Source organism: Leucoraja erinacea, chromosome 8, assembly GCF_028641065.1.
Source record: "Leucoraja erinacea ecotype New England chromosome 8, Leri_hhj_1, whole genome shotgun sequence".
In the NCBI taxonomy this organism is placed as follows: Eukaryota; Metazoa; Chordata; class Chondrichthyes; order Rajiformes; family Rajidae; genus Leucoraja; species Leucoraja erinaceus.
Window position 1 is genome coordinate 50743218 of NC_073384.1, and position 72089 is coordinate 50815306.

Sequence of the window (72089 nt, forward strand, 5' to 3'; positions counted from 1 at the left end):
TTATGTTTGGCCAATTAATGAATAATTTTGAAAAATTCTATGCCTTGAAACAATTGCACTCCAAGCTGTCATTCGGAATAGATTCTGAATTAGGTCAGTGAAATGAGCTAATAATAATGTTAATAATAATAATACAGGGCTCCTTGGCTAACATAGGTAACAGCAATTGAGAGCTTCTGCTTTTGAATTCCATCCAGTAACACACAGTGGAATGTGCATGTGTGGACATTGGAAACCAGGGTTTACACATCACGAAAAACCAAAGCAGTAAAATAATTGACTTTGTTTCACACCGAAAGGACATTGAATCTGATGGAGCTACGAACGACAGTCTAATTTTAAAAGTGACTATAGGTACTCCATTTCATGGAACAAGATTCACATTATTGCCGCTATTCAGATGGGGTTGTGAGTTTATTTAATGGTTCACAATAGATCTGTGAAAAAAAAACAAAGTGCCGGAGTAACTCAGCGGGAAAGACAGTATTTCCGGAGGATAAGGATAGGCGATATTTTGGGTTGGAACCTCCCTTCAGACTGTACCAGAGGAAACAAAAAAACGTGCTATAATAGTGTCCATTCAGTGTGCATTAGAAATAAGAAATAAAAGCTCTGAGGAAACATTCAACAGGCGTTCCGATCGGCAGCGGTAGGGTCCCCATACGCAAAGCCAGGCATGGGCCTGTGGAGAAGTACATTTTTGCAGCAAAGTTCCTGTACCTCTTCCCAGATGACACAGGAGAAAATGTATGCGATGGGTGAGGGGTCTTTGATGATTTCTGATACATCTCTTCCACTTTCAGCAAACAAAGCTTTTCACTGTACCTTGGTACTTGTGACAATTATAATTCCAAACCTAAACCTAAAAACTAAAAGCAGCTGGACAAAGGCAAGTCGTGGTAATCTATTGCCAGAAAAAGTTTCATCACTTCACTTGGCATGCCAAGGCAAAAGGAACCTTGAATTAAAAGTTACTCTTGTCTAACTAGACTTGAGCAGAAATACCATCCATTCTGAAGGTCTTGTGACTTTGCAGTTATCAAATGAATCATTTAACCAATTGTCACAGGGGTGGTGGCAATGGTGCAGTGGATAGTTGGTGGTGGAATGGAGTCAAGCACGGTTATGATCAAGAATAGAGTCATGGTTGAGGGCTCATTGAAATGCTCCCTAATAGCAGATACCTTACTCCTCTTTGTTTCTAAGTTTCTCTCAGCGGGCTGCGCCTGTACTTGTTTGAGTCATAAACAGCACAGTAGTGCAGCTGGTTGAGCTGCTGCCTCACTGTTCCAGCGACGTGGGTTTAACCCTGAACTGTTATGCTGCATGTGTGGAATTTGCACGTAATTCCTGTCAGAGTGGATTTCCTTTGGGTGGTCTGGTTTCCTCAAACGTTCAAAAAATACATGAGTTGGTAGGTTAATAAGTGACTGGAAATCACCTTGATGTATAAGTGATGGGTAGAGATCTGGGATAAATTGGTTTCGGGTATGGTTAGTGTATAAATGGGTAGTTATTGTTTGGGCCAATGGGCTTGTTTAATAGACAGTAGACAATAGAAAATAGGTGCAGGAGTAGGCCATTCGGCCCTTCGAGCCTGCACCGCCATTCAATATGATCATGGCTGATCATCCCCATATGGGGATCATTCTCCCCATATCCCCTGACTCCCCTATCTTTAAGAGCCCTATCTTGCTCTCTCTAGAAAGTATCCAGAGAACCTGCCTCCACCGCCCTCTGAGGCAGAGAGTTCCACAGACGCATCACTCTCTGTGAGAAAAAGTGTTTCCTCGTCTCCGTTCTAAATGGCTTAGTCCTTATTCATAAACTGTGCCCCTGATTCTGGACTCCCCCAACATCGGGAACATGTTTCCTGCCTCTAGCATGTTCAAACCCTTAACTATCTTATATGTTTCAATGAGATCTCCTCTCATCCTTCTAAACTCCAGAGTGTACAAGCCCAGCTGCTCCATTCTCTCAGCATATGAGTCCCACCATCCCTGGAATTAACCTTGTAAACCTACGCTGCACTCCCTCAATAGCAAGAATGTCCTTCCTTAAATTAGGAGACCAAAACTGGACACAATACTCCAGGTGTGGTCTCACTAGGGCTCTGTACAAATTCAGAAGGACCTCTTTGCTCCTATATTCGATCCCTCTTATTATAAAGGCCAACATGCCATTTGCTTTCTTCACTGCCTGCTGTACCTGCATGCTTACTTTCATAGACTGATGTACAAGGACCCCCAGATCCCGTTGTACTTCCCCTTTTCCAACTTGACGCCACTTAGATAGTAATCTACCTTCCTGTTTTAGCTACCAAAGTGGATAACCTCACATTTATCCGCATTAAACTTCATCTGCCATGCATCTGCCCACTCCCCCAACCTGTCCAAGTCACCCTGCATTCTCATAGCATCCTCCTCACAGTTCACATTGCCACCCAGCTTTGTGTCATCTGCAAATTTGCTAATGTTACTTTGAATCCCTTCATCCAAATCATTGATGTATATGCATGCAGTGACACTCTCTGAATCTACAATATGTGCAGGATGGATGTGAAATTAGCGTACATTTAAAAATGGGTAGGCCCTCTGGATATCTGAAATATGTCCAGATATTTCAGTAAATATATATCGATTTGCTATAACTATACTATTACTACTACTATATAACTACCAGGCAGCACAGTGGTAGAGTTGCAGCCTATAGTGCCAGAGACCCCAGTTCAATCCTGCCTATCGGTGCTGTCTTTGCTGAGCATGTCCGTTTTCCCTGTGGCAGAGTGGATTTTCCCCGGTTCTCCGGTTTCCTCCCACTCTCTAAAGACATACAGCTTTGTTGGTTAATTAGCTTTGGTAGGTTGTAAAATTGCCCTCAGCTTGTAGGATAGTGAGGGTGTACAGGGTGATCACTGGTCAGCACAGGTGTTTCTGCCCGTTTCCATGCTGTTTCTCTAAAGTCCAAAGCCTAAAAGTCTTCCTGTTCCAAACTATGCCTTTATCCTATGGTCAGTTTTCATCAATGGCTGTTGGTCTTTTACTGAATAAATATTATTCAGCTGCTTTACTTTCTGATTTGTTTATCTTGTGCTCTGGGTCAGCCATTCACAGTGTGCTGGATCCTCTTTCAGAGCAGGGTTTGAACCTCTCAGGTCTGAAGTGAGGAGATGTATTTAAAAAGGCAAAAGGGCAGGTCAGCCTGTTTGAACTTCACAGTAAGGATAGAGTAACAAGCAATCCATCACACCTGCTCCATTCAACACAGATGCTTCCTTAATCTGAAGCAATGTCCATCTGTTAACTGGTTTAACCACATTATTTGTCTTACAAATTTATCTTTTGCGATGAGTAAATTTGAAGGATAGAACAATGCATCTCTTCCCACATTATAAGCAGGTTTGATGGACTGTGTAATGTCTGCTCTATTAAAGTATGTAATCACAAACGTGTCCCTGCTGCAAACAGACCTTGCCAGACACAGTACAACTAAGAGCTGGTTCTTGTCATTTCCACATTCAACCAGCCCATCGTACTTTAATTTTATCGAATGCTGTTGAAACTATTCCCTCTCCATACCCACACTCGATACCATAAAATACTGCACACCTACACTCCCCCATGAAGTCAGAAATAAGAGACATACAATAAAAGATGTTAATTGCCCCAACATCCCTCAAGCCCACTTTGCACACAGAGGAGCCATCAGCACACCATGGAACCTCCCCAAGCCCAACCACAGAGATCCCTCACAGAACACAGTCGAACCACAGCACATCTCAGTTACACCCACCTCATCCGCATGGCAGGTGACAATGTGTAATATAATAAATAGAGCATGTAATTAGATTGTAGATGTCCTTACATTGTCCCCGTACTGTGCTTCATTAATCCTCAATGGCTTTTGCTTTGGTGTCAAAACCGAAACAAGCAACTTTCTGACTGAAGGAGTCAGTCTGAGGAAGGGTCCCGACCCGAAACGTTGCCCATCAACATTTTCCTGAGATGCTGTACATCCTCACAAGACCTTCCATCCCTGTCTCTGTATTCAAGTCCTCTCAAAATAAATGCTAACATTGAATTTGTCTTCCATACTACTGTTTCAACTTGCAAATTATTTTTTTGGTGGATCCTGCACCAGTACACCCAATAAGGTGTGCTGAGTGACTCCAGCACTCTGTCTCCTTTTGTAAACCAGCATCTGCAGTTCCTTGCTTTTACAAGCAATTTTCCCCATTGTGTGATCGTTCCCAGCCACTTCGCCCAAGATTTGATTCTTGATGCACCACAACCATCCATTTATGCCGATTAGTTTAAAAAAATACACCTGGTTGTGTGGCACTTGTGTATAATTTTGCTGGCTCTGAAACCTCGGCAGCCTTTCCTTCCAACAATGGAGAATACAGTGGAGAATGTCATTGGGTGTAATATGGTGACCCCATCAATACTGTCACTAAAAAAAATACACAATGCCTGCTTGTTCACTTCAACAAGTTTAATGCTTTTTCAATAGAAAAATAATAAATAACTTTACTAAAAGTATTTATATCACATTTTTAAAATATTAAGATGACCTTCTGACATTGCCCTCAGTGGAAAGCCTCATGCACCAAAAGCACATCATGGAAAGATGGCCTGATTTTCATGATGACATTGCTGGGCTAGAAAATCGTGCACAAACCGCATCCCTTATGAGCTGCAATTCTTAAAGCTTCCGCACTGAAGTCCAAAGCTGGATAATACCTCTGGATGGCCGAAAGAATCATAATTGATGTCACTGCATCAAAAATACTTTCACAGAAAGCGAATAAGCAAGACAAACTTTGTCAATCACAACACGTTATTTTTTTTTAAATACACCTGATTCTATTGGCACGTGCTCATGCTGTTGGGTATCGTTCTGTTTGATTTCCTAAAGTTCTCCTTCCAGTACTGAAGAGCAATGAAATGATGACTCATATTATTTGTTTGCACCAATGTCTAAATAGAAGATTATTAAGTGAATGCTTGGAATTAGGCACGGGGTGCATTTAAAAAAAAAAAAAATAGATAATGCTTCAGTCAAAATGACACGAGGGGAATTCCATCTGAATATGTTAGTTAGGTTTCAATCGTGAGATACCCTTAGATTCCAGGAGAAGGAGGAAATACTGCACAGTGGCACAGTAATAGAGTTGCTGCCTTACTGCGCCAGAAACTCAGGTTCGATCCTGACTACGTGTGCTCTCTGTATGAAGTTTGTATGTTCTCCCTGTGACCGTGTGGGTTTTCTCCATGTGCTCCAGTTTCCTCCCACATTCTAAAACATGCATGGTTTGTAGGTTCATTGGCTTCTGTAAATTGTCCGTAGTATCTAGGATGGAACTAGTGTATGGGTAATCACTGGTTGGCCTGGACTCAATGGGTCGAATGGCCTGTTTCCACTCTGCATCTCTAAACTAAACCAAACTAAACTAAACTTATCATGGATGTTCTGTTTCTCTTTGCCATGTATAATCCCTGCCAGTAATGAGGAAAAGCATTACCAGGGAAATAAGAAATTTTTACAGAAAGTAACTGACTGCGTGTAGGGTAGGGAAGAGAGCACAACATCATGAAATGAGGCCAATTAAGACCCCAAGGTTATGATATAATATTGAAGATGCCAGGAGCACAGTAACACTTCATTTCTGTGTCCTGACACTGTACAAACTTCAACCTATGGTTTAGCTTACACATCTCAGCACCCTGGATTGGTTTTAACAAGTGGAGGAGATTGTCAGGTCGACAAAAATTAAAAACAAGGGTGACCTTACATTGACAAGCCATGTACAGATCAGCATTATTTGGCTGTTCACAGTTCCACCCTGCAGTATTGCACGTTTTGCCATGAGAATTCCAGGTGTTGGTGATCATCTACCTATTACCCCATCACCCTGCACCTCGGAACACGCAGATGGTGGCAGGAGCATCCTGGCCCATGGCGGCCCTTGCCTTTTAATCCCTGCCAGGACAGTTTGAACTCAATGTCAAAATCTCATGCGGTGTTCAGTCTGCCACTTTCACAAATGTTATCTTCTCCACATCCGGCATGATGTGATTCGAAGTGGTTTTGAAGGAGACAAGATGTCGGCCTGTGAGCAAAAATAAACAAACAATAATGCGGTCATAATTTCATTAAAGTGAAACATCTTGAAGTACTAGTGTCCCTCCGCAGCTCATTGCAACAAGGACAGCTAAGGTAATCATGAGTTTACTACGCATGGCCAAGTGTATGAGTTTACTTGGACTACATACTGTAATTAAATGGCACACATTTTTTAAAGCTTCCTGTTAAAGTACAGAAAGAATATTATGCTGACAGACATACACCTATGACCGTTGCTGCTACATTGCACATCCTTCAGCAGCTTGTAGAACTAATTAAAGCCATCTTTCAGTGAAGTGTCATTTGCAGATTTCATCAGTGCCTGGTATTTTCACGCTCTGACCTTGTACAAGCCGAACTGATCTCCCACTCACATTCCCCAACAGCTGGGCTGGATCCTAGTTAGCAGCACCAGTGATCACTGGATTGTACACCACAACATGACAGGGAAAATTGATCACTGGTTCATCTAGTTCACCACTGGTATGCACCTTGTAACGTTCTGTGACTATTTTTTAAAACCAAACTTTTAAAAAACAGTCCCTTAATATTAAACTTTCCTTATACCATGTACATCATATTTTAATTCCCTCAGCCGTTTTGAATTTGGGCGCTCTACAGACTGAATGTTTGGGCTAACTCCAGGGTTTGAACTTTCCAAACTGCAGGGTACACATATTAAAGAGGTCATGGTAAAGTTCATGTTCATAATTCATAAATGATATGAGCAGAATTAGGCCATTCAGTCCATCATGTCTACTCCACCATTCAATCATGGCTGATCTATTTCCCCCTCTCAACCCCATTCTGCTGCCTTCTCCCCATAATCCCCGACACCTGTACCAATCAAGAATCTATCTATCTCTGCCTTAAAAATATCTATTGACTTGACCTCCACAGACTTCTTTGGCATTGAATTCCACAGATTCACCACCCTCTGACTAATGAAATTCCTCCTCATTTCCTTCCTAAAGGAATGTCCGTTAATTTTGAGGCTGTGACCTCTGGTCCTAGACTCTCCCACTAGTGGAAACATTTTTTTGGTTCAGATTTCCAGTGCATTGTTTTGATGTAATTGGTACATTGATGGAATCTTTCTTGCGATTAAAATTCTCCTGATGTCATATGTTAACATTTTAAAGGCAAATTGGTCTGACAAATGGACATATTGAGCTCTCTAAAAGACTCGATCAATATGTACTTATCTTACATATTGAGTACGTCTAAATATGGCATGTCCAAAAATGGTGGCCCTCCTTGTAACTTTTTTGTTCTTTACAGACAAACAACTGAATAGAAATTACAGGTAATAGAAATCGGCACAACTGAATGTTGTTAGTCAATGTACTCATGAAATTTGCCTGTTACATCTTTTTACTCAACCATGGTGGTGGCACAGTGGCGCAGCAGTAGAATTGCTGCCTTACAGCACCAGAGCCTTACAGGGTTTGATCCTATCTACCAGTGCAATGTGAACAGAATTTGTACATTCTCCCTGTGACCGCGTGGGTTTTCTCCGGGTGCTTCAGTTTCCTTCCACATTCCAAAGATGTGCAGGTTAATTGGCTTCAGAAAATTACCCTTAGTGTGTAGGATGTGAAACTGGGATGGCATAGAACTAGTGTACGGGTGATCGTTGGTCGGCACTGACTCGGTGGGCCGAAGGGCCTGTTTCCATGCTGTATCTCTAAACTAATCTAAACATTGTCAGTATATTGGACTGGACAGCAATAAGACTCACCTGTCCACGTTGTCTGATTGGTTAAAACAAAGGCATGGCACTGGGAATGATTATCACAGATCTCCATTGCTTCATTGACATCATAAACTGATAACAGACAGCCCTCGTGGTGGTAAGATGGCCAACATTTATAATTCTCTTCAGGTATAGCAACATTAGTCAGTTGCTTGTATTCTGCAAACCAAATGCAATATATCATATTAATGTAAATGGTACATGAAGCAGATAGATAAACAATGTATAACAATTCCTAATTTTAAACTCTATGTAGCTTGTGTTGGATATCCACACATCTCAAACACACATTGGATTTATTAACTTTGTGAAGATCAATTAATTTATTCTCCCAGCCTTTTCACTCTAATTTCTTGATCTCTCGCTGTTGCTTTTGCCTTTACAATGGCTTTGCCTTTACAATGACCTCTTGGCTTCTCCAGCAAGATAAATGTCAGGTGGCACCGTACAATGGCAGTCTCGCCAACAGTCTGTCTCGTTCATTTCTTCTTTTGTTTTTAGTCTGTTGTTAAAGGTATGTTTAGTGTATCTTTAGTTTGTATTATGTGGGGGGTGGGGGAAACGTTTTTTTAATTCCTTTCCTCGACGGAGATGCGACTTTTTCCCATATCGTATCCCCGTCCGCACTGCGGCCTAACATCGTGGAACTGGCGGTCCCTTTGCTGGGGATCAACTTCGGGAGCTACAAACGCAGGAGCCTGCGGACTTAACATCGTGGAGCTCGCGGTCCCTTGGTTAGTGATCGACTTTGGGAGCTCCAACTGCAGGAGCTTCGATCGCTCCAACTGCGATAGTTCGACTGCCCTGACCACGGGAAAAAAGGAGGGATGACGACAATATGTTATTGCCTTTCATCACAGTGCACTGTGGTAGATGTTTATGTTAATTTTTACATTGTGTGTTTTGTTGCTTTTTTGGTATGACTGTGTGGCAAATCAAATTCCTTATATATTTTTACGTGGCTAATAAATTAATTACAATACAATACAAATTAGCAACACTGTACACACAACAGGTACCTGTCAATCTCCAAGTTATTATCATCTCCTACTTGATGTTTCAGAAGTAAACTGGGGAAGTGGCTGCAGAGGCATGATTGCATACTACAGAAAAGTGGTACTTGCTGCAGCAACCAGATAAAAGATACAATACCAACACAACATGTCTGAGAAACTCAGCAGGTCAGGCAGCATCAATGGAGGGAATGGGTAGACAACGTTTCAGGTCAGGACCCTTCCTCAGAGCTGAAACCTCGCCTACCCACTCCCCCCTCAGCTGCTGAGCTACTCCAGCACTTTGTGCTTTGCTCAAGATTCCAGCATCCACAGTTCCTAGTGTCCTCTTTAAGGATACAATGATCTCATAATTAATCCTATTTCAACAGATAACTTGTAAAAATGCATTGAAAACATATTTTATATTGTAGGATTCAGGCAATGTCCCAATCAGCAATCGAGTCACGATGCGGTATTGGCACCAGTGTATGGATTTCTCCTTGCTGGAAGCTTTCATTTTTATAAATATATCAGGTAGTTGATATTGAGAATTGAGCAGATAACTTGCCATTGGAATTCCTGGTGTATTTTCCAGAGTACAATGCATGTGTATTGGAAATATGCAGGCAACTTCATTTAAGATTGGAACAGCCAGATAATCAGGAATGCATCTTTAGCCCATGAGAGTACAAGTACATTCTTCCCTAAAAGTGGTGTCACAGGTAGACCGGTGCTGAAGGCATTTGGGCACTGAGTGCAGGAGTTTGGAGGTTATGTTGCAGTTGTACAAGATGTTGGTGAGGCCGCATCAGGTTGTGGATCTTCCATTTGAAGAACCAACTTGGTTTTTCAGGTGGGCAACTTCCTGAGTGCAGAAATACCAGCAGGTTATGTTGCAGTTGTACAAGATGTTGGTGAGGCCGCATCAGGTTGTGGATCTTCCATTTGAAGAACCAACTTGGTTTTTCAGGTGGGCAACTTCCTGCTTGAACAGAAATACCAGCAGTCATGAGATTAGCGTGAAATGCCAATAGGCGATTCTCTGGGTGAAAGTTAACCATATCACTGCCCAGAAATGGTTTAACATTCAATTCTAATTTTCCTTGTGTATTAGGGATTACATTGATGCTGTGATTATCGCAGCTAATTGGAAGAATAACGGGAAAAATTCACGTCAAATAAGTCTCTGGATGTATGGTACTCAGAATCTATGTGTATTTTGCTAAATAAAGATTATAAAAGGAAATAGGATTTCCTATCTGCCTGTCCCGCTGAGTTAATCCAGCATTTTGTGTCTAACACTATTTTAATGCCAGCATCCCCATGAATTCCAAGTGGGAACAATGTACTCATGGCTTTTGGCATGTGTCATATTGGCATTGTGTCTCGGGGTTACAATCTATTTGTGTTAGACTGCCAAAAATCATATGTATTTCAATGCTCCAAGTGCTATTTTGTCTGCTGAGCGGGGAGCAATGGCAGCTTTCCCATCTGCCTTCATTTAAAATGAATCCCAGATTAAGTATATGAGCATTTAGCCCTTTCAGCACTGAAACAGTGGCCTGCCAAAGTCATGTGGTCATGATGTGATGCAGCCAGGGCTGGCAGAGCTTCTAGGCTCGAGTGCTCAAGTGTGATGGAGCATTCATAACCTTACATACAAAAGGGACTCTGCTAAAACATACGTCTTTGGTATGCAGCTTTCATCTTCAAATTACAATTTTATCTGATACGATGTCAGAAGGCTAAGATAAACAGTGCAAATAATTACAATATGGATGCTTTTTTTTAAACCTCGCCTTACTTATTTGCAATTATAACAGCCAGACGTATATTCCTTTCTCCATGTGATTCTGATCTACTATCAAACATTGCCAACAACTTCACCGACCAGGACCTGGAAAGATTAAACATCTATAATTACTTACTGCAACCTATGAGTCTGGAAACTCGGATGCCTTGTCCAGGCAAGTAGATTAATTTTGATTTTTTTTTAAAGGTAAATTATCATGACTTTATACCTACCAAATATTATCGAGGTGCCTCTATTTCTTGCTTGGTAAAGAAGTGAGGTGCATCTTTGAACTGAGGGAGTTTAAAACTGGAATAAGCTACTTGGCCTTTAAATATGATCTATGTCTTAACTCCATTTATCCAACTTAACTTCATAAATCGTGATTCAAGTTACCTGACAAGGAAAAAGACACGAAAAATGCTAAAAAGGAAAACGGTTTTCAGTCTGATTACATGAAAGCTCTCTTGAGTAGTGCAACCTTCTTGTTTGATTATATTTAAAAAAATGAATGTTAAATGCAATAGAGTAGCTAGTACACTTACTTACACTTAGTAGTTCCTTAAATCAGACTTGGTCTTCTCTGTGAATGATACTCACTCTCAAGAAGTTGCAAGTCACATATGGTCTTGTCAAACAACATATTCCAACATCACTGGCACAAAACTATTCTGTGCACATAGGCATTGCAAATGTTGTGGACCTTGCACATGAAACAGCTTAGGCTTGCTTAAGCATTAGTTAAACTGTAACTGCTCTGCTCCTGGGAGTCTGGGCAACTATCATCTGCCAGTTAGTTCCTCCTATAAGTTGCATACTTTGTGTTCCACAAGCTCCATCCCCATCCTCCAATCACCTCAACAGGTTGCTGATGACTTTTTGCCTGATTCCTATTCATCTCTGGTCAATCCACAATCCCAAGACTCGTTTGCTTATCTGTCCAACCATGATGGCCCCGATCATCTCTCCATCACACCTAAACCCTTGGATTGACTCTCCCCCAACCACCAACACTTGGTTACCTACCTGCCCAACCCAGACATAATCCTCTCTCCACACATCCTGGCTCCATTCTTTCCCAGATGGACCCTGATCCTGACTCCAGGCAAACTGCACCCCTATCTTCTTTAATCCTACTGAACCCTATATATTTCCCACTCCACTTCCTTGCCCCTTCAAACCTCTACCTATCCCATCAATAATCCAGAACCCATCTTATTTCCTCTGCCATTTTACCAATGACACGAGTTAACAAACCAAAGACCTCCAACTATTCCAGTTAAAGCACGTATCTGAAATTCCTAATTCCTGGGGACACATGGAACAGTAGATGCCAGTTTACACAAAAAAGACACAAAGTGCTGGAGTAATTCAGCGGGTCAGTTATCCATGTTCTCCAGAGATGCTGCCTGAACCACTGACTGACTGCAACACTTATTTTCCTAATTCCTGGAATTATTCTGATCATTTGGAATTATCATGATGTAGCCATGATAGAGACCTGGCCAAAAACATACAGGGTTGGGTACTAAATATTCTCAGATACAAAGCAGGTAAAAGAACACTCTTGAATTTTAAAGAGAGAGCGTATCTTGGAGCAGTTAAGGAAAGACGTATTGGGTTGTGTTAAGATTAAGGTTGGCTCATATTTCTACTCAGCAGCATGTTCGACTGAGAGGAACTCACAGAGCTTCTTTAAGATCCTGCTTCTTAAACACTTCATATAAACAGGCTACAGGATCTTATCCCCTTTTCTAGCCATGTCGTTAGCATCAATATACAGCACAACATCTGCCTCACTCACTTCCTCCATAGAATACTCTGCACTCTGAGTTCTTCACCCTGCACTTGGGAGGCAACACACCATGCGAGTCTCACAGTGGCAGTTATAAAATGCCAACCTTACAACGAGCTCTGCATATCTACATATCAAGCTCCTTCTGTGTAGGCATTTGTTTAGAGGTGCCATTCTGTGGATGGTAGGAGTCATCACTACCACTAATCTAACGTTGAAAACTCGCTTGAGAATGGAATGCCTTCGTGTCATTGATGCATTGAAGGAGAATGTATGGATTTGACCTTAATCGTAACATACCTTCACAGAATTGTTCTGAGATTTCCTGAAGGTACTTTTATGAATGAGGTGTACTTTTGAAATTATAGAATGCCTTGAAGATTTGTGCTGTTTCATGTAGACATCCTTTTGCTTTCATGAACACCCTGTTATTTAATTTAGAGGCTCTTTGTACAGCCACAGTTCCCAGGACACATGAAACATTCTGAGCATCCAAATGCACAAAAACTACAAGCAACAAGGCTCAGCTGCTTTTAATGATCTAAGAAACCTCCCTTTCATATTTCCTCCAAATATAGACATTATTATTTTGTTACCCTGGTTTTAGGGGTAAAATGCTCCTATTTTTATTGCTTTCACTTAACACTTTTAAATACTTTGTTTTAAAAATAGCTCTGTATTAAAGCATCTCTCTCTCCCTCTCTGCTTCACTGAATTTTCTATCACCAATTTTCACTTTGTGCCCTCAGTAGAAATTCACATTCCATGGAAACTCCACTCTGCACTACATATTCTTGTGGAAACTAGAGTTAAATCCATACTAAACCTTATCAAAATCTAAGCTGATGCTTTAATTTAGATCACACATTTTCTTCCAAATTTTCTCTTCTTCTGAATAGACGTTAACATTGACCAAGATCACATGTTTGACTGAATTTCTGTTGGTCCTGGAAACTAGAGAAACTTACATCCAGGCCGCCATTTTACTCATTAACATTATTTTAATGCCTGCATTAATTGTATTTCCAAGCAAAACAAACCTACCAGATAGATAAATGATAAATTGGAGATTTTCAGATACATGTTGTACTTCTGAGGTTTTGAATTGCCCTAGAAGCATACACGTGGCTAAATGCAGCTAACCTCATCTATCACAAATGCTGGATGGAGACTGCCAGATGGCATTAGCTTTCCCTTTCATCCCATTCTCTTTACTTCCTAGTATTTCCGTTTTCTCTCGCTCTCTCCCTCTCTTTCTCTCTTTCTTTCTTCAGCCCACCTGGCAGTGGAATTTGCTAATGCTTTCTGTTCATTTTGCTCGCTGGAGAGCAAGGAAAGCCAAGGGATATATTGGCACAGGAGACAAGATCAAAATCCCGAAGCAGGTGAGCCAGAGGGGCCAATTTCACTCAGGAGACTCCACTAAATGAGAGCAAGTTAGTTCAGTCTGATTATAGATGGACTTTTCATCCAAATGAGTTGCAATGCACAGAGACATACAGCATAGTGGGCTAATTGTAAACAGATGAATTGATATTCTATGATGATTCTGAAGCATGTGTTTTAAAAACAAAATCTGGCTGCAGTCTGTCCAGCTCCTCGAATTCTTCCTTTCATTTTTTCGTGAAGCACAATCTTTGGCAAAGTAGTGCCGACTTGCCACGTGCAACTTAAATGTACAACTAACAGATTTACAGCCATGGGACTAGGTCAGTCACATTACTCAGTTGCAAGCAGATGTTATTTTACTGTCAGCATCATGCAGTTAAGTGGGACTGGAGTATTAAAAGATGGGCTTTTTCAGCTTGGTTTAAAAAAAAAAGGAAAAGAGTCAACCACTTAACCATCACACTTCATAAAGGTATTTCCTTTCGTAAATAAAACGTTGATAATCTTTATATTATTGAAAAAAAATCTCACTTCTTGCAAAGGGTTAGTATCTGGAAAAGTCAGTAACCCCCTGAAACACTTTGTGATGGCAATGTAAATTGATATACAAACCTAATTTGGCACAGTTCAGTTATTGTGGTATGGTTTCTCCATACACTTTCCCAATTTGCTGTTTGCTCCTCAAAAGGCAGTGAATCTTTCAGGGTTATCATCACAGTGTGCACCACTACCTTGTCATATGACCATTGTCTCGTATAATCCTGGACAATAAATATGAGTAGTCTAAACTTCTTCACACATTCCCATTATCCTGTTTGCACCCAGTATCCACAAATGTGCACTTACTGATAGTAGGAGAAGCATTGCAACCCGAGAAATAAATCAGATCGGTTTAGCCCCTCCTATAAAAAAAAATGGATAAGAGCAACTACAATATCTTCATACACCAGGTTATACATTTAGGATCTTCTTAATTTTTGTGGTGAAGGATCAAGCATTGGGGTACTTTTATTGTAAACTTTTAGGTGAGGGCATTAAATGATTGACATTATATATATATATATATATATATATATATATATATATATATATATATATATGTGTGTGTGTGTGTGTGTGTGTGTGTGTGTGTGTGTGTGTGTGTGTGTGTGTGTGTGTGTGTGTGTGTGTGTGTGTGTGTGTGTGTGTGTGTGTATGTGTGTGTGTGTGTGCGCGTATACATATACATATATTAGGAGACTGAGAAGGGATCTTATAGAAACTTACAAAATTCTTAAGGGGTTGGACAGGCTAGATGCAGGAAGATTGCTCCCGATGTTGGGGAAGTCCAGGACAAGGGGTCACAGCTTAAGGATAAGGGGGAAATCCTTTAAAACTGAGATGCGAAGAACTTTTTTTTCACACAGAGAGTGGTGAATCACTGAAACTCTCTGCCACAGAGGGTAGTCGAGGCCAGTTCATTGGCTATATTTAAGAGGGAGTTAGATGTGGCCCTTGTGGCTAAGGGGATCAGAGGGTATGGAGAGAAGGCAGGTACGGGATACTGAGTTGGATGATCAGCCATGATCATATTGAATGGTGGTGCAGGCTCGAAGGGCCGAATGGCCTACTCCTGCACCTAATTTCTATGTTTCTATGTTTCTATATGCACATACTGCGTATATATAGTAGGCATCATTGTAACTGGGGCATAAAAGCATCACAAAGCATTTAAGAACAATTTCTACCAAGGTACATTGCTTAATATTGCTCAATCGTGTTGAGACTTAGAGTAAGGTACTACTGATAGTTCTACTAAATTACTTAAGAATTCATGGTCCAACATAATAACATTCAATTAGAAGTTGAATAGTGAATTCCTTAGATGTACATCTCAAAGATATAGTTCTGGCATTGAGTAAAAATCTGTCCATTGATATGGTGTAGAGGGTCCAGGTGGAGCTGGGTAATAAAGCCTGCAACCTGCATTTCAGCCTTACTTCCCCACAATACAAGATCAATTCAATGAATCTGTGCTCTTGGCTGAGTGACAGGAATCGGTGCAATGCTGTTTAGAGACAAAATTAAGCACTTTGAAAATGGAAATCTGCTGAAATGAAAGCAGAAAAGCTGAAAATACTCCAAAAGACAAACAGGATTTTATGTTTGACCTGTGGTAACTATTCAGCATTTTTAAACATTATTTCTTTCCAATTGCTCTACAACCAGCTGGCCTTGGTCAAACAAGCAATAGGCCGATCACTTGTTTCCCAAGAGCACGCAATTAATTGTTTCTTTAACTAAAGGAGCATGCTTTGCACATTTCACCATTCAGGTGGTGACATTACTAAGCTTTAACCCTTTAGTTATTTGCGTACAAGAAGAGGTTTATTTAGGCCCTTAATAATCTCAAAATAACCCATAAAAACCATTAACTGCAACTTCCAAAATGTTGTATCTAATTAACAACACAATAGATGTATCTATTGAAGTTATAAAAAAAAGTCTACATTACTTCTGAAAAGGATGTCATAGACAAATTTGGTTCAGCAAATTCAATATCCATTACCTGATGGAGTGCATGTCTCTATTGAATTCAGCTCTCGTACAAAGAATGCAGCTTTTAATAAGTAGCATCCATTCAGCTGAACTATTTCTTCATCAAATCCTAAACACTGAGGTTGATTGTTGGTGTTCGAGCTGGACTTGCATCTTCTGCCCCTCCCCCAAAATCAGAAACACAAAACTATTTTGCTTTTTCTTCTCTCTGGACATGAATAGTGCAGAGGCTTTTAATTAACAAAACTTTTCTTGCTCTGTTTGACAAAGAAGGTTTCTGGATGGGGGTTCTAATAATGGAGTATGTGAAGCATGTCGGCTTGCGTCTTGCCCAGTTCATCTGGCCTGCCCTGCTTTGCATGCTTGGCTGCCATTCAGTCTCGTTTCCCTCCCAAACTCCCCCTGTTCATAGTGTTTCATGGAAAAAGAGTCAACTTCGCTTTCTCAACTGCCCAGCTCCCTCTGAACTTTTAAGCCAAGTCATGCAGCAGCAAATTAAAATAATCACTGATGAAGATATTCATATTTGTAGGCTGTAAATGGGCTATACCTTTAACCTTCCTAATTGGATTGACGCCTTCTGTTGAACTGAGTTCTTAGCAACATAATTTCCACATTACAGAATTGCTTCCACTTGAAGGAGTTTTGATAATAACTTTGTCTGCAATATATAATATGCCCCATTTTTGTCATGACTGATTAAACAATAAAGTTAGGGGAAAACCATCATCACAGCTTTTGTTACGTGCTGGGAATAATTCCTTAATGGCCACTGGAACTCCGTACCAGCCAGTGCTTCCAAAACCACTGAACAGTTAGAGTGGCACAGTGGCACAGCTGGTAGAGCAGTTGCCTCCCAGCACCAGAGACCTGGGTTCAATCCTGACTTTGGATGCTGTCTGTGCGGAGTTTGCACATTCTCCCAGTGGGTGCTCGGTGTTCTCCCACATCCCAAAGATGTGTGGATTTTCTAGGTTACTTGGCCTCTGTAAATTGCCCCTGTGTATGCAAGGAATGGATGAGAAAGTAGTAAGGCGTGTGAATGTGCAATCGATGGTCGCCGTGGACCCAATGGGCTGAAGGGCCTGTTTCCATTCTTTATCTCTAAACTAAACTACTAAAGAAGGGTCTCGACCTGAAATGTCACCTACTTCTTTTCCCCAGAGATGCTGTCTGACCTGCTGAGTTACTTCAGCTTTTTGTGTCTATCTGATGCTAAAGTTGAACCATCTATTGACCAAAACAAAATGGTGGTCGTATATTCAGGTACTCATTTTGACTGTGAGATTCCAATGTATCTTTGGAGAACAGGAAATGAATGGGCTGACACTTCTCAAGTATATTTACTTCCAGTTCCTATTTTCTGAGAGGGCTATGACTTGCTGAGAAAATGGTTCAGCAGCCCCCTGCTGCCTCTCCTAACTGATCCTAAGTGATCATCCCTCATTTGTCAGCATTGATACTAAGTATCGGCAGGTTAGTGAATCGTGAAGAGCATCATCCAGCAAAATATGAGTTTTGCCGTTGATAATTGCACAGTAATCATTGAAGGGGAAACTCGGCTGATCTTTCCCCCTTCATCTCACAAGCTAATCACATCATCAACTTCATTAGAACCTTCAACACAAAGCAGTGACTGAAACAGAGCCCTCCTGGTTCCTGCTTCTCACAGTCATGATGGTGCATTAATCTAATTGAAATTAAATTGAAAGCCGTTTGAAATTAATTTAACCAATGAGAAATGTGTATCCCTTTGTTTTGGACATAACGCAAGGTGTTGGCTGGTGCGGCAATCTAATCTATTGACCCACACAGTCACTTGGCAATTTTCTTGTTCCTTCGTGCCAAAATTCGTCTTTGGTCAAACCTTTTGGCATCAACAAAATCCACTAAGTAGATAAATAGTGCATTTGAATCTGGGTCATTAGATTCTCATGAGGTCAGGTTTTTTTTTGTTTTGGCTCAGAATCATGATTTGTTGGATGTCCATTTATAACCCCTGGTTTAGATTTTCTCTTCAGATTTATGTTTCTTACATCAAAGATTAAAAGGAAGAAGGTAGATGGCCCATTTTGTACTTGGCACCTTCTCCAGTGAGTCTCTGAAATCTTAAATAGTTAAATGTTAAATTCCCTGGATGATTTAATGTACTACGCAGGACAGAAAAACGACTGAGATATCCAGTAGAGGTTTCTCCAGCATTTTTATCCCGCAGAGTTTCTCCAGCATTTTTATCAGAAGGGTCTCGACCCGAAACGTCACCCTATTCTTTCGCTCCATAGATGCTGCTGAGTTTCTCCAGCATTTTTATCTACCTTCGATTTTTCAAGCATCTGCAGTTCCTTCTTAAACAAGATATCCAATAGAGCACATTGTAACAAAAATTGATAAAGTACCCCAAGAAAAAGTAGGCAACATAGTAAGAAAGAGCTCCTAAAGTATTTGATTAAAATATGTTTGGTATTCCAAATGGAATAAACAACTTTGATTGGAAGTAGACACAAAATGCTGAAGTAACTCAGCGGGAATTGCCAAATTGTCTAGACTGAAGAAGAGTCTTGATCCGAAACATCACCTGTTCCTTTTCTCTAGAGATGCTGTCTGTCCCACTGAGTTACTCCAGCGCTTTGTTTAGTTTAGTTTAGTTTAGTTTAGAGACACAGCACGGAAACAGGCCCTTCAGCCCACCAGGTCCGTGCCGGTGAGCGATCCCCACACATTAACACCATCCTACACACACTAGGGACAATTTTACACTTATACCAAGCCAATTAACCTACAAACCTGTACGTCTTTGGAGTTTTGGAGGAAACCGAAGATCTAGGAGAAAACCCACACTATCACGGGGAGAAAGTACAAATTCTGTGCAGACAGCACCCGTAGGCGGGATCGAACCCGGGTCACCAGCGCTGTAAACGTTGTAAGGGAGCAACTCCACTACTATGCCGCCATGCCGATCTTCAGTGTAAACCAGCATCTGCTATTCCTTCCTACACATTTTGATTGGAGGGATCATTGGAGTGAGGTGGAGGAATGTTGGATTTTCACAAATCCCTATTAAAACTACCCTTGAACGAGAATTTTACTGAAAGAGATATTAAAATATGGCATCAATCGTGAGTTAATTTCATAAACAGTTTTCTTCATCATGTCATAATCTGATCCCTGCAATATATTTCAGAACCCGACTCAAAGCTGTGATGCAAATATTTCAAGGAACACTAGGATGAAACGTGGCGGCACGGTGGCACAGCAGTAGAGTCGCTGCCTTACAGCACCAGAAACCCAGGTTCGATCCTGACTATGGGCGCTGTCTGTACGGTGGATGTATGTTCTTCTGTTTTCTCCGGATGCTCCCGTTTCCTCCCACACTCCAAAGACGTAGAGGTTTTGTAGGTGAATTTGTCCCTAATGTGTAGAATAGGATAGCGGGGATTGTTGGTCGGTGGGGACTCGGTGGGCCGAAGTTCCTGTTTCCGCACTGTATCTCTAAAACTAAAACAAAAAGCTAAAAGATGATTTCCCTCATGAGAAAGTGGACAAACTGTGGTATAATCATTCATTCAGGCCAGCATTGGAAAATCGAACAGCTAGACATTCTTCTGAATGTGAACAATGTGTGACATGGAAATTCTAATGAATTAAAGCTCTTTTTGAAAAGTTCATTTGCTTGTCCATTAAACTATGAATCCACAAAGACCATCATTGATGTTTGACAAAGAGGCACAAGAGACTGCAGACGCTGGAATCTTGAGCAAAATCAGGACTGCTGGAGGAACTCAGCAGGCCAGGCAGCATCTGTGGAGGGAAATGGCCAGCTGCCACTTTGGGTCAGGACTTTCCTTCAAGATGTTGTTTGGCCGTAGTGAGTGATAGCTGAAGATGCCAGTCACGACCTTTCCCATGTGTAAAAGCTCTCCTGCACCACATGGTAATGCAATATCCCAACACTTCTCATCGTCATTCGCTGCGCTTCCCAGCTCCCATCGGCATGGCTTTCCTCTGTACTGAATGTGTTTGCATGGAGCTACTTAAGGTTGCTATGAGACGAGCTTTCCAAACCATTGTAAAGTGGTAACATGTGTTACACAGTGCTGGAGTACTCATGACTGGTGAAGTAAGTAGTAAAGGAAAGGGCAAAGATCCAATATTTTCATGTGTTAAATATAACAAATATTTTGGATGCTACTTCACTATTCCCTGGATGTAAAACACAGTATGTACATTATGATTTTACAATCTGTAGGATCCTAACCCCTAACATCACCTGTTCATTTCCCTCCACACATGCTGCCGGACCCTCCAGCAAGTCCGGTTTTTGCTCTATGTTATAGTGTTGCGATATATATACTTACATAGTCATTAATTTCTTTGGAGCAGATCTTCTGCTATTCCAAGTTCACAAATTATATGTCCCAGCCCACATTGTTTGTTCCAGCATGGCACAGGGTGCAGTCTTCCATAGACAGGACAATTTTCAACTCGTCAACTAAGGTGCAAGGCAGCATGGGAATTCTCCCTTTGGAAGAGGTATACCACAGTGATAGAGGTATTGCACAAAAGGGTGCAATGTGGTGGAGCAGCTCAGCTGTTTCAGGCAGCACGACCAGAGCACATGGAGACAACGTTTCGGGTCGAGACCCTTCTTCAGACTGATTCTGGGGAGGAGAACATAGTTGGAAAAGGGGAGAGGCAGGACAGGCAGGACAGGGCATAGCAGTCAATAGGTAAATACAGGAGAGGGGGGTGGGGGGGGGGGGGGGGGGGGGGAGTTGAGAGGCAGATGGCTGGGAGAAAGCCCAGAGATAAGAACAGAAGGTGTGAGACAGTTTTGAAGAGTTGCGGATGGTGAAACCAGAGAGAGGAAGGGAGGAGGTGGTGGGGGTCCAGATGGGGCACAGGGGAGGGAAAAGTGTGTGTGTGTGGGGGGGGGGGGAGGGGAAAGAAGGGCTGTGGGGGAGACAAAAGAGGGGGGGGGGTGAGAGGTTACGTATAATTGGAGGATTCAACATTCATGCTGTTGAGTTGTAAGCTACCCAAGCGGAATATCCTTGGGTAATTGAACTTTCTCACAATTTGGCAATCCATGCTGTGAGTGATCCCAACTGTTCCTGCAGGGAAGGCAGTAGTCTACACAGAGCACATTTCTCAACTCTTAAACCGCTTTCTATGACAATCTATATTCATATTTAGCTGCGTGATTGCAACGTGCAAAAATGGTTGCACTAGATGGGTGCAGAGGTAAGGTGCCAAACACCCATTCAGCTGTTATGGGTGGCACAGTAGAGCAGTGGTAGAGTTGCTACAGGTGCTGTCTGTATGGAGTTTGTATGTTTTCTCCTCTGACTGCCTGGGGTTTCTCCAGTGGCCCCGGTCTCCTCCCATACTCCAAAGACATACAGGTTTGTCATTAATTGGCTTCAATCCTGCCATCAGGATCAAACTTGGGTTGCTGGCGCTTAAAGGCAGCAACTCTACCGCTGATATCAAATTGCTAGCAAAATTAACAAACGTCAAATCAAATGGACCCGTTATATCAGGACAGGGTAAGCTGGGCCGAAAGGCATGCTTCCATACTGTACGAGTAAGACTCTGTAATATAGCACTTGCTAGTCACAAGGCACTGCAAAGCATTCCTCACTCCACCCAGCGGCACTTGCATACCGAGCATGATTTTTTTCCCCCAAAAATTAACTATTAATCTTAATTTACTTTTCCGTGTGAGTCAGACTTCGCCTAATTTACCTACCTGTCTCAATGTTACCTGATAAAGAGTAATTTTCTCCAAGCAGGTCCAGTCTGATCCTAGAAGACAACCTCCCACACTGCACACATCTTTACCCCGTCAATATGCAATGATTCTGGACACCGGCCAAGGCATTTCTGGTGTTGATCAGAGACACCTGCTGAAGTGCTGAGGGAGGAGGGGCATCCTACAGCATAATGTGCAGGTAACGCAAAAGATATGCTTGTGTTCTGCGTTTCTGTACATCTCCGTGGCAAATCCTTTATCTCCGTGGCAAATCCATTATCTACTTGCCCCACAGCCCCCACAAAACAGCAGCAACTCCCTCCCTTTCTCAGTCATTCAGAGCAGTTAGTTTGACAGGGCGATCTACGAAAATGAGACTAAAGATTTCCTGTGAGCAATGACCAACCTCGTTCAAAGAAGTGAATGAAGAATGTCAATTTATCAAAAATCCAAGCACACTTTCATCCAGCTTTTCTCATCCTTTACCCACCCCCATCGGAGACATTGCATTTCATCAAACGGGTAGATTTTATTGAGGTATTCAGCCCTGCATTCTGCCTTGAGAAATCCTCACCCAAAAAAATTCACTAAAATTTGAAGGCTCACGACAGTAAATCACAGTGCAAAAGGCAAGGTTGCATTTGATTTACACACTAATTGCCTTCCAAAGTAATTAATACACATCCATCTCCAGATAGGCATGGCAATAAATTCACACATTTTCATCTTTTTGCACTGTATTCAAATAAACGTCTACATTGTGCTCCAGTTAAACTGAATTTAAAAAAATAGGATTGACGTTGGTAAAATAAATTAAAATCAGTCATTTAAAAATATATCTAATTTGAGCGTTGATGCCAGCACATTTCTTTGAGCTTGCGGATAAAATGGCTTCTAATCAGACCATTTAATGTTGTTTCTCTCCTTCCAATCAGCCCGTTCCCCAGACAAGGCCAGGGCAGTTTCAAGTTGTAGCCTACGGTAATATTCTCTGGCATCTACTCCCGATTGATTTTGTCATTTCTGATGTGAATTGTCTTGGTGATCTGAGCACTTCCTTTCGCTCAGTTCTTTTGAATCTTGCAATTTCGAGGCTTTATTTAAAGTGACGCACTGAAATTTACATGATGCGCTCACTGGTAGGGGGCCTCCACAAGTCTCAATATGTTCACTCGCAAAGGCTATTCTTTGAGATTCTATTCAACTGAGATGTTCGGCTCCGGCTACAAAAATTTGTTTTTTATTTTATGTTCATTTTCAAACATACTATTTGAGGAGGACGGGAATCTGATAGATTTCTGGAGATTTGACGATTCAAGGGACATGGGGACAGGGCATGAAAATAAGGTTAAGCATTATGCTGATCAGCCATGAATTCGGAGCAGGCTTGAAGGGACTAAATAGTCTACCCCTGCTTACATTTCTTCTTTCTTCTGTAGTAACAATTAATCATAACAGTAACATTTTAATTTTAAGTGCGTCACTTTAAATAAAGCCTCTAAATTGCAAGATTCAAAAGAACTGAGTGAAAGGAAGTGCTCAGATCACCAAGACAATTCGCATCAGAAATGACAACATTTTAATTCCAGGCTCAAGCAAGATTTATTTCTTGACATATAGATACTCTGCTTGGCTCATGAAACCACTTGTAACATTAGCCGGAAGGATAACAAGGAGACTTCTGCCAATGTCAATGCCAATCTGATCACCTACGAGTTGAGTAAGACCTGGCAATGCTTTTGTTGATTTCCCTCCCCACCCTGCACCAAGTTTTCATATGACTGCCGCAATCTTAAAACTTACAAAGTCTTCTGCTTTGGAAACAATACCAGTCCAACCCAGATGCAAAATTGATGAAATGAATGCCTAATATAGTATTGAGCTGCCGGACCAGGCAGGTCTAGCATTGAGATCCGTATCTGTGCCGAGTTACTGGTTTAGTTAGGTTGTTGCGAAGAGTAATATCATTGCATTCAGAGGCTTCGTGGTGAAGAGGATGAAGATAACCAAACAGCATTGTAGCAACAAATCATTTCTAATAATGTCCAAACTATCAATGTGGACATTTCGCAAAGTTAGGTTTGGTTTTAGTCGTAATTCTATTCATAATCCAGTCCCCTAAACTTGGGTCAGGTACCCAAGATCTGCAGACTCTTTGGGAACTGTACCCCAGCAAGATACCTTCAAAGGAAATAAATGCTTGAGCAAAGTTTATAGCACTGGCCTTCAGATCCTCCGTGACAAATTTAATCTTTCAATCCTACCACTTTAAAAGCAAGTAGAAGTGCCCTGCAGAGGCGAATGAACATCTGGTGGATCAATTCTTAGTTCAAACCACAAAGCAAATCACTTTCCTAATTGGTCAATACTTTAAAAAAAAACTCGTAAAAAAAAATTCTAAAAGTTTGACAGTAATTTCTACTTTTGATTAAACGTCTACCTGAATTGAATTAACTTGACAGTCCTAGTTCTTTCAAAGAACAAATACCATACATCACGTATAAACAGTCTTGGTGAGTACACAATGATCTGTTACAGTTTGCCTCCAGGCAAATCATTGTGAATGTGTATAGCTAAAAACCATAAGAACGATTACAACAGGCACAATTCAACAGCAATAATTCAGTCTTGTGCACATTCTCAACAAGCTCACGTCCCAAAAGCCTGTGGGGTCAAACAAACTCACTTTACACTTTTAATGCACTATAATAAGTGCAATCGATTCTGGTCTCTTTATTCAAATTGTTTTGAGGAACTCCTGAAGCTGAGCTTAATCAGTGCTAATGACCATTGACTCTACCCACAGCAGTCAGGTTGTGGTTTACTGCAGACCCTGGCTTGAAAATTGCCAGCCTTTTCCCCAGATCACCTGCAAATTCACTGGGATTCTAGAAGTATGGCTTCAGCAAAATAAAACAGAACAATCATTTAGCTTTCTGACAAAAAACAGGGGAAAACAACCACTTTTTGAAAATGGTGGGTTAGGCACTGGAGGCAGATGGTGGGTTAGGATTGATGGTGGGTTAGGATTGGACTCCTCATCTGAGGCCAACCCATCAGGGTTGGCCTCAGACAATGAGGGAAAACTTTGGACAGGAGAGGTCTATGTTTTCCCTGGAACCTCAAATGTTTGCCGCTTGTGTTAAAATGTGTGCATTAGAGAACTTCATATGATCCTAAAATAGTCTATTAAACGTAACTACTGGAACAGCTGATGTTATCAAACAAGGCAAAAATTGAGCGATCAGGACAGAAATAGAAAAGACATAATATCAGGTGGGGTACGATCTACAAGGACAAAGGCAAAATGATTGCGAGGAGAGGAATAAATAATGGGTGAGTGAAAAAGATGGGGAAGGGGAGAAAGACATGGTGATAGGTAAGAGAAAGGGGAAGAGTTGGAGTGCAATGGACAAAATACAGACAAATGTCAGAGAAAAAGTGATCATAACTTTCTTACTTTTCCAGACAGGTCTTTGCTACATTTAGCACATCTCTCAACAACTTTATTTTTCTAATCAAAACAGCACCCGATATCCACGTTAGTTCAATGGCGAGTTCTGCTTTGGCACAAAGTAGGATTAACTGCTACCAGAGAAAACACAACCTTCCTGGCACTTTCTCACAAAGAAAATGTTTGTTATATGTATTGTAGCGCTGAAAATAAATTTAGTGTGATGACAGCCATCAGTCAACGAGAGCACGGTGGATTTCAGACAACTCGAAAGTCATTGAGACACCTGCACAGCTTTTCAAGGTAACTAATTATGAAGCAAGGTAACTACACAGAGTCTGGGTTTATTTCAGTTCTGTCTGACAATGAATAGCCCTTCTGTCCTTTCCATCCCCGACTCTGAATCCACAATCAGTCATCACTCAGCTCCCTCTGCCATACAGCTGTAGTGAAGCACTAAGCGATAGATGCCCAATTCAAATCAAATCGCTGCCACACGGCCAGCCACGGGACAACTCGACAGCAGTAGACTCGAGATTTGTCCACAACCCAAACCTGTTCAGAATTTTTCCTTACACCCACCAAGCATTTTTATTTGCATGAACGTGATCAATTTAACCTTTGCAACATTAAAATGGCACATACAGGAAATGCCATCTGAACTTTTCTGATGCAAACACTATACTGCACGCACTAAGGAAAATTTACAATGGTACCGAAGCCAATTAGCTTCCAAACCTGTACGTGGGAGGAACCCGGAGTGTGGGAGGAACCCGGAGCTACAGGAGAAAACCCATGCAGGTTACTGGGAGAATGTACAAACTCTGTACAGACAGCACCCGTAGTCAAGATCGAACCTGGGCCTTTGGCACTGTAAGTCAGCAACTCTACCCCACATCATCGTGTCGCCCCTGCTTTGACTGCTCACATAGACAAGAAATCAGTGTGGCAATGCTGTATCTGTGGGGAGTGAGTAACAAACTGAACAAACCCTTAAAATCTTAACATATGGATTGGCAGCCACCAGTGAGGCCTGAAGCAGGACTCCTTCTTTTACTAGATTCTTTATTGAACAGCACTTTGGCACAATGGTAGAGTGCCAGAGATCCGGGTTTAATCCTGCCTATCGTGCTGTCTGTACTGAGCTTGTACGTTCTTCCTGTGACTGCGCAGGTTTTGCTGGGTGCTCCATTATCCTTCCACATTCCAAAGTGTGTGCAGTTTTGTAGGTTAATTGGCTTCTGTAAAGTTTGCCCCTAATGGTTAGGAAATAGAACGTGTCCAGGTAATCACTGGTCAGAGTGGACCTGCCTGGACCAAAGGGCCTGTTTCCACACTGCACCTCTAAACCAAACTAGAAACATGCCTTTCCATCCATATTTTCTGAGCAGTTTGCAGTGGTCACTTAAAGGCCACCTGCAAGAATGCAAGCTCCACTTATTTTTTTTCGTAACATATGGATTGGCAATATAACAATGGCTAGCTTCATGGTGCTACAATAGGGATCAGTCTCCTTTGTCAGATGTTGTGTGTTCAAGACAAGTTGCAGAGAGTCAATGTAAACTTTCCAATGTGCTACAATATTGCATGCACTAAAGGGGGTGTCATTTCCCATATCATCAACATATATCATCGTATATAGTTATTAAAACTCTGATCTGGTACATGTGTATATGTGTGTGTATATGTGGTTGTCTTTACATCTTCGCAAAAACACTAAGTGGTAACGATTACATTTTGACATTTTTTTCCTCCAGGCAAAGATCCTCTTCATTGAACATTTTTTGCTTTATTTCTCGACTTATTCTCGACTTATTACTGATTAAAAGTTTTTTAAAAATCAAAAGACTTTGAATTTAAAATGACCAGCTTCAACTGATGACGTCATAATGGCTCGGCTAGCAGTGATCAGCTTCACTGATGATTTCATCCTATATTTCACAATAATCATGATTAAAGCTTTAAAAATGCCAACCTTCACAAGATTTTTACTGTTGAAATCATTCCTGCCAGCTTCCAACACACTTCGATACAATACTGTGACACAGGAACACTCTGAATTTTTCACCTCACAGGAGGGGGAGGATGAATTACTATTGCAACATGCAGGGCAAGTGCAATTCAAATATTTTTTTTAACCCCACTGCTGAGGGAGGCAGGGGAGCGCAGGAATTCTACGTTCGGGAGTTGGAGGACCACGCCTCCCGTGGGGGCTACAGGTAGGGAATAGGTGTTGGGGGAGTCGACACTTGGTCTAGTAATTATTAAAGCAATGTTTTACCTGTTCTCTCCACTGCATGTAAAAGATTGCATGGCACTATTTGAAAAATGTCTGTTTTTATTGCCTTGATTATCATGAGACTTCTCCGTGTACAAACTGGTGCCTATGCTTCATGTTACAACAGGGTTTGAACATCAAAATCTGTAGAGAATTTAGGAAAAATTTGCCACATGTAAAGTGTCCAAATGAAGCTGTAGAACTGGGTACAATGAGGACGTGTGAAATACATCTTGACAGGTTCAAGGATTGGAAAGATGTAAAGGAATAAGGACCAAGGGCCGGCAATGGGACTGGTTCAGCTGTAAAAGCTGGTCGGCGTGGACGACTTGGGCCGAAGGGCTTGTTTCTGTGCTGAATTAATCTATGACTCTTTGTTTTAAGGGACTGAATAGGAGAAGCGACATGTCTGGACTGTGGCATATACATTGGTGTGTTTTCATATCATATCTCTATTAAAACTGTGTGTGTGTGTGTGTGTGTGTGTGTGTGTGTGTGTGTGTGTGTGTGTGTGTGTGTGTGTGTGTGTGTGTGTGTGTGTGTGTGTGTGTGTGTGTGTGTGTGTGTGTGTGTGTGAGAGAGATTTTGCAAGTGAAACGTATCTCTTCGAAAACCAGATCCCAAAACGGGAAAATGTTTACATATTTCAGCAGAGATTTTCCTTGTGATTTTAGAAATTCACTGCTCTGTACATTTGGTACATTATTTTCCTGACTTTTTTTATTAAAATTGTTGACCAATCTGACCTTTTTTTAAATCTGACCACTGCCCAGCTGCTGACGTTACAATAACAGTGACATTTTTACATCTTCTGGTAGATATTTTCCATATGATTTCAAAAATCCAATCCTCTATACTTTGTTATATGGTATACCTTGGGTCAATTATTTCCGAGATAGTTACTAACAGTTATAACCAAACTGACATTTTTTTTTAAATATTAAGTTTGCCCAGCTGCTGACCTCACAATACCTTTGCACCTGGCCCAATTGCCTCCTGGTGCCGCCCTGTCCTGCCCGCCCCACCCTCTAGGCCCCGCCCTCCCAGGTTGTTGATTCCATTGAATTGAATTGAATTATTTCTCACTTAACATCACTAATTCTTAACATTAACTTTTAATTTGAAAGACAGATTTTAAAAAATAAATTTGCTATCTTCATTGACAGCGTAGATCAGACCAACTGTGTGTGTGTGTGTGTGTGTGTGTGTGTGTGTGTGTGTGTGTGTGTGTGTGTGTGTGTGTGTGTGTGTGGTGTGTGTGTGTGTGTGTGTGTGTGTGTGTGTGGGGGGGGGGTGTGTGTGTGTGGGGGGGGGGGGGGGGGGTTAGTGTGTGTGAGATGCGGCAGGCTCCTCCCCTGAATTCCATAGAGCTGCTGACAGCTTTCGTGCAAGAATGTTCATTTCCAGAAAATTCTGAATGTGTGATACACTGTAGCATTTCGCTCTCTCTGTCTCCCCCCCCTCTCCTAGACTCTCTCTCTCCCATCTAGATCCCTCTCTCTCTTGCTCTCTTCTCTCCCCCCTCCCTCTCTCTCTCTTCCCCCTTCCTCTCCCCCACACCCCCCTGCCCTTCCCCGACCATCCCTCCCTCCCCTAAACCACCTTCCCCCCCCCCCTCCCCCCATCTCCTCCCCACACTCCCTCCCCCCTCCCCTCCCCTCCCACCACCTCTCCCCTCCATTCCCCCTCTCTCCCCTCCCTCTCAGCCCCTCTCTCTCCTCCCCTCTCCCTCTCTCCCTTCCATCTCTCTCACCCCTCCTACCCCACCCTCGCCCCCTCACCCACCCACCCTCCTCCTCCCCCCCCCCCCTCTCCTCTTGCCCTTCTGTCTCTGTCCCTTTCTCGCTGTCCCCATTCTCTCTCTCTGCCCTCACTCTCTACAACCCCCCCCCCCTCGCTCTCTAGCACCTGTGAGTTGGGGGCTATGCGTCAGTGGATAGGGCAGTTATGGGGTAAAAGGAGCAAATTAATAATATTAATATAATATCAAGGGGGGTAGTTAGCGCGTGTGCGGGGGGATAGTTAGTGTGTGTGATGCCTCATGCCGTGTCTCCCCCTTCCCCGCAACCACACGATGGGGGAACAGACCCAACGGGTCTGCACTTGGTCTAGTATCTTATAAAATTAGATTTGGTAAATTACAGGAAAGCAACTCACATTCAGTTTCTTTATCTCACATTGCGAAGACGCAATGTCTAGAAATTCAGCCTGATGAGAAGTGGGGTGCATTTATTGTTACCAAGCAAGGTGAATGTTGAGGCAAGATTCCTTCCGTGCCAATCTTGACGTGTATTTAACTGCAAATGCCAGGCCATTTCAAGCACAAAACTGTACAATGTTACCAGTCCAGCATCTCGCCCCTGCTCAATGGCAATCATATAAACATTCTCCCACAAAGTGTTAAGGTACCACATGGATTTTGACAATAAGAAATAAATTAAACCTCAAAAGCTTCAAGCAACCATTACAACTATTTAAAATGAAGCACTATAGGATAAAAGTTATTATTTTCTTAGGTATCACCAGCAGAGAACTGAACATACATGCAAGGTAACCCCACCTAAACACATACCAGGGTTAAAATATGTGACCATTAATTTATAATTATTCTTCTTTATACTCTACCCTCATTTATCTCAAACCACAGTCTCTTTCATCACTGTGCTTTGAACATTTGAATCAATGAGACAATCTGCAATGAATATATGTTCCTTTGCCTCCTTGGTTAAACCTGGTGTTCAAACAATGTAAGTACAACAGTTAAAATATTTGCGGCGGTTTTACCTGAATTTTGGCTTCTGGTGACATTCTGCAGATATGAACCACTCTTGAACAGGTACAGAACTTCCTCGAGCTGAGCCAATGTCTCTTCTATGCCCCAACGTAACTCCCCTGTAAAACAAACATCCTTCGTTTAAAGAGCTTTCTTGCACCTTTCAATCACCTGGCCAAACAGCGGAAAATGGGCATAGGTCTGGCGGTTGGTGTGGATATGTTGGGCAAAAGGGCGTTTCTGTGTTGTATAACTCTCTGACTCGAAATAGTAATAAAATGGAATGTATTTTGCAGAACTGCACCATCAGACTGTACCAAATGTTCGTTCTACAGCTGTTGCATCATTAAACAGAATTTGAGGACACTACTGAGGCAATATATCATGCAACACTATCTGCTTATTCATAATTATGAAAAAGTCTTGGCCCCATACAGTTTCTCATGTTGCAGTTTTGAATACACACAACCCTCTCACAGCCAGAGATGTGGGAGAAAGCATGGGGCCTGAACCAGCCCAACTGAGAACTGTCACTGAATGAACCAACCATGGTGCTTTTGCTGTAGGATAAGTGATCAAAGAGAGCATTTTTCCTGCTCGCCACCATTGCATTTCCTCCTGTTGTTCACCTGGCTGAAGACAGTGTGGTTACTTTAACAAGTAAATGTTCTCCACCAGACAGCCAAGAGTCAGTGTCTATGCCAGAGGAATGACTGCCTGAATCACTTTTTTTTCTTAAGATAGACACAACATGCTGGAGTAACTCAGCGGATCAGGCAGATTCTGTGGAGAAAAAGAATAGGTGACGTTTCGGGTTGGTACCCGAGCAGCAGGAGGTCAAGACATTCGTGACAAAGTACATTTATGGTTAAATTACAACGAACAATACAAATTTGTACCTGTTTTGCAGTAACTAGTATTGTTTGAAATACCAAAGTGCTGTTCAATCCTAATCCATAGATTCATTTCAGCCAGACTTTTCAAAACAAGTGAATTTATTCAATTAGGTTGTGAAAGCTTTGGCTCATTAATATTTTGGGGTTAAAATCAAAACTGAATGAGAATAAATGGTGATAAATAGATACTTTAAATAAAATCATAATGAATTAAATGTTTCATGGATTAATAAATTCCCTAGTTCTTGGCTTCAATGTATTAATTTGTATTTATTTGAGACTAGGGCTTTGTGGACTCAGCAGATGTTGTGTGGATTGTTGAACATTACAGTTTTGCCAATTTTTTTCTACAACAATTTGCCCGGCCAAGGATGTAATTTTCTATGTGTTTCTAAACAATACCACAATCTACTTATTTCCAATAATATATACCTACCTTCCCCTAATCAATACCCTGCAGTTATTTTGGTCCTATGTAATTCTGTGGTACATGCAAATTCAGTTCAGCTATAAATGGAAATACTTGTTTGTTTGGAACATAATGTGAATACTATGTTCCACTGCCAAATCCCCAACTTGGAAACTCAGTGATGCGAGTCTCAAATTCTGCTTTTGTCTTTAAAATGAGTAAAATACAATGGAAGCAAGGCTTTGTAGAATGTCTCCTGCGAAGGCAATCTTCCTTATACCAATCCATCTCTCATTTTGTAGGCTACACTTTCTTCTTAATTGCATAATATTTTTGCTAAAGGCAATAACAAAGGTAGTGGTTTCTGAAATGTGAGAGATGAAATTAATCAAATAAAACAATTTATCCGGAGCAGGAAGTTCGACTTCTCATCACAATTCCCTGCATGTTCTTCCTGCAAATTAAATTTAGTAAAGCTAGACGATACAATGAGGCATTTTATTTTCCAATTTATTATATTTCTCCACGTGGTGAATTCCACTGTCCACACAAGAACAGTTCCACCAAACACAAATAGTATTCTCAGTCAAAATGGGTAGGAAGGAACTGCAGATGCTGGTTTAAACCGAAAACAGACACAAAATGCTGCAGCAACTCAGCGGGTGATGCAGCGTCTCTGGAGAAGAGGGATAGGTGATGCTTCGGGTCCCGACCCTTCCTCAGGCACATTTCAGGTCGAGATCCTTCCTATATCTGTATATCAGTAACATCACCTATATCTCCAGACATGCTTCCTGACCCATTCAGTTACTCCAGCATTTTGTGTCAATCTTTTGTATTCTCAGTCAGACAGACATTGCTCTTCATCTCAGCATAAACAATGTGCTCCCTTGTTTGTATTGACATCAGGACCTCAGAGTTGTGCTTAATTTGCCTCCCTGGCATGACCCCTGCCTTCATAGAGAACCTCTTCTGGTCTCACACATTTATACATTCCCCATATTCTCAGTTCCACTGCACCCAGACTCCTGTAAACTGACAGGCCTTTGCCCCACTGTCAATGGTTATGTTACCAGAAACCCAAGGCTTACACTTGAATTTTCTCTCTAACCTTTCACTGCTTTTCCCCTTTAAAATAAACTCTCCTTAAAATGCATTTTTCTGTCCAAACCTATTTCCTCCTTTGGTACTGATATTTTCCTCATGCTTCTGTGAAAGATTTGAAATTATTTTTTTCTGCATGAATGATAACAAATGTATGAAATTTGTTGTTAATGTTCTCTGTCAGACAGTCAATTAGAAAATCAAATTAAATGAAATGTAAAGGAAACAAATGATAACTAATCCAGACAATTGTCATAACAGTAAGGGGTTTTGCTTTTGTGACCGAAATACATTTTGTTAAATGGTTCATGTGATTAAGTATAAATCAATTAAACATGTCTGATACAGTTGACTGCAAGGTCAGGATTAAAAAGGTCAAGCTGATGAAAGGTGCTTGCATGGACAGGGGTTCGATGTGTTTCTGCTCAAATATTTCTAAAAGCACAAGATGTAAACAGAAACCTTTGGAATGACTGGAGCCAGTTATAACGAAAATATACCATACCTGTAGCATTCACCACATTATCCAGTAGCGGCCGTAGACTTGAAGGAGCACTGTGTGGCAGGAGATAGGTAAAGAAGAATCTGCAACAGAAGAAAGTATTGAGCTGTATTAGGCATCTTTGAAATGGTGGGTGATTTACTATTTTATTCCATTCTCACTTATGATCTCTGCTTATTTGAAGCAATCTCAAATCTATAATTCAATTTACTAATCTGTATACGTGCATGTACCAATGATATGGTGCAAGGATTAGCATTTTTTAACAATGATTTTTAAGATGATGATACATTCATTCAGTAGCTAAGACTTAGGCTTGATTACAATGTGGAATTAAAGATATTAAAGAAGTCAATATTTCAGTCAAAGTCAATGGGCATCACAGTGGTACAAATGGACGGCATGGTGGGGCAGTGGCGGAGTTGCTGCCTTACAGCGCCAGAGACCCAGGTTTGATCCAGACCATGGGTGCTGTCTGTACGGAGTTTGTACATTCTCCCCGTGGCCTATGTGGGTTTTCTGCAGGGGCCCTGGTTTCCTCCCACACAAAAGTACAGGCTTGTTGGCCAATTGACTTGGTATGTGTAAATTGTCCCTGGTGTGTAGGATAGTGTTAGTGTACTGGGATTGCTGGTCGGAACAGACTCGGTGGCCCGAAGGACCTGTTTCTGCACTGTATCTCTAAACTAAAATTTCAGAGGTACAAAATGGGTGGTATTATACAGTAACAGTATCTTTGGTTAATCAATGCATAATTTAGTGTTCAATGGGCCTATATGCCTTCCTTTTATGCTCAAGCTGCTCAGGAACATCAAATGAAGGCATGTGGTCAGTAACTTAAAAAGTAGAACGGAGATTCATTTACAGTTTTGTGCACAGTCAAAATGAATACATACGACTGTGATCTCCACATCACATAGGTGTTTAACTCTTGGTATCTTAACTGAAATTCTACACAGAGATCCTCAAGAATCATACAACATCCAATACAAATATTCCTCTAGAAAGTTTCTGGTTCCATGAATGTTCTAACTCGAGTGCATCATACTGAAAGAAACTGAATGGATTAAGTTGGACCTATTGGTCCACATATCTGAATAATTTTTTGTCCAGATTGTGACAGGACTGTGTAAAAAATACATTGGGATCTTTGCAAATGTCTCATTCATCATTGCTTTACTTCACAGGTCATAATAAACATAAAGTATAACATATTTGGACATATTATCCTTTCTGAGGACCACAAAATTATGTCAATTACACACAAGTCCTCTACAAAATGGAATGCAGGTTTTAAATAATGTTGCATAGTGATGAAACTGATCAACTATTCCAATGCTGACAATGGTGTTGGTTGCAATCTGACCTTCTCTGACACATTCAATAGTGAAAGAAGCAATTACCTATAGGCATTGTAGAGATTCCGCTTCTCATTCATCCTTTGACATACACCTTCCAATGAGCAGGTTAGGGTGAAATTTCGGGCAGGGAACTGCATAAAACAATCACTGTTGCTTAAACACGGCGTCTCATCGATGCTGGCATCGTCCAAGTCTGTCACTTTTAGTTCACCGTCGACAATAACAAATTGGCGAGGACGGAAGTCGAGCAATGTCACTGAGCCAAGGGGTGAATGGGCCAAATAGTGCAATAAGCGAATCAAACTCAAACATATCTGCGATGAAAATAGAACAAAGTATGTCATACCATTTTCTTCAACTTTAAAGTAAAAATGCAAAATGATAGAGTGCAATAAAATATGGCTTCAGCTGTTCTCCATTAAAAAGAATCACCTGTAACTGGCCATATATTATGAATTTTCAACTAATGTAGCCAGTCCTTCGATGTTGATGCAGCTGTGTCTTCAGACACCTATACACTTAATGTTAGTTTCCCATCATCTTTTGCAAGAATGGAGTCCCTCTACCATTATAGAGGGGAAGTCAAGAGCAGAAAGAAATGTGGGCCTAGCAACAGTTCTGTCTCTAAAGCACATTAAACTAAAGGTTGCACATTTAATGCTTGGGATTCCTGCAGCAATATTCTGCTGGGCACTCGTCTTCCATAGTGTAACTAGCAGAGATAGTTTTCAGACAGCAGATTGTGCAGCTTGGAGGGAATGCTTTCAATGCAAGGAGATCCTGAACTGGGAAAAGAGTTTCAAGAAATTCATGTGCATTTAGTGAAATACGATGCTGCACAGAGGAAAGTTGACTGTTTGCACTACACACAACATACACATCCTGCCTAATTTAAGACAGGAGTACATTTTAAGGTATCTGAGCCCTTTGCTTTGTTTAGTATCTTATAATTCACTTTATTTAACATTTCCTGAGAGCATTACACATTAAAGTAACAGGTTTTAGATTTACCAACTGTTTTGGGGGTTGAAGGGGTGGAGGGGGGGGGGGTGAAGAAGAAAATCCATTGTTGCTTAGCAATTGTGGGCTCTTCACTGATTTACTGAGTACAATTATATTTTTTCCCCTTTTGAAGTCTTTCATATGGTCAAATAATGCTGGTCTCACTAAATGAGGTTTTCTGGAGCTGGCAGATAAAGAGATAAATTCATAAGTTCTAAGTGCAGAATTAGGCCATGGAGCCAATCAAGCCTACTCCGCCTTTCAATCAAGCCTGATCTATCTTTCCGTCTCAACCCCATTCTCCCGCCTTCTCCCCATAACTCCTGACATCCTTACTAATCAAGAATCTATCATTCTCTGCCTTCAAAATATCCATTGACTTGGCTACAGCCATCTGTAGGAATGAAGTCCACAGATTCACCACTCTCTGACTAAAGAAATTCCTCCTCATCTCCTTTCTAAAGGTATGTCCTTTTATTCTGAAGTTATGGCCTCGAGTCTTAGACTCTCCCACTAGTGGAAACATCCTCTCTACATCCACTCTATCCAGGACTTTCACCATTTGGTTGGGGTTTCCTATATCATTAAAGTCTACCTCCCAGATGGGTGACAGAATATCACCACTTTCAGTTTCAATAGGTGTGGGTAATCTTAGTGGATATGTCCACCTGACTGGGTGTACAGGAAGTCAATGTGGGATCTAGAGAATACAGCTTTACTTTCCAAAATGTAAAGCAAATTAAAAGTTATCTTGCTTTTTTTCTGAAAAGCCTAAAAACCAGGCAGAAAATGAAACGGGTTAGACATAGTGATGTAAATGAGCTGAGACAAGGGTTAGTAATGATAAATTAAATGGAATGGGTAACATTATATCCTGTCTCTTCCTAAACTGAATGGTGTGTCTCAGTCTGGTCCTTTTCATGAACATTTTCCCACAACATTTGTGGTTCTGCATTTGTAAGATCAAGTGAACATTTACGACAGGGTACCCCAAGAAATATAAGGAAGCGCATTGCTCTTACTTTAAATATTATGGCATTTTAAATGCAAGCTTCAGACTTTTTTTTAAAGAGGAGAGAAATTATCTCATTATGTTTAAACAAACGAAAATCAGTTTGATTTGACCAGCAAATTTTCAACTAATAGGAAGATTCGAAAAGACATGCTTGTTTACCAATAATGATTTAAAATTCTAAAAGGAAAATGTTTCAGAAACACGATTCTTCTGCAGCTGAGAAATGTTCTTTCTCTGCTTTGGTGCATTTTTCATCCCCTCCCTCCCCCACAACTTCCTTTGCCCTCAAAGCTACAAAGATAATCATTACTTACTCGAAATCTCTCCTCCCATGAGGTCTGTAAAAGCTGAATCATCTCCAAAGGGGATCCAAGCTCTGTAATAGTGGTCAATGTATCAGCAATGTGATTACTGTCCTGGTAGCAAAAACCATAAAGCTGTAAAAAGGAAACAAAAGCACAAGAAAAGCAAATATTTTAAATTGTTTAATTAAAATTGTGCTCTGAAATAACAGAAACAATTGTGGGTGATGTTGCCCTGACGTCTAGGCAAAACATGACATTTAAATTTTATTTTCATAAAATTAACACCACACAAGCACCTTATTTCATCTCATTTCATGAAAATAATGCCTGGTTTCTTTCCTCTGCATATTTGTCCAGCTTCCCCACGTTCATAAATGCTAGTTGCCTAACCATTCGTTGAAACAGTGCGAGCGCATGTCAACCATTCCCTGAATAAGATTGCCTTCATAGTTCTCTATTGTTTTCCCAACATCTACCCTAGCAAACCCATTGGACCAGAGCATAGGATCCACCAACCAGCAGATACAGTTCAATTCAGTAGATTGCTTGAATTGAGGCTGTGCAGATTACCCATTGAGTTGGCGAATTTCTGGCCAACTAGTCGCTGACTGTGCAGCTGGAGCCAGGAATTGTCCAGTCTTTGCACCAGCAGGTTGCCAAAAATGTCTAGCACCTTGGTGCTTGGTCCCCCAAGTGGCAGGTGATTGCCAGTTGAGTGAGACCAATGGCAGGGTCAGGGCCATTCTTAGATTAGGGGCGGGCAGGCCAATGTGCAGACATCAGCTAGACAAGCTACCATTAGTATAATTGATCAAATTATCTCAGTGACGCCTGGATGTAATAATATCGGAAAGCATATCATTAGCTGTTTAAAGCATTTGTAAAACACAACAAAAATAACAAACATGGAAAAAATGTCCAAAAGCATTCAATAGTTTATAATTATTTGACTGACTTAAAGAGTTATGCCGTGAGATTGTGATTCACTTGACTGCCTTCCTGCAGCAGTTTGCATGGTTTGACTTTTACAGAGGTGTATGTAACAGGGTGCCTGATTGGATGGTCTTTAATTACTATTATTAAGGAAACAGCACGTAGAGATGAGCAAGAAATTGTCTGGAACACCTCTGTAGCATAAACATCAAGGATAAAGATCAAGATGCAAGATACATTTATTTGTCACATATACCAATTGGTAGAGTGAAATGTGTTGTCACCATACAGCCATATGAATAATAAAGAGCACAGAACACGATAGACTTCAACACAGACACCCCACATACAGCGGAATCAAAAATTCCCACTGTGAGGGAAGGCTCTAAAATTCAGTCATCCTCCTCCGTTGTCCTCCGTTGTTCACCCGTGGTTGCGGGGCTCCCCGAACCCCTCGCAGTTGCCGCCCCTGGCGGCCTGATGTTCAGGCCATTTCTCCGGGATGATGCAACTCCGAAGTCGGAACGGGAGAACCACCTCAACGGCTTGGACATCCGAATCGGCCACATCCTTATAGCCAGTAGTGTGGCAAGGCAAACAGTTATTTGTCTCTTCAGATCAGTTGCAGATCAATGGTAGACACAAAATGTTGGAGTAACTCAGCGGGACAGGCAGCATCTCTGGAGAGAAGAAATGGGTGACATTTCGGGTCGAGACCCTTCTTCAGGCTGATCAATTGATTTGCAGATCAATTATTACTTGAGACCAGTGAAACCTAAAGAATCCTCATCCATTTCCCCAAACCCCAGATGTCCCAACGTCTCAGACATCAACCAAATAAATCCAAGGTGGATAACGAGAATAAAGGGTGAGAGGAGGGTGTTCCCCTCCCGTTGGAATTGTGCAATATGGTGCATACTGCAGCGAGTCTTTTAACTTACACTTGAATACAATATATATGCTTTAAATTGGATTGGAGCGTTTTTGAAAGGGGGGAGGCTGTGCGATCACTGATTACTGGCCTTGGGGGTACCCGGTGAGGCAGTGGAGCAACCGAGTGGGGAGAGGGTGTGGAAGAAGGGGGTCCCCGCTCCAAGGGTAGGAACTTTTTGAAATTTTATGTATTAAAATCAAGTTTTAGTGTACTGTAGAAGTATGATTTCAATGTTTTTTGTATGAAGTATTTTTAAGAGGTAACTTTTTAAGGGATAACTTTATCCACACAAAGGGTGATGGGTGTATGGAACAAGCTGCCAGAGGAGGTAGTTGAGGCAGGGACCATCCCAACATTTAAGAAACAGTTAGACTGATACATGGATAGGACAGGTTTGGAGGTATGGACCAAAAGCAGGTAGTGTAGTTGGGACATGTTGGCGGGTGTGGGCAAGTTGCGCCGAAGGGCCTGTTTTCACACTGTATCACTCTATGACTACATTATACCTCCACCATGCATGAATGCTTCAAAATCAAGTGGTCGAGTTTTATTGCCATATACTCAAGCATAGAAACATAGAAAATAGGTGCAGGAATAGGCCATCGGCCCTTCGAGCCAGCACTACCATTCAATATGATCATAGCTGTTCATCTAAAATCAGTACCTCGTTCCTGTTTTTTCCCCATATCCCTTGATGTTGTTACCCCAAGAACTAAATGTAACTCTCTCTTGAAAACATCCAGTGAATTGGCCTGCACTGCCTTCTGTGGCAGAGAATTCCACAGATTCACAACTTTCTGCGTGAAGAAAGTTTGTCCTCCATCTCAGTCCTAACTGGCCCCCCCTTTATTCTTAAACTGTGACCCATGGTTCTGAACGCCCCCAACATCGGGAACATTTTTCCTGCAGTTACAGTAAGTGAAAATCTAGCAGGCAAGCAGGATGCTTTCTCCAACCACCCCCATTTGAAGTCCACTATCTTCCACCGTTTCTACCCAGTGCTTGGTACTTACTTCCAGCAGCCACTGGTTGTCCTCCAGGATGCACTCTCTCTCTCCTCTTAACCCCCCTCTATCTCTCCCCTCCATCTATCTTTCCCTCTCTCTCTCTCCTCTCTCTTCCCTGTCTCCCCCTCTCACTCTCTCCCCTCCCTCTTTCCTCTCCCTCTCTCTCTCTCTCCCTCCCTCCCTCTCTCTCTCTCTCCCTCTCTCTCTCCCTCTCTCTCTCTCTCTTTCTCCCTCCCTCTCCCCTCTCTCTCTCTCTCCTCCCTCTCTCTCTCTCTCTATACTCTCTCTCCTCTCTCTCTCTCTCTCCTCTCTCTCTCTCCCTCCCTCTCTCTCTCTCTCATCTCTCTTTCCTCTCCTCTCCTCCTCCTCTCTCCCTCATTCTCGCTCTCACCTCAAACCCCCCTTGCCCTCTCTCCCTCTCTCTCTTTCTCCTCTGTCTCTATCTCCTCTTTCTCTTTGCCGCCATCTCTCTCTCTTTCCCCGTTTCTCTCTTTCCCCTCTCCCCTCTTCCCTCCCTCTTTTTCCCCCTCTCTCTTCTCCCTCCATCTCTCCCCTCTCCCCCTCTCTCTCTCCCCCTACCTCTTTCCCACTCTCCCTCTTCTCTCTTTCCATTCACGCTCCCCTCTCTCCCACCCCCCCTCTCTCTCTCACCCTTGCCTCCCTGTCTCCTTCCCCTCTCTCTCTCTCCACCTCCCTTTGAGAATCTGTCCCTTCGTCACAGAGACTCTCGTGGCAGCGGGGCTTCCGACGCCTCCGACGCCTCCGATGGCCCGGGACACTCGCACTGTCCGGAGTGCTCCATGGCCAAAGCTGCAGCGAGCGACTCGCTAGCCGCGCAAATACTCGTCAGCCCCGCAAACTCTCCAGCCCCGGCTCCCCGCATCTGTATCCGCCTGCTGCTTCCATCCCTCCCTCAGCCCCAGCTCGCCAACACCCGTGGACCATGCAGTTTATCCGAGTTTTGACATTTTTGTTGATCACAGAATTTCTCACCACAGAGCGTGAGAAATGTCTGATCAGCGTGAGGGCGTGAGAGTTTGCTTGAGGGCGTGATTCTCACGCTCAAAGCGTGAGAGTTGGCAGCCCTGTATTAATGGCATTTCATAGTCATACAGCACATAAAAAGGCCCTTCTGCCCAACTCCTCCATGCTGACCAAGATCCCCCATCTAAGCTAGGTTTTGCAAAGAAACAAGGAACTGCAGAAGGTAGACAAAAATGTTGGAGAAACTCAGCCGGTGCAGCAGCATCTATGGAGCGAAGGAAATAGGCAATGTTTCGGGCCGAAACCCTTCTTCAGACTAAGTCTGTTGCCTATTTCCTTCGCTCCATAGATGCTGCCGCACCCGCTCATTTTCTCCAGCATTTTTGTATACCTTCGATTTTCCAGCATCTGCAGTTCCTTCTTAAACAAGGAACTGCAGATGCTGGTTTACAAAAGAAGTGCTGGAGTAACTCAGCGGGTCAGGCATCATCTCTGGTTGCAACCCAATCCGCTGCCTATCCATGTTCTCCAGAGATGCTACCTGACCCACTGAGCTAAGGGCCTGTCCCACATGTGATTTTTTTCGGCGTATTGCCGGCACCCGTCATAGTCGCAATAGGTCGCCGAAAATGTTCAAAATGTTGAAAATCCAGCGGCGACCAGAAAAAGTTACGACTCTTTGGGTAACTACTCACAACCAAACAGGCATCACCCCGCGACATATCGCCGAAAAAAATTGCATAAGTGGGACAGGCCCTTTTTGTCTTTTTTATAGGAATTGTGAATCTTTCTTTAACTCTTCAAACGTATTAAGGTAAACATTAATATGCTTGAAAAACATGTTATGTATTTTACTCCTTGAATTGAACAATTATTATTTGGTGGTGCATGTGTTTAAGGCTAACACTACCAGCTCACATCAGGCCCAGTCACTTGACCTATTGCATGCACCATTGAAAGCAATGGAACATGGGAATTATGGGAAAATTAGAATTTATCATGGAAATAAAAATGCATCCTAATGAATCTAATTGTCAATTAAATTGTAGAGATATCCTATTATTTCTTTAAAAATATGGGTTCTAAATTAAGTATATTATGGCCTTTTAATACACCCGGGAACATTAGTTGTAAAGCAGTAAAAAATAATGTTCACCAGATCAAAGCAAATTTCAATTCTAAAACAAGGGAATTGAATTTAATCGTTCCCACTGGATGAGAGGAAAATAAAGCAGCATTCATTAAAATAGAGAAATCCGATGGGTTTTGAATGGTTGGGAAAAGTTAAACTCAATCCCTGTGTAATGTCAACGCTGCTCCACAATTGTTTTATGAATTCAGTTGTTCCATAAAGAAGTAAAATCAGGGGCTATTAGCAACTTCTTTTGAGAGATGATTAGTTTCAAATTTCTCTGTGTAGTGTGGTAGTGTTTGCCCACTGCTTATGTCTAACATTAGTGTCCAAGTATGGAGTCAAATTATAATATTGGTTACCTGCAGAGTAAAGCTTTCTCTGCTTGACCTCAACAAGGTGCCTTATGTTAAATCCCAATTACATCATATGCATGACATTTCAATCATCAATGCCTTTTTCACATTCACAAGTTATAGGAGTAGAATTAGGCCATTTGGCCCATCGAGTCCACTCCGCCATTCAATCATGGCTCATCTCTATCTCCTAATCCAACTTTCCTGCCTTCTTCCCATAACCCTTGACACCCGTTCTAACCAAGAATTTGTCTATCTCTGCCTTAAAAATATCTACTGACTTGGCCTCCACAGCCCTCTGTGGCAATGAGTTCCACAGATTCACTACCCACTGACTAAAAGGGCACCCTTTCATCCTGAGGCTATGACTTCTGGTCCTAGACTCTCCCACCAATGGAAACACCCTTTCCACATGCACTCTATCTATGCCTTTTCCCTCAGTGCATTGGGCACCTGAATTGATCGCTTTATTGATCGCCTTAGTCCACCGGGTGGCGCACTCAGCGATGGCAGCCTCGCCAACAGTCTGTCTGTATTTGTGTATTTTTTGTTATTTTTTGCGTGCTTTAAAAAGTGTGTTAATGTTCTCTGGTTTGTTTTATGTAGGGGGTGGGGGAGGGGGTAGAGGGAAACTTATTTCAATCTCTTACCTTTCCGGAGATGCGATTGTTTTCCGGATCGTATCTCTGGTCGCTCTGTGGCCTAACATCATGGAGCTGGTGGCCTTGCTCGAGACTGACTTTGAGCCCCACAGTGGGGCCGTGGACCTACCATCGGAGCCTGCGATCCCTTGTCTGGGATCAACGCTCCAACCGCAGCCTGCGGATTTCACCATCGAGGAGCTTGCAGTCTCGGGTAGAGGCTGATGTCGGGAAGCTCCAAAGTCATAGGAGGTTCGACTAGCCTCAACCCGGGGTCCGATCGCCCGGCGCGGGAAGCTGCGATCCCCCCGATGCGGGAGCTTGATCACCCCGACGCTGAGGGCCTGACCACCGGCTACGGGAGCGAAGATCGTCCCGTCAAAGGAAGGCTCGTGGCCCCCGACTGCGGGTGAACAAAGAAGGGAAGAGATTGAACTTTTTTCTCGCCTTCCATCATGATGAGGAATGTGGGGGAGTCACTGTGGTGGGTGTTTATGTTAAAATGTATTTAGTGTGTCTTGTTGCTTTTTATTGGTATGACTGTATGGCAAATCAAATTCCTCGTATGTTACAAAACATATGGCTAATAATGTATGATTATGATTATTGACATTGATAAATTGTGGGCATTTTGTGTGGGGGGGGGGGGTTACACAACAAGCTGGTGCAACTCCCAACTATTGTTGTTTTTTGCAGTTTACCAGTCTATAAAATGGAACACAGTTTGAATAAGTTATTGCAAATTTATGCACAATTTAATTAAAGCTTCCAAATTTCACATCTGTGGAAAATTCTACACAACATCATATATGTTTAGCGAGAAAAGTTGCGTCCATTAAATGGCTCAAATATACTTAAAGACTAATCTATTGCCATCTATTTGTCAGAATCAAATAAATGAGTAAATGCATTCATAAACTGAGCACTGCATGCATGTGGTGGAAATAAATCAAATACAATGACTGAACTCTTGAAGAACAAAAACAATTTAAAGAAGTTAATTTATGTCATAAATGTTGAACAATAACAACTTCTCTCACATTTGTTAATGTACTTGTGAACACCAGGTGTTAATTGAAATGTAATGTTAAACTTAATTTCTGGGTTTCCAGGTTGTTCATTCTTTACCACTTAATTATAAATTATCCTCAGAATATATTTTATATTCTGCGTTGAATTGCACCCATTTCCCAAGAGATAGAGGAGCCGAGGAGGGGAGGAGCATGGGAGTTTTAAACAGCAGCCATTTAGGCAGGGATGTGTGAGCTTCAGAATCAAAGAGTTAGGCCTTAGCAGAGGGGCCATTTTGGAGTGGCCTTTTGTGAGTCTGTGTGTGAGTCACAAGTGTTCATTTTGAATTGCAAGGGTTAATGCTTCTGCTTTGTGAGGCTTTGGCTTGTGAGGCTTCAGCGAAGAGGCTGAGCAGAGGTATAAGTAAGAACAGAAAAAAGTCTTAACTTTGCTCTTCAGACTGTGCAGTAAGGATGGCAGTTAGGATAATGGAATGTTCCTCCTGCAGGATATGAGAGATCAGGGAAACTCCCAGGCAGGGCCGGCCTTAAGCTGATTGGACCGATTTCTCCCAATTGGGCCCAGCGCCTAAGGGGGGCCCGCCCTAATTTTCCGGATTTTGTACGGAAATACGAATTTGCGTTGTTAAATACAGATTTTATTTTTTTAAATATTCGCCTTGTTAAATACAGATGGATAAAAACCACTGCACCTGCCATCAGACAAAAACGATTTGCAGGGAAGCCTTTCAAAGCAGTTACCACCACCAACAACAGCCATTTTTTTTGCAGTGTAGCTTTTCAAAGCAACCATATTTTCATTTTCAAACCACATTAAGGGCACTCACAGTTGAGTAGATATGTGTTCAGTATTATTCAGAGCTCAGAGAGACATAAACCTCCTGCTTCCTCCATCTTGCAGAGACTGAGTGTCTTCCGGGTTTTATAGTCCCTCCCCGCTCCCACCAGCAGGGGCAGCAGAGAGAACGGTGAATTTTTTAAAAACATTAATATTTCTCTGATTTTTCATCAATGGGAAAAATCCTCCAGTCCAGTGAGGAGGTGGCCAAAAATGACGGCAGTAAGTGGCGGCCTTCTCTCGGAAATCACATAGCAGTGTCAAAAGTGGTCAAGATCTTACTTTTAGTAATATAGATAAGGTTTCCCTGCAGCCATTCCCCTCAGTAACAGGTAAACCTCATTGGTTACCCTTGGGTGGGAGGTTGACCTTGCAGAGGATGACCTTGCAGTGCCCTGGTCAGTGGCATCTTGACCGGCTCTGTGGTCCAGCAGGAAATGGTAGAGTCGCCAATAGTAATATGAGACTCAATACCGGGATGGAATGTCAGGGTCCAGGGTATCTCTGAGCACTTACTGAACATTCTCAAGGAGGATAGTGAGCAGACAAAAGTCATATGTAGAACATTGGTAGGGAAAAGGGTGAGGTCCCGTGGGAGGAAAAAAGGTAGTTTGGAAATAAGGTAAAAAGCAGGTCCTTGTGAGTAGTCATTTCTGGATTACTCACAAATAAACAGGGTGGAGAACAAGGCATCTGGCATGCTTCGAAACATAGAAAATAGGTGCAGGAGCAAGCCATTCGGTCCTTCGAGCCTGCACTGACATTCAATATGATCATGGCTGATCATGCAATATCAGTTCCTGCTTTCTCCCCATATGCCTTGATTCCATTAGCCCCAAGAGCTATATCTAACTCTCTCTTGAAAACATCCAGTGAACTGTCTTCTGTGGCAGAGAATGCTGTGGCAGAGAATTCCACAGCCATTGCACCTTCATCAGTCAGGGCATTGAATAAAGGAATTGGGACATCATGTAGCCTTAGAATAAGATGGTGGTGAGGCCTCTCTTGGAGTACTATATACAGTTTTGGTTACCCTGCTGAGAAAAGATGTCAGAAAGCTAGGAAGATTGCATAGAAGTTTTACAAGAATGTTGCAAGAACACAAGGGCCTGAGCTGTAGGGAGAAGTCGGATCAGTTTAGGACTTTGTTCCTTAGAGCATGGAAACCGAGGGGTTACCTTGTAGAGATGTATAAAAAAAGTAAGGGACATAGATAAAGTTAATACACACAGTCTTTTTCACAGGAAAAGGAAATGACAAAAATCAGGTTTAGGGTGAGAGGTGGAAGATTTAAAAGGGACCCAAGGAGAACTTTGCGCATATATGAAATGAGCTGCCACACCAAGTGGTTAAGACAAGTACAATAACAATATTTAAGAGGGATTTGGACAGGTGTGTGGGAAGGAACAGCAGATGCTAGTTTAAACCAAAGATAAACACGAAAAGCTGGAGTAACTCAGCGGGTCAGGCAGCATATTTGGAGAAAAGGAATAGGTGACATATCGGGTCGAGACCTTTCTTCAGACAGGTGCATGGATAGGAAAGCTGTAGTGTGACTAGAAGGTGGCTTCAGACAGTGCTGGTGAGATTGTTTTCTCTGGAAGGCCAGAGGTTGAGGGGAGACTTGATAGAAGTATAAAACATTATGAGAAACATAGATAGGGTAGACAGTCCCAGGGTTGAAATATCCAACACAAGAGGGCATACTATAAGGTGAGAGGCAGAAAGTTTAATGGAGGTGTGCAGAGCAAGTTTTTGCACAGAGAGCGGTGGGGGCCTGGAAAGCAATGCCAGGGATGGTGGTGGAGGCAGATACGATGGTGGCATTTAAGAGGCTTTTGGGTAGGCACATGGTAGTGCAGGAAATTGACGGATATGGATCATGTACAGGCTGATGGGATCAGTTTAACTAGTTATCATGTTTGGCACAAACATTGAGGGCTGAAGGGCCCGTTCCTGTGCTATATTGTACTGTGTTCTAATGCGAGCAAATGGGACTAACTTAGATGAAGCACCTTGGTCAGCATGGACAGGTTGGGTCGAAAATCCTGTTTCCATGCTGTATTACTCTATGTCTCTTTAAAATAAAAAAGTTTTACTTTGCAGGACACATTTTTTTCATATCAATTTGCACCTCAAGACAACTCATGGTTGTTTTAGTAAACGGGTAATTAATTATGTTTGGACAAGAGAACAGGCCATGGAATCAAAGTGACTGAATTTACATTACTATTGAATTTGGATCTTTTTCCAAATTCTACAGTTCCCTACTATAACATGCCTTACATTTATAAGATTAGATTATCCTCTGTTATCTCTATTAATTCTAACAGAGAATCTTGTACGTTTTCATGAGTAAGACAATCTTAGTGTAATCTGTCACACCACGGCCTCTCAAAGGTTCTTCATTCTTCTAAATAATAGTGACACAGCTGCCCCATGCTCAGAAAAAAGAGGAAAGGTTAGCCTGCCACACAAAGCTCGACAAGCTCATTGGGATGAAACACAAAGTGAGGACCTTATTAAGCTGTCATCAGCAAGTTAACGGCATGCAACCAGCAGCCCCTCATGAATGAATATGCAAGAAAAATGGGCTCTGTTTTGTTGTGTGAGGTGAATAGCAAGTCGAATCACTGGAGGGAGAATCTTAGTGTGATTCAGAAGGGTTCTTCTGCCAGAATCCAGCACTGCTTTGTATTTTAAAAGCACAGCACTGTGGCATTTTTCTGAATTTCTTTGGGCGGACATTTTTCATTCAGCAAGAGGATAAGAAGTTTATTTGAAAGCCCTTACTAAAAAAAGAGGTTGCCTCATGTAAGTGAAACATCTTGCAAACTATTGTAGATAGACACAAAGAGCTGGAGTAACTCAGCGGGTCAGGCAGCATCTCTGGAGAAAGGTAATAGATGACGTTTTGTGTTGAGACCTTAAATCAGGCTCAGCAAACTATTGCAAACTATTGTACTTTGTAAATGCATATATGCAGTAAAATAGTGGAACTTTCACCTAAACTCCAAAGGTGAGATTACACAAGATTCTGGTATAACCAAACATGTTATTTTAATTTACACACCGAGTGATGTGTATCGTTCTATGGAGGAGGAATAAAGGGACACATTTGACTCTGTCTTAGTAAGTTGGGAGAAAAAATGAGTCTAAATTGTAAGTCGTCAAAGAAAAAGATGTGCATAAGTCAGATACAATATTAAAAATAAATCTGAATAAGATGAGGCCATGCAAAATATATCCAGAAAATATATCAAACAGGTGGTAATATATAGTTTTAGTAAGGTTAAATGTCCAAGAAAAAGGTTACTCATGTAAACATAGAATTCTGCGTGGTGAAAAACATTTAGGCATATTAAGGTTGGGGCAATTGCACTTAGAAACATGGTGGATGACTAGGGAGATCTAGCGTTTCTTTCGTTATTTATAAAAACAGATATATTATTAATACACAAGAGGATCGTGGGGAGTTGTCATTTTTGGATCGCTGCAGTCCATCTCGTAAAGTCCACAGGTTACGACAGGGTTCCAGTCCTAAAAACTGTTCGTATACCGAACTGTTCACGTCAGGAATGAGCAAAAGCCGTGGGTGGGAGAGGATCATAAAAACCGCTGTAATGGGAGAGCAAGGAGGCTCAGGAAGATCAGTCACAAGATGCATTCATGTTCAGACGGTTCTTGTTCTGATGTTCAGAGGGATCTTGGAGTCCAATTCCATGACTCCCTGAAAGTGGCAACACAGGTGGATAGCTTGATAAAGAGGGCATATGTTATGCTTTGGATGAAAATGCAGATGCTGGTTTACACCGAAGATAGACACCAGCATTTCATGTCTATCATAGAATATGGTCTGAAGAAGGGTCTCGATCCGAAACGTCACCCATTCCTTCTCTCCAGAGTTGCAGCCTGTCCTGCTGAGTTACTCCAGCATTTTGTGTCTACCTTAGCATATGGTATGCATGCCTTCATTGCTCGGGGCATTGAGTACAACAGAAAGTCATGGTACAGCTTTACAGGACTTTGGTATTTAGAATATTGCAAACAGCTCTGGTCGCCCCATTAGAGGAAGGATGCAGAGCTTTGGATAGGGTGCAGAGGAGGTTTACGATGCCTGGATTAGGGGGGCATTGGCTACAGGGAGAGGTTGGACAGACTTGGATTGTTTTCTTTAGAATGCCGGTGGTTGCAGGGAGACCTAATAGAAGTACATTAAATGATGTGAGGCTAAGATAGGGTCAACAGTCAGAACTTTTTTGATGGAAAATCAAATATATATATATAGGGCATAGCTTTAAGGCATGTTTATTTAACAAAGGCTGGTTAATGCCAGGAGCACATTGTCACGGATGATGTTTGGGGCAGATATGATAGTGACATTTAAGAACATTTTGGATAGGTATATGAATATGCAGGGAATGAAGGGATATGGATCATTTGCAGGCAGATGAGAGTTGGTCTTGGCGTTGTGTTTAGAACAAAACTGTGGGCCAAAGGGACTGTTCTTGTGCTGTACCATTCTATGTTCTGCTCACCAGATAACAGAGTGAGGCATGCAGAAATGACCCCTTCTCACCCTGCAAAGAATAAGTGGAGTGCTGCAGTATCCAGCAAATCCATCCCGATCTGTCCCATCAGTTTTCCAAAGGCTCGATCATGTGTTGTGGGTTTCCATCGGTCAGGCATCCATAACTCAGGGAAAAACCGGACTGTACATTGGCCTTCATCAGTCAGAGTATTGTATTTAGAAATTAGGAGGTTATGACATCGGCGAGGACACATTCAGAGTATCGTGTTCAGTCTTGGTCATCCTACTGCAGGAAAGATGTTATCAAGCTGGAAAAGGTACAGAGAAGATCTACAGGATGTTACTGGTACTCGAGGATCTGACCTAAAGGGAGATGTTGCGCAGGCTAGGAATTTATTGCTTGGAGCACAGGAGGATAAGGGGTGATCTTGGTGATGTGAGACTTTCAAATAAAACAAACCACAGAACATTAACACAAACTTTTAAAACACACTAAAAATAACAAAAAAAAGATGAAAAGACAGACAGACTGTTGGCGAGGTTTGCCACCGTGCAGTGCTCCCTAGTGGAAATGGTAATGGCCCCCTTGCCATTGCCTCTTTAATTAATTGAAATGTACAAAATAACATGCGACTTCAAAAGAGTGAAAGATAAAAAACAGAGGGCCCCGATTTAAAATAATTGCTGAAAGGATTAGAGGAGAGGTGTGATATTTTCACCCAGAGAGACAGGATTTACACATAGGTCAGGCCAAGAAAAAGCACTGGCAAAGTACTTGTAATTTTATAAGCACTCTCACAAATTGTAGGTTATTTTACAGGCATCAGCCTATTCATTTCCAATGGGGTTTTTTTTTAACAGAATTCTAATTGTACCATAGTTAGATTTAAAGAAATGTGCCTTTCCATTCATGCTCCTTGTCACTATGTCATATCTATCGTTATCTACTACATTCCTGCTCCAGGTGAAATACCCTATTCCTTATCATTCATCTATGTAAATGTGAGTAAAATCTAGATCCACCCTTGACACAAAATGCTGCAGTAACTCAGAGAATCAGGCAAACTCTGTGGAGGGAAAGGCAGCCGTTGCCACTCCCAAGAAGGGAGTCAACTCCTCTATAATCTTTGGTCAGGGCCGTTTCTTCAGACTGATTCCCCAAATGCAAATATAATACTGATGGGCCGAATCCCCCTTTTTTTCGCAACAACATTTTCTATACTTGAATATTTTTTCATTAAAATTATGAAAGGCATGACAAACCTTGAGAAAGTCCTTAGAAAAGTGAAGTGAATTGAAACAAACCCAAGGTTAGAATTACAATTTCATTAAAAATTACAGTTTGGTTCCAGGAGACGAGGTTTACGAGCCATCAATTTGCAATTATGTCGCTAAATCTGGGTGGACCTTTTTAATGCTGCTTAGAAAGTGCAGTGAGAAAGTACAGCAGGATGCAGTAATGTAAATATTGTGACCTAGTTTAAGGATGCACAACTCCAATATTCGAAACAACCCTCGTATAAATGACACTTGTGGTCAAAGATCCTATAGTGAGGGCTTTGCTTGTGGGAAGTCAAAGTGATAATTGCTTGAGAGAATCTAACGCCTCGGGATTTAACTGTACCTGATGGTGCAAATTTTGCTTTCACATACCTCACATATTGCGTCTTAAGTAGTAACTTTCATTTCCATTTTTTCTTTGGTTATCTCACAATAAATGAAAATAGTTCAATTTATAACACCGTGGTGCCGCTCCCATCTCAGATTACTAATTTTAATGCCTTGTTCCTACATTATTCAACTAAATGGAATTGATTGAAATGGCGCTAAGGGTATTTGATGGAAATTAATATTTGAGTGAAGAAGCGCCACAAGCCCGAAATGTCACCCACCCATGTTCTCCAGAGATGCTGCCTGACCTGCTGGGTTACTCCAGCACTTTGCGGCTTCTTTTATTGATATTTATATATTAGATGATTACATTCCGTAGGTCAGCAACTATGAATGAATGACTCTTCTGTTTAAAATATATATATACGTAGAGAATATACGGGAAATGTTAACTCGGGCGCTTTAAACTCCAGTTCGCGTTTTCATTCGCGGGAGTTGCTGGACGATCAGGGGTTAATGATTACGGGTGATTGCAGCGGGACGGACCCGATGCATTGCACAGCGCTTGCATTCAGCATTCAGCATTCCCCCCTCCTCCCCATCGCATGGCGGTGATCGGCGAGTCCTGCCGCCGTGGGCCGGGGTTTACATATCGAGGGGTGGCAATGGTCTTGGCAACAGTCAACAGGCGGGGCTCAAGGGATCGCGTTTGTGTCGCGGTGAATGGAAGCAACTGGCACGGCATATCTTTGCAAAGGAAGAGTTGACAGTAGGAGGTTCGCTGGGTGGATGGGCGGGCTGAGCGGTGACACGGGGCACGCTTCAGTCTGCCGCCGGCTCCCGCCGTGGGGCCGGGACACCCGAGGCTCTGGGTAGAGTGGCGAGCGCACCTCTACCGCGCTCCCATCCTCCCTCTCCTAGAGTCGGGGGAACAAAGATCGCCCTCAGCTGCTGGTGAAATGCGGAGTGGAAAATGACAGGCAATCGATCAATGGTAATATACCAAGCGGAAAGCAACCAGGTTAAAGGGCATCTGTCATCGTTCCCTTCTCCCGCCACAGCGAACCTGACAGCTTCAGTGTCCAGTATTTCTGCATCTAATAATGTGCTTACTGTAGAGTAAATGCTAATCCTAAACTTCGCAAAGGAATCTCTAGAATGGGAGGGCATATAGTACTCTTCAAAACAACATTCAGCCAAAACGTCACCTCTCCCTGTTCATGCTGTCTGTAGTTACTTCAACACTTTGTGTCTTTTTTTTTTTTGCAAACCAACATTTGCTGTTCCTTATTTCTACATTCATTCAAATGCACAATGCTGCCACGTCCAATAAAATAAAAGGCTGGATCTAAAGTGTCGGAGTAACTCAGCGCGTCAGGCAGCATCTCTGGAGAAAAGGAATAGGTATATGAACCCCCTGTTTGAAACGGCTACACTGGACACAAGTGAGCCAGTAACACTTCCAATCTGGCGGCAGGTAGTTTTTCAGAAAGCTCTCTTTAAATCATCCACTTAATATCTACACATTTCAGCAACACACGACAGTGTAGATTGTAAAAGCAATGTGCACCTTTCACACTAAATATGTTCGTGAACTCATAGAATGAGGCAGTTAGTCTGTTGTATTTTGTTAACGCGAGGCTTGGCTGTACTTTGTTAACTCAATGCTCACAGATGCAAATACTGTTTTCCCAGTGGGTGATAGATTAAAAAACAGCCCCAATAAGCTTAGTATATCAGGAGCGGATTAGCAGCTCCTTTAATTAGAAAGAATGCCACCAGGGCGAAAATCCATTGATTTCAGGAAGAAGGGCGTCTCTACTACTGCGACCCGCCGGTGATCGACCGTGATTATAGTGTGTTTTAAAAATGCATTTTTACAATTCAATGCCCTCCTAGCTTGCAACGTGCGTGGTGAAAATCTCTGACATCCCTGCAAATATCCTTCAATAAATGACGGCTCATGGTTATTTAGTGACAGTGTACATTGTTGGTTATATTTATAAGCATTGTTTTTAGCCGTGAGACTTCTGCACTTCTTCTTGGGTCTTTTTAAATGGTTGACGGAATTGTTAAAATATTAGCATAGAAATGGAAAGTTCCGAGTGCGGTGGGAGAGTGGGGTGGTGGGGCAATGAAGGAAAGGGGACTTTCCCGCTTCCGTGACAAAGCGAGTGCAATTTGTACTAACTAAATGTCTGGTCATACAGTAAATCAGTGATCCGTATCGATTTTGCCCTGGCGACCCTCCAACCCAATCCTAACTAATTAAACCACGCTTGCTGAAAGATACATCGTTGCTCCCTGCCCCAAGACACCTGCTCCCGGAGAGACGAGAAAATGGGATTTCGTAGCAAGATAACCGTATCTGCATATGCAAAATTCGTCTCAAAGAACTTAATTGAGTTTAATGAGCGAGTGGGGAAACTGAAAAGTGACCTATGAACAGTTTCTCCAAGCAAAGAATTAATATAGTTTAGGTTGTGTTACTGGTTATCTGTCCCAAGATAGGCAATACACTTTTACAGGCCTATTCGAGCCTTTTAGAGGTGGATTTTCCAATTCAACCACTTTGTACCTTTTTAACTCGGCATCGAACAATTTAAACGGCCCTGATTATCGGTCGAATGTCGAGTGGTACACAACACTAACAAGCTCTTCGGCACATCCACCCGCGCCAACCATCAACACCTCCGTATGATATTTCCAATTATCAACAGTAAGGCCGGAGGTTTATGTATTCCTTAAACACACTGTCTAAAATACAAATTTAAATATTTTCACGCCATCAGTGCACGTGAACATTAGTTATAGAGCTTAAAATTTGCAGTTTATTTTAAATCACGCAAAAAAAAAATTCACTCATCACATAATGAATGTTATAGGGTTCTTCATTTACCGCTGTTCCAAAACATCCTCCTCATTATTCTTGGACCTTTTTGCGCTCAGCATTGCCCGGTAAGACACGCAAACTTTCCTCGAGTAAATCTGTTACGCTACACGTAATACATTTTGATATTGAGCCGTTTAAGAACAAATGTTAGCCCAAACAGGGGTTTGATTATACGCGAAGGAATATACAAATTAACATTAATATTTTAAAAATTCATGTTCCTTAAACAAACTAAAAGATATTTACTCCTATCTGACAGTATCTATTTCACCCAAATGGGCTGAGAAAGGTTTGCACAGCTGAGCGATTGGATGACAATATATTATGGAGCCCAACATCTGACCGTTATATACAATGCCTTTACATATTATACAAAAGTACAATATTGGAACTAAAATCAATTAAAAAAAATACTGGAAATGCTCTGCAGGTCAAACAGGATATGTAGAGAATCTGCTGAGAGTGAACATTAAGTGATGTTTCAGGTCGATGACTTGTCATCAGTGGCGGGACCACCGAGTAATGAAAACTGAAAACAAAATTACCGAGTTCTGTTTCTTTGACATCTTAGAATATGGTGCCTCTCTCCGAAAATATAGTCCTTTTATATATAGTGGAAATTATTAACCCAAGTCTCAGTATGATAAAAAAAAAAAAGCTGCCGTTTGCTTAAAAACGCACTGCTCTAACTCATGGATTACATTTTTCGCCCTCGGAACTATTTAGATGTACAATCGGCAAAAGGTAGTTCAGATTGAACAAGTTATAAGGGAGAGATCGGTTTGATCTGATCTTTGTAACACTCAATGATTCTTCACCTTGCAAATTGCCTATGCAGATTATGCGTAAACCTGCCATCTGCCCTGGAATCTTTTTTTATTATTATTAAATCTATAAACCTCGAAAGGAGACAACCAAAGAAAATTGACGAGCCGAAAGCAACACAAATTCATTCACTTTTCCACGCACTGCGACATCCCTGACTGTACAAGCGACAGAGTTCTCCAAAAGTACATTGGTGTTTTTCTTTTCCCTTTGTCATGTTATTATACAGTTAATCTGTTCTCGTTTATCCTGGGGTTGATTTAAGCACAAAAGCTCTGGAGAAAGGGATCTATTCAATTGGATTCTGAAAGAAAATCATACCGAACAAACACGTTCTGGCTGTCCAAAGCAGCTCCTCACAATCGACTAATTGAAGGGCCGATTCCTCAATAGTTTTTTTTTCTTCTAAATTAAAACCAAATCATTAATCGTGAACAAAGCCCGAGGTAGTCACAGCAGGAAGGATCCCCCCGGGTTGGTAACGGGCTCATTACGGTTGACCGGGGGGAATTAGCACATTAACAGGCGACCTGACAACCAAAATGACAAGTCTTGTTTCTACAAGGATTGAACCGTGGTAGATTCACTAAACAAGCAAAAATAGAACACGTACAACTACATCTAAATCTTTAAAAAATGCCAAGAGCCACAAGGTGATAAGTTGAGTGATTGGCTTTGTAACATATTCCGTATATAATGTACCAGACTGTTGTTGCACACGAGCAAGGACCTTTGCTTTAAAACACTGGGGAAACACAGCCTTTTAGCCTCAACCAAGGTGTTGCTCGCCGGTGTCCCAATCAGGGCTGAGATTTACTGATTTCCAGTTTAAACGGTAACAATATTCGTGGAAAAAGTCAGTGCTCCATGCCGTGGCGATGAAATCTACCGTGAAACAGTCGTTTCAAAACCCTTCAGAAAGTCAGCCGCGGTGTTAGCTTCTCAGCCCGTGTCTTCTATAAGGTGCGATTGCATCTTCCAACTACAGTGCCCTCCATAATCTTTGGGACAAAGACCCATCATTTATTTATTTGCCTCTGTACTCCACAATTTGATCCACAATAGATTTGTAATAGAAAACATCACATGTGGTTAAAGTGCACATTGTCAGATTTTATCAAAGGCCATTCTTATACATTTTGGTTTCACCATGTAGAAATAACAGCTGTGTTTATACATAGTCCCCCCATTTCAGGGCACCGTAATGTTTGGGACACATGGCTTCACAGGCGTTTGTAATTGTTCAGGTGTGTTTAATTGCCTCCTTAATGCAGGTGTAAGAGAGCTCTCAGCACCTAGTTTTTCCTCCAGTCTTTCCATCACCTTTGGAAACCTTTATTGCTGTTTATCAACATGAGGACCAAAGTTGTGCCAATGAAAGACAAATAAGCCATTATGTGATTGATAAACAAGAATAAAACTGTTAGAGACATCAACCAATCGAGAGGCTTACCAAAATCAACCGTTTGGAACATCATTAAGAAGAAAGACAGCACTGGTGAGCTTACAAATCCCAAATGGACTGGCAGACCAAGGAAGACCTCCACAGCTGATGACAGAAGGATTCTCTCTATAATAAAGAAAAATCCCCAACCACCTGTCCGACAGATCAGAAACACTCTTCAGGAGCCAGGTGTGGATTTGTCAATGACCACTGTCCGCAGAAGACTTCATGAACAAAAATACAGAGGCTACACTGCAAGATGCAAACCACTGGTTAGCTATGAAAATAAGATGGCCAGGTTACAGTTTGCCAAGAAGTACTTAAAAGAGCAACCACAGTTCTGGGAAAAAAAGGTATTTTGGCCATATGAAATGAAAATTAACATATCAGAGTGATGGCAAGAGCAAAGTATGGAGGAGAGAAGGAACTGCCCAAGATCTAAAGCATACAACCTCATCTGTGAAACACGGTGGTGGGGGGGGGGGGGGGTTATGTCCTGGCATGTATGGCTGCTGAAGGTACTGGCTCACTTATCTTCATTGAAGATACAACTGCTGATGGTAGTAGCATAATGAATTCTGAAGTGTATAGACACATCCTATCTGCTCAAGTTCAAACAAATGCCTCAAAACTCATTGGCCGGCGGTTCATTCTACAGCAAAGCAATGATCCCAAACATACTGCTAAAGCAACAAATGAGTTTTTCAAAGCTAAAAATGGTTACTTCTTGAATGGCCAAGTCAATCACCCGATCTAAACCCAATTGAGCATGCCTTTTATATGCAGAAGAGAAATGTGAAGGGTACTAGCCCCCAAAATATGCATAAGCTAAAGGTGACTGCAATACAGGCCTGGCAGAGCATCACTAGAGAAGATACCCAGCAACTGGTGATGTACATGAATCGCAGACTTCAAGCAGTCATTGCATGCAAAGGATATGCACCAAAATACTAAACAAGACTACTTTCATTTACATGCCATTGCTGTGTCCCAAACATGACGGTGCCCTGAAATGGGTGGATTATGTATAAACACTGCTGTAATTTCAACATGGTGAAACCAAAATGGCCTTTTTTTCTATTACAAATCTCAAATTGTGCAGTACAGAGGCAAATAAATAAATGATGGGTCTTTGTCCCAAACATTATGGAGAGCACTGTACCTAGTCGAGAATCGTTGTATCAAAAGTAAAGCAGGCAGCTGAGGTTTGGAGCTGAACTGGGCACCTCTCCAATTTATTTGCTCCAGTATCCCAGAAATCTACCCCTTTCAGCGACTAGAAAATCCGAAGGGAGCCACAGATAATGTGGGACTTTAGTTATTGCAATCAACATAACTGCACAAAACAACAAACAAGTGGCGGAGAAAGGGGGATACCCTTTTAATCAAAGTGCTGATTCGTCTAGAAAAAATGTCTTAGAAACCACAGCGCAGCATTCTGTTTACCTGACTTTTTACAGTGAGTTGTCAATGAGGATTTTGACTGTTGCGCGTTAATATCATGATCCAACTCTGCTGTTAATTATGAGCCGAAATATTGCTGAATAATTGGCCAGACTTGTTGCTGAAACATTTATTTTTTATATATATTTAGTGGCGCAACTTCACATCCAATTAATTTATTGTGAAATTAAATGAAAATTGATATCTTCCATAAATTGAAAACGTTTGTTTTATGCATAGTTCCTTCAGCTTTTTACCCAGAGCACTTGGGGGAAGCCGTGACTGATTAAGAAACAGATTTTAGCAAAGTATTCATTAAACACCCGGTAAAGGACTTTTTTTCCATTCGTCTATTTGACACGTAGATCAATCAGACGGGTGGGTTTTGAACAGGAGTCCCTGCACTAATAATTAAAGAGCCCAACAAACCGAATACTTCTCCCTTCCCGTTTGGCAACAGTTTAATAATAAGTTGCCGATGAGCTTGGCAGGTCCCTACCTTAAGAATATTTGAATGCTGTAGCCGCTGTAAAAGTGTCATCTCTTTGACAAGTTTGTACGACGCCAATCGGTAGCAATCTTTCAATGTTCCAAATTGTTTAACGCAGTTCTCCATGTCGTGGCCTGCGAAGTCCACCGATTTTAAGGCAACCGCCAGGGTCTGATTAAGAACCGCTTTGTATACTGCTTTTGTGTATCCAGAACCCAAGTAATGGACACTGCTCGCGTTATTAATATCTGGACAGCTTAAAGAAAGCGAACGGAATTGAAAGTCAGTCTGCGGGCTACTGGAAGCGAAGGTGTTTTCTCCTTGAACAGTTAATGGTTGGCTCCCGTCCTGGCGACTCTGCGGATGCTGCTGCTGGGGTTGGGGCTGATCCGGAGAGCTGTTCTGCCTGAGGTCCATCAAGCGCCTTTCCAGCGGTCTGGCCAGTCTCACCGCTGCCGCTGCAGGGGCTGACTGCTGCCGATAGCGGACAACCTCCTCGTACCTCTCTTTAATTTGCTTCAACAGGTCTTGGTCAGTCAGCCGGTTATAAAACACAGGCGGCTCGACGCTGTGCTGGTCCTGGGCGGTGTGCTCCAAACGCTGTCGCTGCTGCTGCTGCTGCTGATGGTGATGATCAAAACCGGGGATAAATAACAAATTCAGTAAAGTGCCCAGGAAGAATGAGAAGCAAAACCCAGCTGCGATGGCAATCTTTCTGCGTTTCATTTCGTTGTTAACCTGCGATATACGAGGGGTGCAGTGAAACAGGAGAGAGGGTGGCTGATTGCAACTAAAGTTTTTACATGGTACAGTAAAAATCTTTACCCTGCAGGGAAGATAACGCTGGCTATTTCCCCCCTCTTTATGTATTCTACACATTGACTGCGCCCTCCTCCCAGACCTTGATAAGCAAAGCACCGTGACGCGAGGTGACTGACAGCCTGTGCAGCAGCCGAGCGGCGGGCGCCGCAGAGCAGCGTGGGGGTTGTAGTCTCTCCTGCCCGTAGCTGGCGGTGTCTCAAGCAAAAGAACTACACATCCCGGTGGGCACCGCGGCAATCGGAGCGGTGATGGGTGGTGCTCGGCAAATCTATTGACCAGACCAGATGTCAATCATTGAGAACGTTGCCCGGACGGATTCATTCCTGCCCCGCCCAGATCCTGTGCACGTGACCAGTGGCGGCTCAAAGACCGCAGCGCGCCACCGCCGTAGATATGAATGAGTGGTGTGATTGACAATGACACGCTTATCCATCAAGCGCGTATTACCTTGCTATTAGCGACTAATTAACAGATGCAATCATGCCTCAAATTCTGGAGGAGCAGGAAAGAGGAAAGCAACGAAAAAATGTTTTGATTAGTGCGATAATTGATGAATGGTAATAAATGAAGGGCGCGTAACCCGAGCATCTTTAGGGCAGCTTTTTACGCAGCTTATTCATTAAAGTTGTCAACAAATGTTACAGTAGACTTGCTGAAATATGTACTTAAAGTCAATGGGTCAATTTGGGCAATTCTTACAAGCCTTATCCAATCACCAACAGGTCAACATTTGAAACGTACCTTACGGTGATGGAGTGTTTTTATTAATAAGATTAAACAGTAGTTTGACCTGTAACCTCTGTTAAATTCTGCCTGCTCATATTCTCATAAGAAAGCGTTGACTGATATCAGGTTTATTCGTGCTTTAACATAAAACACCGTGAGTGGGACTTTTGGTTGACCGCACACATCACCCGGATATTTTTAAATTAAGATCGTCTGTGATCATTTTCTTTCATTTTTATTAAGGCTGCTAAGAACATAATATAAATTATAACTAGATTAAAACTTCACAGACGATTAAACTGTGTACTATTTTTGACACTTATACACATAATGTAAATTACTTGTAGATCATCAAGAATTCTTCAAGAAGCAAGTTTTGCATTCTCAAAATATCAGACAGAATGATTGTAAACATGCTCTTTCCTTACCCCTCTTGCCTGTCACATTGATCTCACGAACGTTGTTTAAACAATGAAAATTGCAGAGGTTAAAGTACAAAGTGTAAATTGTTTGAATTAGTTACTCATCTCCCAACCCCACCCCCATTCCCACCCAGTCCTTCTTTTGAGGCTGAAACTACAGAAACACACACACAAACTAGTTGTTGCTGTTGTAACCCCCCCCCCCCCCCCCCCCCCCCCCCCCCTATTTTGACAGAACCTGGCTGCTAACCGAGAGTTGCTGGTACTGTCTGTGTTTGATGTAAGTGTGTGTGTGTCGGTCTGTCGATGTTATGCCTGTTAATTGCGCTACGAGCCTTGTCTCCGAAAATTCATACAATCGGCGATTTATTTATAAACTCCTGGCGCAACATATTTACTGCAGTGGCTTATTCTGTGGGATGGTTTGAACCCCGTCCTGTTCATACATTTAATGTGCTCTTTACTTTTTAATATACATCTTTATGAGGAACCCTACTCCGTTGTCATACATAAAAAGCACGCTGCTACATTTGACCAAGTTTAGGCTTAGCTTGATGGAAATGTATCTTCACCGTGGACTAGGTTTGGTGGTGCGGGGCGGAGTGCGCTGTCAGCACAAGCAAATACGTCTTCGGAGACTAAAAGTCGAGAAATGTTCTCGCAATTAAGAAATACGCCATCTACTGTTTCACGTTGCTGAAACCCGAGAGGCCAGCGTTCCGGTACTAGGTGAACCAAACGAGCTCCAAGCAATAAATCCAACTCGTTTTAGAGACACCGTTCCCACTTGCTCACTAACAGAGAACATCTCAATAAATATATCCACCACACCTATTTCCCCGTGATATAAACGACCATGCCAACTGGATTAAAAAAAATGTCATCAAGAGCTCCTCTCAGGGCAACATGATTTAAGGGTTTTTTGCCGCACACATAAAATTATGTCAAACCATATCACGTAAACACGGTAAGACAAATGTGTTATAGGCGAATCTAACGTTTAAGGGTTTATTTAACCATCAGGTGGATCATTAACTTATTTTCAAAATTGCAAAATTAACGAATCGGAAATATTCAACGGATATTTCCAGCATCTCTAGTTCTTTCTTAAACATAAATATTCGGCGATCTGTTTGTACAAACGTTGTACAAATGAGTAAATGTGTAGGAAGGAACTGTAAATGCCGGTTTCTACCGAAGAAAAACACAAAACGCTGGAGCAACAGCAGGACAGGCAGCATCTCTGGAGATAAAGTATAAGTGACGTTTCGGGTCGGAATTCTTCTTCACGCGAAAGGTTACTCCAACACTTTGTGTTTTGGAAATGTGTTGAGTTAGTCACGTTAAAAACGTTGTAAATTCCTTTAAAACGAAAGGGACATTGTTTATCCAACCGGAATTTGTTTAAAAATGAATAACCGGATTTTAATGTAATATTAGGGGTTTTTTTTTAACTCGTATTGGATGAGGTGACATCATGGTGTTAAATGAACGGCCGCGTCTTTACTTTGTAATCAATCAAACCTAATGTGCCTTGAAGCCTCGAATCAGCATATTCAGGTTTTATCTTGTTAGTTTACAAGCAAGAGAATTGTCATTCTGGATGCTATTTCCAGGGACATTTACTGAGCTCGGCACACGTTCACAACGGAGACCATTCAACTGGAGGGCTATAACAATCATTCAGTGAGCGAAGGCAGACAGTGTCAACAGAGTCAACAGTTAGATAGTTCTCCGTGTTTATATAGTATCCTTAAATGTCGTCGGTCGATGTGCTTGTGTTTCATCAATGTCATGTTCCTAGCGATTCCGTTAAAACATGTCGTTTTGCAGACATTGGCTTCTGGACGATGGACGCAGATTGTGAATTCCGGCCACCAGTGCGGACCTTAATTAACAGACTCAAGAAGCATTTAGCAATGATGACTGTTCAACATATTGATCCTTTCCAGTTGCTTCTTGCACGTAGCTGAAGTTGCTCCCGTATATTGCCCGTTATAACAAAGGCTAGAAAAGATGTGAACTTGTGCACTAAATGTAATATTTAATTTGCTGCTACTCTTAAATATATATTATTAGTTCAAAACAGTGATGTGCATCAAATTCATAAAAGTAGCAGCATATTAACAGCTATATATCATCACATGGTGTGTGAAACCATTGTGGCCTTGTGGCTAAGGGGATCAGAGGGTATGGAGAGAAGGCAGGTACGGGATACTGAGTTGGATGATCAGCCATGATCATATTGAATGGCGGTGCAGGCTCGAAGGGCCGAATGGCCTACTCCTGCACCTAATATCTATGTTTCTATGTTTCCTCCAGTATTTTAGTTTTTCATTCTGACCTATTCATTGTGATGTATTATTTGTAAGGACAATCTGGTTAGACATATTCGATTAAAAAAATGATCATCCAATGGATACTGTGAGTGCTTTCAGGTGGGTAATTTTCGTACATTAACCATTTTGTACAATCTGTACAAATCACTTGTACCGAGAGTCGGTTTGCAACTAGAAGCGGTTACAGAATCTTAACTCATCAATGTCATCATATCGAAACCAAATAAACCGGATGATGTTGGTGTTAATTAGTGTTAAATATCAATGCTTTTGGTTGGCATTTTCGCCGAGTAAAAGCCATTCCAGGCATTTATAACTCACCACATGAAATATACGGGAAACGTACACTTATAGAAATCAAAAGTGAAGCGGAGCGGGTTAAACTAAACTAAACTAAACAAGAATGAGATTGGGAGCAACAATTTCACAATGCAGCATCACGCGTTACAACACCTATCACCTTGCGCACTAAACACATCCAGATTGCAGTAACGTTAGTTGTATAAATGGTTCGTAACTTTAAAAAGAAAGTCGCAAAGTGCTGGAGTAATTGAGCCGGTACAATCTTACACTGAGCGTAAACTATCAAATACATGTTACGTGTTTCAACATGCCAACACTGATCATTTGAGATTACAGACACATTCAAATTTTGATTTATTACTTCAAAAATGGCTCTAGTTCATAATTTGGGTTTTGGAAGTAAATCCATCTGTGAATCGGTGTTGGGATGGTGTGTAGCTTGTCCCACTCTACATACCAGGCGGTTATGCTCGTTATAATATTGCAATCGGATATCAGCGAATCGGTTGCAAGACCGCTTTACTTTCGTGTCCGTTCATCTGTTTATCCTTCACACAATTTCTTATTAAAACGTCCATTAAATTAAGAAACGAGGGTACGTAGCATGGATAAAACGGAGGTTAAAGCTCCTGACGATGTGCTGCTCACTGTTTAGTCAGTTAAACCATTGAGTCGGAACAAAGTTCTCTGTTTTAAGAACAAATTTCGCAATTGTACCGAATCTATTAGGAAGCTGTAAAAATCTTGGTGCGAGGGGAAGAGATTATGTTAATATTTTAAAAATATATATATATCTTTATATAAAAATAGTCGTAAACAAGTTTGCTGCTTGTCAAATGAATGTAATAAACGACGTGGCACTTGTTAAGTTGTAGCAGCGGCGTTGAACACGAGAGCTGGACTCAGAATTCCTGTCTCAGTATTTCAGTTCCAATTCTTCGTCTAAACAGCTATTTCAAGTTGAAATGCAAATACTGTACTGTCTCCCAGCATCGTAATCCCTAGACAGTCTGATTGACCAGCTGCCAAATAGGATTTGCCTTCAACCCGGCACGAAGCTCATGGTCTACATGGCAGCAGTGAACCCCTCCCTCGTTTATGTCTGTCAGATGCAGACCACAGACCACAGTAGGTGCCTCTGGAGCACTGGAGATGTACCACCAATGCTGCCTTTCCAACATCCTCCAAATCCACAATAAGTGAGCCTTTAGCATTCTCTCCCAGGCCAAAATCCTCAGCTGGGAGGTTGTAATATTGAGTAACTGTTTCATTCCCTCTCCACCATCCCCCTCCCATCCTCTCCAACCCCGATTGCCCTACCTATTCCCAGGCCCCAATCAGTGAGGATAGGGGACAAATCATCCACTACCATAATCCTCAACAAGAATGTGTTCTCAGCCCCCTTCTTTACTCCTTGTGCACCCATGACTGTGCAGCCATGTACAAATCTAATTCAATTTTAAAATTTGCAGACAACACCACCATTGTGGGCCGGATATCAAATAATGATGAGATGGAGTATAGGAAGGAGATCGAGAGCCTTGTCTCCTGGTGTCGAGAACAACCTTTCTCTCAATGTCAGCAAGACAAAGGAGATAGTGATCGACTTCAGGAAGCAAAGTGATACACACACTCCAGTTTGCATTGACGGTGCCGAACTAGAGATGGTTGAACACTTCAAATTCCTAGGAGTCAATATCACCAACAACTTCTCCTGGACCACCCATATTGAAGCAATGATCTAGAAAGCACATCAACGCCTTTACTTCCTTAAAAGACTTAAGAAGTTTGGCATGTCCCATACAACTCTCACTAACTTCTACAGATGCACCATAGAAAGCATTTTATCAGGATGCATCACAGCTTGGTTTGGGAACAGCACCATCCAAGACCGCAAGAAATTGCAGCGAATTGTGGATGTAGCCCAGATCATCACATAAACCAACCTTCCTTCTATTGACTCCATTTATACCACATGCTGCCTTAGCAAGGCCAGCAGCATAATCAAAGCTGAGTTGCAACCTGGCTAATCCCTCTTCTCCCCTCTCCCAGCAGGCAAAAAGGTATACAAGTGTGGAAACACACACCACCAGATTCAGGGACAGTTTCTTCCCAGCTATTATTGGGCAACTGAATCATCCTACCACAACCAGAGAGCAGTGCTGAACTACTGTCTACCTCTCTGGTGACCCTTGGATTTTCCTTGATCGAACTTTGTGGGCTTTTCCTTGTACTAAACGTTATTCCCTTATTATCTATATAATTAAAAGTCTCATCTTGACCACTTCCTGTCTGCGCTGTATATTGATTTTAGAAAAAATGCTGCCATATATCGCTATGATTTTTGGCCATCTTACTCACAGTCCTCCTCCGCTGTGCAGGCACTGATGATTTTTCCCATTGATGAAAAATAAAAAAGTTATGAGTGTTTAAAAAACCTTGAGATCCTCTCGCCTGCCAATCACTGCGATGAAGGTAACCAGGTAAGGGGGGGGGCAGGACTATAAAACCCCAGATGCCTGGACGTGACTCAGTCACTCTGCAAGATCGCGAGGGAGAGGCCACGACTCTCATTCTAAGCGACTCTCATTCTAAGCTGTGAATCAACTGAACTGTGAGTCAGCAATGTACTTGCAATAAATGATTTGTTAGCCCTTAATGACAATGCCATGAGTTGTTTGGCCTGCTGCCCTGCCTGTGCTTGAAACTACAATGCTTTATTAGGTCTGACTTTGTTTGGAAGGAATAAATGCTTTATTAGGTCCGACAGTGTTTGGTTCAATAGTCCCGCTCATTTCGTGACTTCCGCTTAGTGAACAGGTCGCGCTGATTGCTTCATTTCCGCTGAGTGCAGAGGTCATGCTAATTGCGTAATTTCCAGTAAGTGCAGAGGTCACGCTGACTGCGGAAGCCCCAAAATGGAGACACCGCACTCAACTGTGTGAGTATTCAAGAAAGTTTACTGCCATATATATGAAGTGTGAGTCAGTGAGTGTGTGTGTATGTGTTTGTGAGTGTATGTGTTTGTGAGTGTATGTGTGTGTGAGTGAGTGCCTGTGTGTGTGAGTGAGTGTGTGTGTCTGTGTGAGTGTGTGTGTGAGTGAGTGCATGTGTGTGTGTGTGTATGTGTGTGTGTGTGTGTGTGTGTGTGTGTGTGTGTGTGTGTGTGTGTGTGTGTGTGTGTGTGTGTGTGTGTGTGTGTGTGTGTGTGTGTGTGAGTGCATGTGTATGTGTGTGTGTGTGTGTGTGTGTGTGTGTGTGTGTGTGTGTGTGTGTGTGTGTGTGTGTGTGTGTGCGTGTGTGTGTGTGTGTGTGTGTGTGTGTGTGTGTGTGTGTGTGTGTGTGTGTGTGTGCGTGCGTGCGTGTGTGTTTCAGTGAGGCCCTCCCTCATCCTTCTGTACTCGAGCGAGTATAGGCCCAGTGTATTCAAATGCTCATCATCTGTTCTACATTCATGGTGAAAGGAGGGGACACATCACCTCCCAAACTATCCATCTCAATGGTTCAATGGTGCTTTTATTGTCACTTGTGCAAAGTGCTACCACAGTGAAATACTTTTGCTTACAAACAGTCAAGTAGAGTATTTCCCTAGCCCCGATCCTCAAGTAGCAAGTGTACAGAAATAGAGCCTGCTTGCAAGAGGCGCCATGATTTGGCACCATTTTCAATGTCCACTCTCCAGTTTGTAAGAACAGTGCCTAGTCCAGACGAGTCCCAGGCTGTTGTGGGCCTCCTGCCATTTGCTTTCTTGGATGCCATGTCCTTCTCCTCATCCGTCCTTTGTTCCCCAGGTGTGTCTCATGCAACCAACTATTAGTGTAGGTTGGCCAGATGCCAGTTCCCTCTCCTCTTCTACCGGCCTCGCTCCTTACCTGCCACTGTCATCACCAGTTCCCTCTTCCCGGTTTCTGGTCTTCGTGGGACAAGCAGGGATCCCCTGTTCCAGGCCAGTGTTCTACCAGGTCCAACAAGTTGGGGATCGGTGTGGTGGGATCTCCCTTTCCAGGCCGGTGTCCCGTCAAGCAAGGGCTAGTTCGGCAGGCTCCAAATGAAGCCACAACCCACCGGTCCGGGTCTTGAGTTCGACCACGCAAGAGCCGTGGGTTCCTGGGACCCTAATAAAGCATCTCCTGCCGCAGGCAGTCTATCAGTCCTTTATTGGCCTCATCAGTCACATCACAGCCCACAGTGTAGAATGGAAGCAAGCCATCCACAGTCTCAAGGCACTTAAAGTGATTCCAGCATGGTTCATGGTTTTATTGCCAATATTATTTTTCCATCAACATTTATTTTCACATCATTTTCCTTATGTGTTTAATATGAAATGAACAGACAGTTGTCTTTCACCAAGCTTAGGACTTACTCTCATCCAATCTTTCTCTTTGCACCCTGCCCAAGAATAAAGTATTCACATGTGGAGCCTTCTACAGTACAGTGCCCTGGAACCATTTATTTTCCAAATTATTTATGTTTAAAATTGTCCAGGGGTGGCACAGTGACTTGGCTTCCAAGCCTTCTGTGGCAATGAATTCCGCACATTCACCACCCTCTAACTAAAGACATTTCTCCTCATCTCCCCAAAGAAAGTCGTTTAATTCTGAGGCAATGACGACTGATCCTAGACTCGCCCACTAGCGGAAACATCCTCTCCACATCCACTCTATACAGGCCTCAACTGTTAAATACAAGTGTTGTAAATCTGAGCAGGCATAAGTTATATGCAGATATTTGGGCAGAGAACTGGAAAAGGAAGGCCATTTCAATGAAAAGATCGGCTATTAAGTAGATCTGGCAGTATAGACAAGCTTCCAAGTGATCTTTCCATAGGATAGTTTACATATTGAACCTTAGGCAGTTGGCTAGTTGGCTCATCCATCCTCTTACATTTCATGTTGTTCAAGAAGGAACTGCAGATGCTGGAAAATCGAAGGTACACAAAAATGCTGGAGAAACTCAGCGGGTGCAGCAGCATCTATGGAGCGAAGGAAATAGGTAACGTTTCGGGCCTCTTACATTTCATGCTCTTTTCACAACAACAAGCGTTTTTGTAATGACAAAGGTGAAGCTCATGCCAAGGGGAATGATAAGGATAGGACGACAGCAAAGGGATGCAGTCTTAAGTCTTTCCCAAATCTTTTGAGAGACTTAAAGGTTTTATCCATGTAGATTGATCATGCAGTGGAGGGACTATGTCAAATTGAGGTTCAGGTTTAGGCTGGCATGAAACAAATCCTAAGGAACTGGGGTAGTCACAAAGTGGTTTATCCCATTGTACACAAGCAAACCAGTCTTCACTCACTTCTTTGAAGAGATCATTGCAAAGCGTCAGACCTTTAGGAGCTTTATCTGTCACATGCAAATACAGAAGGATGTTTCATGAAACTGGTAAGAAGCTTGTGATTTATATAATCTTTCCCTTTGCGAGAAAATCCTACCTATAGTGATCGAACAATAAAGCAGCAGAGAGAATAAAGGAATTTAAACCCGGTTTACAGATTTCTTGTTGTTGTTGTATTTGCTTCTCTCCATCACCTATGGTTGAAGACATGATACAAGATACAAGAGATACAAGATACAAGATACAAAAAACTGATAGTTAAATATCACGTAGCTGTCTGCATGGGCACATCGGAGATATCCTGCTCAAAGGTAGGGGTATTCACAATGTGGTGGATTTCTGCTGTGGTGCCAATTGTTTACTCGCATCATGCTGTTCAGCAATAACTTGGTCCTTATCTTTCACCCAGCTTCCGCATCCATCATTCTTCAACATTTCCACCACCTTGAAGGCATCCCACCACCTCTTGATAAGGGGATGGGAGGATGAGTTAAAACAGTTAGCATCCAGGATATCCAGCAGGCAATCAGAGGTATTTACAACCTCTTCAAAAGTTTAGACAGTAAATAGAACAGAGAAATAGAAACAGCACATGAATATACCCTTTGGCCCACAATGTTTGGCTGAGCATGATACCAAGATAAACTAATCCCATTTGCTTGCACATGATTCATTTCCCTCTATTCTCTGCATATGCATGTGCTCAACTAAAAGCCTCTAAAATGCCACTGTAGTATCTGCCTCCACCACCATCTCCTGTCAGCAGGTTCCAGGCACTCACCACCTTTGGTGTAACCCAGTAAAGGATGCAGGAGAAACTGGGACCAATGTATGAAGTTGAATAACATGTAGAAAACTTCAGGAAAATAGTACGAAGACAGCTTTATGCTTGCTGTAAAGCTTGCTGTGAATGTGCCAGATGGGATAACAAAATAACCCACAAAAATTTGTTCTGGCTAAAGAAGCTAAGAATTCAATGTGGTTTGGCTGAGTGTCCATAGGAAATGAAACAGGGATAAAATACAGGACAATAAATACAATTAGACCATGGAGAATTACAGGTAAAATTTGTAGCCTTTTAAAAGATTAAAGTTTGCCATTATCATTATTAGTGTCATTACAGTAAATGAGTAGGTTCCATGTGTCTCAATGGGAACTGTAATCCTTGATGGTGTGGTTTTACTTATTTCTGGAAAGTGAATACCACTAACCAGACCACATTTATTGGACCTCACAAACACTATGGAATGGTGTTGGAGGTCACTTTCTTTAAACTACAGTTGTGACTCGACAGTAGATGCAGCATGGTGTTGTGTGAGATCTTTCAGAAAACTCACCCAGAGAGCGTGAAAGAATGGTGGTGCACTCTCTGATTTCACAATGCAGGGAGGGTCATTTATACATACATTCACACTTTATAAAAACAATTAAAAAAACAAAACCCAGTCTTTGTGCAAATGTGGAAAATAAAACACCACCGGCTGTTGGCTTAAATTCTAGACGGAGTTAGCATTTCGAGGAAAAGTTAATGTCAGCAAAGTGGAGCATGTGCAGCATGAAAATTGAGCCACATTTAAAGATAAAACAAATGCAGAGGAAAGTGCTTTAAGGTTATAAGTAAACAGCACATTAGGAAGTCTAGTGTTAATGCCAAATTCTTACAGTTGATGAAGTGAAGGCACCACCTCTTTAACAAAAGTTACATAGTTAGCAAATGCTACAGTCGGTGGTCTTGCAGATGCCCCATAAACTTCAATTGTGACCATTTCAAGTATGGGAACATTGTACTGGTAAATTATGACATTTTGATTCCTAGCAAGGACCTCAAGACAACATGCTCCTCCTTTTCCCCAAACCCCTAAAAGCATACTTGCAGGCATTTATTGAGGTAATTTTATTGTATCATAATTTATTTGACTTTGTTCTAGTCATAATCATAATTATACTTTATTAGTCAAGTATGTTTTGCAACATATGAGGAATTTGATTTGCCATACAGTCATACCAATAAAAAGCAACAGAACACACAAAATACACTTTAACATAAACATCCACCACAGTGTCACCTCCACATTCCTCACTGTGATGGAAGGCGAAAAAAAGTTCAATCTCTTCCCTTCTTTGTTCTCCATCGGTCGGGGGGCCTCGAGCCTATCATTGATGGGGCGATCTTGGCTCCCGTAGCCGGTAGTCGGGCCTCCCACGTCGGGGCGATCAAGTTCCTGCATCGGGGGGGAATCTCAGCTCCCCCCGCACCGGACGACCTGACCCCAGGTCGGGGCTGGTCAAAACCTTCTGCGTCATTTGGAGTTTCCCAACATCGGTCTCTACCCGAGACTGTGAGCTCCTTGATGGTGAAATCCGCACAGGCCGTGGTTGGAGCGTCAATCCCAGGCTCAGATGGTAAGTCCACGTTCCCGTGGTGGGGCTTAAAGTCAGTCCGAGCAAGGCAGCCAGCTCCATGCTGTTAGGCCGCAGAGCAACCGGAGATACGATCCGGAAAACAATCGCATCTCCGGCAAGGTAAGAGATTTTTAAAAAGTCTCCCCCGACCCTCTCCCCCACCCCCCACATAAAACAAACCAGAGAACATTGACACATACTTTTAAAACACACTAAAAATAAAAATAAAAAAGTCGAAAAGACAAACAGACTGTTGGCAAGGATGCCATCATGCAGACCCCCCTAGTTGAACCTCTAAAAGGTTTGAAATAGCAATCCTGGTTAACAAGTAATGAAGTTTATAACCGGGATGTTGGAAGAAAAATCAAATAAATAAAGGAAATTCATTTTAGTGCTGACTGATGACTTGCTGATATTGTGTTCTTAAAGGGTTTGCATCAAGAGGTTGAGGGGCAATGGAACGTGAAATCACCCCATTACTTCAAGTGAATGTGCACATGCACACCACACACCCAGATTGTCTTCTACTATAAATGGTTATTGAGTTACAAGTATAAAAATTAGCAAATTCATTCTGATATTAGAAGTTGGTATCCCTTCACTCCCATCAAATGCACGAATGCATTTTGTTGTCTCTGTACTGTACACTGACAATGACAATTAAAATTGAATCTGAATCTGAATCTGAATCAAAATAATCCAGCAGAATCTTATCATGAATCTTGTCATTAATTCCTGCAAGGGGAAAACAAATACATCCACTTGGTGGTACCTGTACTCCCTTTCTGGTGCCGCAGTTGGTAATGGAAATCTCTGAGTATATTTGGCAACAGGATGTCATAGAGAGTCATAGAGTCATACTGCAGTCATAGTCATAGTCATACAGCATTGAAACAGGCTCTTCGGCCAAACTTGCCCACACTGACCAACATGTCCCATCTACTCTATTCCCATCTGCCTGCATTTGCCCCATATCCCTCTGAACCTATCTTTTCCATGTACCTGTCTAAATGTTTCTTAAATGGTGCTATGATACCTGCCTCAACTATCTCCTCCAGCAGCTCGTTCCATACACCCATCACCCTTTGTGTAAAAAAGTTATCCCTCAGCTTCCTATTAACCATTTCCCCGCTCACCTTAAAAAAAGGTAGATGAAATCTCAATTAATTTCTTGATGCTATTTGGACATGGGCCTTGAATTATATGATGGCTATGAATTAAGTCAGAATTTATTGTTAAAATGGTTACGGTATATAGTTATAGACAAGATCTGCATCTTTGTTTTTGGCAGGAATGAGAGTTCCAGAAAAGCAAAGGAAGAAATCCTGCACGTGTGGTTCAGCCTGCCAGAGCTCAGTCCATGTAACTTTTCGATCCATGGCCTGCTCCCACCTTGTCCAG

At 42.0% G+C, this 72089-nt stretch overlaps 1 protein-coding gene across 1 annotated transcript; it reads right to left on the reverse strand.

Moving 5' to 3' along the window:
* Nucleotides 1-4476: 4476 nt before the first annotated feature.
* pkdcca (protein kinase domain containing, cytoplasmic a) lies at nucleotides 4477-59227 on the reverse strand. Its single transcript, XM_055639677.1, has 7 exons — nucleotides 58345-59227; nucleotides 37252-37374; nucleotides 34963-35234; nucleotides 33563-33642; nucleotides 30660-30767; nucleotides 7868-8041; nucleotides 4477-6112 (listed from the first exon to the last, which is right to left on the reverse strand). Exons 1-7 carry the CDS (start codon nucleotides 59212-59214, stop codon nucleotides 6027-6029), a joined length of 1713 nt encoding a protein of 570 aa, XP_055495652.1. The 5' UTR covers nucleotides 59215-59227; the 3' UTR covers nucleotides 4477-6026.
* Between the last annotated feature and the right edge of the window lie 12862 nt (nucleotides 59228-72089).

Coding starts and splice junctions, on each gene's coding strand:
- pkdcca (XM_055639677.1), bottom strand. CDS start 59,214: ATGTGTAGAATACATAAAGAGGGGGGAAATAGCCAGCGTTATCTTCCC. Junction 33,643..34,962: donor AATCTCTACAATGCCTATAG/GTAATTGCTTCT, acceptor CTTCTGTTGCAG/ATTCTTCTTTACCTATCTCC. Junction 6,113..7,867: donor CAATCAGACAACGTGGACAG/GTGAGTCTTATT, acceptor TTTTGCTCACAG/GCCGACATCTTGTCTCCTTC.